General features: G+C 47.4%; 1 protein-coding gene across 4 annotated transcripts; it reads left to right on the forward strand.

Annotated features, from left to right (window-relative positions):
* Positions 1-30,639: 30,639 nt before the first annotated feature.
* Positions 30,640-46,272, forward strand: MYORG (myogenesis regulating glycosidase). Of its 4 annotated transcripts, XR_013220937.1 has the most exons (3): positions 30,640-30,743; positions 38,373-44,168; positions 44,222-46,272. XR_013220937.1 is itself a non-coding variant. In XM_077281305.1 (2 exons), the coding sequence occupies exon 2, from the start codon at positions 38,423-38,425 to the stop codon at positions 40,442-40,444; it is 2,022 nt and encodes a 673-aa protein (XP_077137420.1). In that variant the 5' UTR covers positions 30,640-30,743; positions 38,373-38,422; the 3' UTR covers positions 40,445-46,272. The 4 variants fall into 4 exon arrangements, 3 of the variants coding, with proteins under 3 accessions (XP_077137420.1, XP_077137422.1, XP_077137421.1); XM_077281305.1 differs by having other exon boundaries at positions 38,373-46,272; XM_077281307.1 differs by having other exon boundaries at positions 30,671-30,735; positions 38,373-46,272.
* Positions 46,273-60,948: the final 14,676 nt, after the last annotated feature.

The raw sequence follows: 60,948 nt of genomic DNA on the forward strand, positions 1-60,948 counted from the left end.
GGTCTTCCCATAATGCATCGCAATTTGAATGTTTGTTTTGTTTTTCGGAGATTTGTTCATTCGGAGAAATGTTATTCATGTTTGTATGCGATTACGTGGTACTTTACGGTAAATGTGATTACTTGTTTTTGTATTTCACAAGTGTCTTCTCACTCCTTTTTTTCCTTTTCTTTCCTTCCCTCCCGCCCATTTTTCCCTCCCCTTTTCCTCCTTCTCTTATCCTCATTTTCTCCATCTCCCAATTAAGTTTAAAATTTCAATAAAGTTTGTTGGAAAAAGATATGTCCATGTCTACAGCACCAACAATGTGAATGTTGACTTCAAGGCTCAAATATATCCGCATGGCTTTTCTGTAATAGGTCTCCAATGTTATCCATGTTTCATGTATGAATCGTGAATGTGTTATACTGACAACCTGTAATAACAATTCATTACCTATGTCTTGTAGATCATTCTGAGATAAACATCTGGACTCAGAGGATGAGGAGGATCCCAAGTCCTCTCCAGAGTGTGCACCAAAGTCCAGCACAAACGTCTCAGAAAAGTAAGTAGATTATGGGGTCATTACTGGGAGCTCAACACCAAACATAGTACATAAATACCATAGCATCAAATGCAGCATCCACCATCCCATGGTTAGAGGTCATTGTGCATTGGGCTTCAGAAGCCGCTGGTGATAACAGCCCATATCTGCGTATCTGTGGCCAGTTATGCATTTTTCATGCTGCCTACACTGTAGGGGAGATGTAGTATTACATGCCAGACATTCTAAATTCCGCCCCGATCTATAGAAAGTTGCACTGAACAGAAGACCTTCCCCACTATGGCAGTCATATGTCCTATTAGGCCCATTAGTCCATGTTCTTCTAGTGAAACAACCCCTTTTATACTGTGTTTTCTTGTAATTTACATGTTTTTCTTTTTCGAAACAGGCAGAAAGAATCTGTCCGTGTATCTGACTATGACGCTATTACCATCTTGTCATCCTCGTCCCCACTCTCAGGTATGTCCCTGTCTACAACACCAACAATGGGAATGTTGACTTCAAGGCTCAAATATTTCCACATGGTTTTTCTGTAATACTTCTCCTATGTAATCTATGTTGCCCAAGGGCCCATACTGTACCTCTATTTCCCTAATTTTGTACAGTTGTTTTTATTGATTCTGTGAGATACGTTGTAGCATCCAATGACCTTCATCATCATAAGGCGACATTGTCTCCTATAGTAGAATATCACTCATCAGTGATGCACCACATGGCGGCACACAGGGCCCTTACTGCTCTAGATCAGTGACACATCTAATGCCCCTCAGATGGGATTATGTACATTATATAGGACTTAGTCATGTATTATTAGTCTGACCAAGCATGCATGTGTTCCAAAATGGGGAAGGAAAATAAGGCACACCAGTCATCTCTTCTAAGAACAAAGGATCGGGCATGTTGATATTAAACATGTCTTCTCCTTTCCTCTGACATAATTGGTTGACTTAAGTGTAATGTGTATGACCACGATCATGTATAATACAATGACTGTACTATCACATAGGTAACGATTTAGTCGCACATACCCGTATAGCACAGGGTCTCTCAAAATTCAACATACTTGATAGTAAATGGATGTGTTGTACCTTTCTTTAAGCTGGTTGGTATACAAGCTAGTCTATCAGACACTGAATTGTCTGTTATTCCCAGAATCACTTTTAATGGATCGGATTCCCCATGGCATAACTGGGCAATGTAAAGGACTACAGAATATCTGGACTATGGCTCACTAGGACATCTATTATACTTCACTTTCCAATATTAATATTACAGCCATATTATTCTTGCTTATAATAATGTCAATATCTGACTACGTCTCAGTGTTCAGTTAGATTATTAATATTTTAGAGTTATTGTTTAACCCCTTCCTGACTCCGCCATACTAGTACTGCTCTGCGGGAGGTGCATTTCTGTCCAGGGCAGAACTAGTACGGCGCCGCCATTTTCGGCTCACAGCGCGGCATCGCACGGTGACCAGGTTCCGATGGCTGCTGTCCCTGACAGCAGACCTTCTCTGCACGTAGCCCCGGGGGCTGCACCGCTCCCCCCCCCCCACATCGGCGATCGCTGTGATTGGCTGGTCAATTCTGACCAGCCAATCACAGCAATGTGACAATAAAGTTATTGAAAAAAAAAAGCATTTGACCGGCTGTGATCACTTGAGAAAAGAATCCAATGGTTGCCAGTGTGATCAACCCGGCGATCTCCTGCCTCCATCTTCAGCATCCAGCTTCCTGCTGTGCTCTCTGTTGTGATCTGCCTGCTGTGTGACTCCTGTGATCACAGCAGAGCAGCAGCACCTCCCCACCCCTTTCCCATCCCCCATCCCTGATCCAGTACCCCCTCCCATTGATTTTTTAGCACACTTTTGTGTGCTTTTTTCCTGTGCGCGGCGCCCGGCGCAGACCATTTGTGCTCTTCCCGTGACCACAGCGCTCTGACCAGTATCGCAGCTGATCAGAGACTGCGCCACGGGATATTTTCTTTTTTTTGCATAGTTAGCGTAGCAGATATCGTGATCTAAGCAACATCCAATTTTTATTTTTTTTTAGAAAAAAATAGTAGCTAGTACAGTGTAGTTTTAGACGTAGCGTAGCCGGCGTCAGTGTTTGGTGACATCCCCTTTCCAAGTCCCCAATCCCTGTTCCAGTACCCCCTCCAATAGAGAATTTAGTGCACTTTTTTTGCGCTTTTTTTGTGCGCTGCGTCCTGCGCAGAGCATTTGTACGCTTCCTGTGTCCGCAGCGCTCTGATCAGTATCGCTGCTGATCAAACACTGCGCCACAGGAATTTTTCTCTTTTTAGCTAGATAGCGTAACGGACATCATAGTCTAAGTCACGTCCGATTTTTTTTTGGGGGAAAAAAAATAATAGTAGTTAGTACAGTTGTAGTTTTAGATGTAGCAAGGTAGCATAGCCGGCGTCACAGCGTTAGTGACGACCGATCTTTCATAGAAAAAAAATCATATAGAGTAGTTTTATATGTGGTGTATTAGGTATAGTCGGCGTCAGTGTTTGGTGACGTCCGATCTTGTTGTAGGGAAAAAAATCGTACAGAGTAGTTTTATAGGTAGTGTTAGGTTTCGCCGGCGTCAGTGTTTCTTGCTATCGCCGGGTAATTTCTAGTGCATTAGGGGACCGTACATCACATTGTTGGTGACGTCCGTTTTTCTTTTGTAAAAAAATAATTATTTGCGGCGGGTACATTTATAGGGAGGGCATTAGTGTAGTGAACATCTAATTTTTTTTAAACAAACTTTTTTTTTTTTTTTACATCCGATTTTTCTTTTCATTTTTTTTTCTACATTTTTTCTCTCTTTTTTTTCCTGTTTTTTATAATAAATTGTACCCTATTACACAATCCCCACACATTACACGTGTAAAAGCACCACTTACATACACATCCCCGAGGTTTGGGAAAAAAAATAAAAATGGCCCATTCGTTAACAAGGCGCTATTCACCAGAGGAGGCTTACGCCATCATTGCATCCGACACGGTTTCAGCCAGTGAGGAAGATCCCACATTCCTTTATTGCTCTTCCTCCTCCTCATCTGGTGAGGAAGGACCCCAACAAGGTGCCGTAGGACCCAGGCAACTCCTGCAGCAATTGATCCAGTATGGATTGCACCCCCCTGAAAATTTTCAGCCCGTCATTCCGGATTTCAGCAGCAGCTCAGGAATCCAGTTTGACACCACTGGCCTCACTGAAAGTGACTTCTTCAAATTCTTTTTCAGTGATGAAATAATAAATCTTATGGTGGCCCAGACGAACCTTTATGCCCAGCAATTTTTCACCCAAAATCCCACGTCATCATACACCAGATGGACCCAAAAAAAAGCAGCAGAGATGATGACATTTTGGGGAATTTTGCAGCATATGGGCATAATAAAAAAAAACAGATTCCGCATGGCCATGACAAGGAAACAGTTTGAAGGGATCCATAAATTTTTGCATTACAATAATAAGGCGCAGTGTCTTCCCCGAGACAATCCTAACTTTGATCATCTATATAACATTCGGCCAGTGGTTGAACACTTCAGCAGAAAATTTCCTGAGGCGTACACACCCCAGAGTGACATCGCTATTGATGAATCTCTCGTTCACTTCAAAGGGAGGCTAAAATTCTGACAGTACCATTTTCTCCTTTTACACTTGTAAAAATAAAAAACATTGTTGCTGAAAAATAATTTTTGTGGAAAAAATGTGATTTTTTATTATCACGGCTCTACGTTCTAAACTTCTGTGCACCTGGGGGTTCAAAGTGCTCACCACACAGCTAGATAAGTTCCTTGAAGGGTCTAGTCTCCAAAATGGGGTCACCTGGTGGGGTTTTCCAATGGTTAGGCACATCAGGGGCTCTTCAAATGCAACATGGCGTCCGCTATCAATTCCAAATGCAAAATAGTGCTGTATATAACTAGTCACTGACAGCAAAAACTGTGGAAAAGCGGCCTAAAATGCACAAACTTGGAGCACGCAGAAATATGAGGCCTGTCACGGAAATACCACACTGCCAAATATGTGGCCTGTATTTTTTTAAATTCAAAATTGTGCTGTATATAAGTAGAGTAACAGACAGGAAAAAACTAGAATACCAGCCTAAAATGCTCAAACTTGGAGCACGTAGATATATGAGGGCTGTCACGGAAAAACCACACTGCCAAATATGTGGCCTGTATTTTTTTAAATTCAAATTGTGCTGTATATAACTAGAGTAACAGACAGCAAAAACAGAGGAAAAGCGGCCTAAAATGCCCAAACTTGGAGCACGCAGAAATATGAGGCCTGTCACGGAAATACCACACTGCCAAATATGTGGCCTGTATTTTTTTAAATGCAAAATAGTGCGGTATATAAATAGTCACAGACAGCAAAAACAGTGTAAAAACGGCCTAAAATTCCCAAACTTGGAGCACGCAGATATATGAGGCCTGTCACGGAAAAAAACACACTGCCAAATATGTGGCCTATGTTTTTTAAATTCAAAAAAGTGCTGTATATAACTAGAGTAACAGACAGAAAAAACAGTAGAAAAGCAGCCTAAAATGCCCAAACTTGGAGCACGCAGATATGTGAGGCACGCAGATATATAATTTCCTTGATACTTTGGTGATGATGAAAGAGGGTGGGACACTAGACATTGATCTCTACACTAAACCCACAGACAGAAATAGTCTATTAGGGTGTGGCCTATGCCTTGTACCATGAGGACATAGGAACCGGGTGCTCCTGTGAAACCCATATAATCCGACTTAATCAGCTACGGATCTGAACCATCAAAGCACAGATTCCATTATATTAGCACCTTAAGAAGCTACCAGATCGTTTAAGATCATTTTTGATCAATTTTGGACCTTTTTGAGGCCTCTGCGGCCTACACCACCTTACAGGCCTGAAGCCAGGGGCTCAATTTGTAACAGCCCGGCCCCTCCCTCCTCATCAGACTCCCAAGGGAAGGCATCCACGGAGAGGAGAGCTCATCCTCCCCTTTATAAGAATCACAGGGCTCAAGGAGGAAGATCAGAACAACTGCTCCTTTATTAAAAGACGAGCCCAGCAGGCAACAGAGCGCCTAACAAGAAGCCGCACCGCTGACAACTGCTGACAGCCAGACCACGGCAGGACAGTGATCCCCCCTCGCCTCACCACCAGAAGCTGCGTGGGACCTAGCCGATAGGTGGAGTACCGCGCGCCGCCGGCATCCACCCCGCAGACCGAAGCTAAGAAGTCGTCCCTCTGCAGCCACTGCCGTCGTCGCCGGGGCATCCTCCTCCACGCCGGACCTGCACCCCGACCTGCAGCCGAGCCGCTCCTGACCGCTGCAGTGAAGCCGGACACCAGCTGAGGACACCCCTCCTGACCGCCGCGGCCACATCACAGCGATACAGCCGACGAGGGATACAACACAGCAGCATCAGTGCCCTCCCTGCACTTCGGGGTACAAGTAGCACCCGTCCGGACGTTGAGCAGCGGCGCCCTGCGGGAAGGACACTCTGCTGCGCAGCCGAAGACTGCAGGAGAAAGACAGAGGACCAGAGGAGGACCGCGCTTCACACAGCATCCAGCAGTGAGCTACACCCTCACCCCCACTGCCGATCGGAGGTCCCGCACAGTCCCAGGTCCACGGCCGGAAGCTTCCTTCCTGAGCGCCGCCACGCACTGCCGACAGATCAGCAGCCGCCGCGACAACCAGTACTGCACCGCCGAATCCCCGGCTTGCAGCAACCACTCCAGAGCCTTCCAGGACACGGCAGAGATACCGCTCCCGACTGCAGCGACGCCGGAGCAACATCCGAATGGGACCCGGAGAACAGCAGCGACACCGGACACCGCTCCTGACCACCGCGGCGACATCAAAGAGCTCCCTGTGCATAGGAGCTCAAGGTAAGCCCGGCACCAAGAGTCCCCCATAGACTTTGACGAGCAGCAGGTGCGGAGAGGGGGGCTTCCCCTAGACTAGGCGGCGGGAGCCAACGCTGTGAAATAATATAAACTATAAATCTTAAAAGCGGGGAGCCGCAGCTGTGGTACTATATGTGCAAAACGTATTGGCACTGTAAGAGGGGAGGAAACAAAAGGAGTCAATAGAAAAAATAGTCCCCGCCACAGCCCAGATCAATAGATCCACGGTACACAGAAGACTGCATCGTCAGACAGCCGAACTAACAGCCTGAGTGGTGGGACACAGCGGGCTCCCCCTTCTGGCATACAGGGAACACTCAACACCCCTAACACCTCAGTGCTAAGGAGCGCTGAAATCTGAGGAGGGGACAGACTCATTGTGTGGGACAGGAATCTCCGCTGTGGAACCCCATAAGTAGCGATTAATCATACACCCTTCATTACTTAAGGGACGGGGAGCCAAACTGTGGAACCAATAAGTTTAAGATACATAGTGCCTATAGGAGAGATTGGTCTGGTGAATACTCTCAGCGCCACAGCACCACCTGGTGATATATTTTAAAGGAGAAGTTCATTATCCTCTACTCCCTGAGAGTATATATCTGCCACTATAACCCAAGAGGGGGGGATAAAAATAAAAATAAACAAGGGAGGGGAGTCTGACATTGCCTTATAGATTTAAAAAAAAAAAAAATCTCATCTCCAAAATAAGTACCACCGGAAATAAAGGGTCTTCTCCTGCCTCAAAAATTCCTAACCAACCAAAAAGCAGTAAAGCTTATCCACAATGTCAAGCTAACAGAGATAGAGCTGACACTACAAATAGAGACAGATCTCGCTCGCCACGCAGACTTAATTCCCCTATAAAACAAACCTCCTATTACCAAAGTCTACCCGACAATACGGGTAAAAATAATCAGGCCCTCACAGAGATGGACACATCTCAAAGCCTCAAAAGAAGCGCCCCAGGAGTATGGGGAAATATTTGCACCTCCTCACATGAACAATCTGACTCGGACGTAGAGTCGGAGGACATTTCCCCGAACCCCTCCCCTGCCAAAACCAAGGCTAAGAAAAAACCCTCAAATTATAATTCCGAAAAAGACTTTCCATCTTTAGCGAGACCCAAAGCAGGTCTAGAATCGCTACAGGGGGACGTACTATCCTGCTTGGTCAACCTGTCTGAGAGTATCGATAAAATGATAAGAGAAATGGACAAAAATTTCAAAGATAAAAGACAACAGTTTGACCGCAAATTGGACAGCATGTTCGAAAAGTTCTCCGAAAAAATTAATAACCATGAAGAGAGACTACAGAAACTCGAACGGAAATCTGCAGATTCGTCCTTCGATATACAAGAACTCTCTGCAGAGGTTCATAAACTAAAACTCAAACTCTCAGACGTGGAAGACAGAAGTCGCCGCAACAATTTAAAAATACGCGGCATCCCGGAAAGTGTCCCACCAGAACAACTCTCCGATCATATCAAAGGCATTTTTAAATCAGCCATCCCAAATCTTTCTCCATCCGATCTCGAGATAGACAGGGCCCACAGACTCCCACGGCCCCCAAAAATAGCAGCTGACATACCCAGGGATACAATCCTAAGGGTACACTTTTTCCAGTCGAAGGAAAAAATCCTAAAGTACCTAAAAGAACAAAAAGTATTTCCTGACCCTTACAGCAGCCTGAAAGTCTTCCCAGATCTGTCAAAATTTACATTGGACGCTAGGCGTTCCTTTTCCAGCATCACCTCGGCTCTCAGGGACAGAGAGATTACGTACAATTGGGGTTTCCCCCTCAAACTCCTAATTCGCTACCAAGGCAAAACTATTCCCATCTTCACCCCAGAGGAAGGTTCCAATTTCCTAAACTTTTACTAAACACTCTTGCACCTTTTCCAAACTAGATCCAATATGAGTTTTAAACTTACCTCTTACATCATGAAAGGCTTGAATAGCCCACGGAAGAGATTCTCCCTTTGGAGGTAATTAGAAAGATCCCATACCGATATCGCTTGCATACAGGAGTCTAAATTCATGATTAATAATCATCCACAACTCAAACACACTAAGTTCCCTCATATCTTTATAGCATGCAGCCCTCAGAAAAAAGCAGGAGTAATCACCATGATTAGTTCCTCCACTCCCTTTGAAGCTATAAATGAATACAAAGACGCCAACGGAAGATACCTCATCTTAGTCTGTAAAATTAACGAACAACTCTGCACCCTAGTAAACATATATGCCCCTAACCATCACCAAATTCGATTTCTAAACAAACTCCTGAAAATGATCTCCAAAGTTAGAGAACTATTTCTCGTCGGAGACTTCAACATCACACCGGATAGTACGGTAGATTCTTCCTCACACATACGGAGTCCCTCGTAAAATTTAAACCAGTGGATTTTTAAAAATAAAATATTCGACGTATTCCGGTGCCTCAACACGTCGTCAAGAGACATGGGCTGGTTTCGTTACATCGATGATGTTTTGATGATTTGGAACGGTGACGAAACCAGCCTATCAAAATTTATGCAGGACCTTAATGAGAATTTTTTTCATCTTAAGTTTACTTATACTTGGAATCGGAAGAGAGTTGATTTTTTGGATATTTCATTAATAGTTTCGGAGGATGGGTCGATTGAAACGGATTTGTTTCGTAAAGAGACATCCGTCAATTCGTTGCTCCATGCCTCATCAGCACATAACTACTCTACTATTAAGGCCATCCCAGTTGGCCAGTTTTTGAGGAACAGGCGGGTCTGCTCAACTGAGGCTCGCTTCGAGGAACAATCTGTGATTTTGACTGACAGGTTTAAAGCCAGAGGATATAGTGGCCGGTGTATTAAGGCGGGGTATAGACAGGCCAAATCAAAGAGTAGGGAAGATTTGCTAGTGCACCCCAAAAAACTAGATAGGGAGGGGAATTTGGAGACTAGGTTTATCTCCACCTCCAATTGCCACTGGAATCGGATCAGTGGGATCTTGAACAAACACTGGTCGGTGTTGCTTACGGATGGAGCTCTGGCAGCCCACTTATCCCCATTTCCACTCATGACACAACGCAGGGGGAAAAACCTTAGAGACTGTTTGGTGAAAAGTCACTATGTGACCAAACAAAAGTATTTCTTTACGAACAGAGGTCCTAAGATGGGCTGTTTCCCCTGCGGGACGTGTGTCACGTGCCCTAATATCCTGAGAAGTGAGACCTTTAGATCATCTGATGGGAGCAGGAAATACAAGATGAGGGAATATATTTCGTGTAATACAACACATGTAGTATACTACGCCACCTGTCCCTGCTCCCTTATATATATTGGTCTCACTTCAAGGGAATTGAAGGTGAGGACGCGCGAACACGTGCGGGATATCTTGGCTGCCAGGGAGACATCTGACATGGCTGCACTAAAGACTCTACCGAGACATTTTTTGATGCACCACGGGTCCGATCCCAGTGGTTTGAAGGTAAGGGGTATTGATAAGATCCATGGAGGCATTAGGGGTGGAAATTTGAACCAACTGTTAGCACGATGTGAATGTAGGTGGATAGTTACACTGAACACCATGACACCCAAAGGGCTTAATGAAAAATTAAGCTTTGCCCCTTTTCTATAGTTTTCTTGCTACGTAAGAATTCCTCTTGCCCTGGTTTTCTTATCTCCATTTCCCCCTCTCATCCTCTTTGGATGGACAGAGCCTATATATCCACCACTTTTTCGTTCTCTATTGGGACCAAATATATATACATCCTATTATCGGGATGTGCTTACATCTTTATGTGACTGTCTATCTCCCTCCTCTCCTATATATGAATTAAAGAAGTCCACCATTTAGTATTTTATCTTGCTTTAATCATTGTTTGTTTTTTTCAGTGACTCATGTCTACAGCATACTGTCTGCACAGCTCTGTCCATGAGTGTTGATCTGCGGCCATTCTGGAGCTTAGTATCATGGCTTTGCTGCCCTATTACAGCAAAGGATGTCCTCTTTATGTCACACTTTTCTATATTGTCTGTATGTTTTTATACTGCCTGTATATTTATTTATTTATATATTTTTTGTTATGCACATATATGCACTAGTATCACTTTATCATCATATATATATATATAATAGTTGTAAATACAGATTTATAATTATAATGAATTGCACTTTATATAACACTATGTATACATTGTCACTTGGTTGTTGGACATACCGCTATGAATGTTTATTTGAAATAGCTAGCGATTCGGTTTTCTGGTCGGGTTCTTTCTTTGTTTATTCATCTTCTCTCCTACATAATGGCCGCATTCATGGTCTCCAAGAAAATGGCCACTGATGGTGCGCGCATGCGCTCTGGGTCCCGGGTTGTTTCTTCCTCCTCTGCAGCTATCACTAGATGCTGAGCACGCATGTCATCTGACGTCATACGGCGGAATTCCGCCCACATGCGAGCACGGTAATGACGGCTGTGGGGAGAATGAAATGGGGTCCCAGGCACACGTGCGCCGATTATCAGGTGCAGTTCCGCTATGGGAGGTATTTATATCAGTGGGATTTATCAGTGATTAAACCCCTTTCGAAAAAGCTAGGCGGCGAAACGCGCGTCAAGGGGCAGCTGAGCGCTTCAGGGAGCCATCCGATCTTATCATGGGTAAGCACATGGGAATGACTGTTGTATTTGTCTGATCTGTAGGCAACAATGGAGTGCTTTACTCCCATATGCTAGCATTGAAATAATTTATTTACTACTCCCGTGTAACCCCTATTGGATGCACTAGCTTCCCTGGAGATTGCTCAGTTTTTCTGCATGTCTTCTCCTTATAATCTCCTTTTTGCATTTGTACTTGCTATGACACTGTTTATTGGTGATAATATGTGTTTATATTTATTTTTGTTGTCTTAATTTTCTATAATAATAAAGCATTTTGTAAATTTTACTATGTTTTGTGAGACTGGTTTACTCCGTTTTTTGGTTTTATACGTCGTCAAGAGAGTATACTTTCTTTTCCGACGTCCACCAGTCCGCATCCCGGATTGACTTAATCCTTACAGATGTGTTCACTCTCCCTAGACATAGGTAAAAAGTCCTTTTCGGACCACGCACCAGTCCTTAGCTTAAATCAATTAGGTCCCCCTCTCAGGAAAGCCAACATGTGGAAGTGTAACTAACATTATTCACAATCCCACCCATAAACAAAACATAGAGAAGGCCATCTCTCAATTCTTTCTAGACAACAAATCTTCCTCTACCAACCTTTCAACAACTGGTGTTCCCACAAAGCCGTACTTAGAGGTACCCTCATTGGCATCTCGTCAAAAATTAAAAAAGAGACTAGAAGGAAGATCATAGAAACCCAAACCCTAATCCATAATAAAGAATCAGAAATATTAGCCCATCAAGCCCAATCATCCTCTCTCCAATCTGAACTTTTGAATTTGAGACAAAAACTTACATCACTAATTTGCATTCCTTACGATGCCGCAATAAATCCTCAAAATATAAATACTATTCCGCACTAAACAAACCAACATCTTATATGTCAAAAAGAATAAATAGTAAACGAATCCACAACAGAATCAACAGAATTGTAGCCACCTCCAAAAATGTTATCTTGACTCATCCCCAAGATATAGCAAAACGAATTCGCTCAATCTTATCAAAAATTGTATAACCTCAAACCAACCTCCTACCCCTCACAATCCAATCTCCCAGCTATCAACAATTACCTCTAATCAATAAACCTCCCATCTGGGGGCGTGGCCTAGCAGGAGATGTGAGAGGACGTGTGTCGGACCTCTCCCTGCTGCCCGAACGGTGATCCGGACATATCAGAGGCGCCGCCGAACGCCAATTACCGGAGAAGGAGCTCCTGAGCATCAGGGGAGCGGTGAGCATCGGCCGCACTGTGCGAAAGTTACAGAATGACGCGAAGGAGGCAGAAAGTGGGGATGGCGGGCAGCACGCGTTCCCAAGATGGCGCCGACAGCGCCGTGGAAGAGGCGGCAAGGGCAGATGCTGCATATCAGAGGAGGCTTGAAGTGATTGCCAGGCTGGAGCAGTTTGCCAGAACAGAGGACTCAGGACGGCTGATGCAGGGAGCCGGTGGAGAGGTAACAGGAGAAACGGCTGATGCAGGGAGGCGGTGGAGAGGTAACAGGAGAAGCGGCAGACTCAGGGAGACAGGTGGATGTGAGGTCTGGGGCACAGGCAGAGGGGATGGTGAGCGGAGCCCCCATAACACCTACTACTACTACAGTACCAGCTATGAGGACTGCTCCACTGAATGTGGTTGCTGAACTGACCCAGGAATATACTGCACAAATGGGGTCTGTGAGCGATGATGGGGCTGGGGAGCCAACCCTGAAAGATATATTTTTTGCAGTACTATTCTGTAAGACTGCATTGACAACCCTAACTGTCCAGGTGGACGACCTGAAGGGGGAGGTTGCCTCTTTTCGCTCGGCTATGCACAAGATGGAGGGGAGAGTTGAAATGCTGGAGGAACGTGTGGGAGGTGCGGAGGATCAGATTGCTGAACTGACAAAAAGAGAGAAAAAATATGTCCAGCGCATTGCGGAGTTAGAACTTAAAACTGATAATTTGGAGAATCGTTCGCGCAGGAACAATTTGAGAATTGTTGGTGTGCCCGAAAAGGCAGAAGGAAACAACCCCACTGACTTTATCGAGACATGGCTGAAAACTAAGGTTGGAGGGGACAGTCTCACTAAATTATTTGCGGTAGAGAGAGCTCACCGGGTGCCGACCAGACCTCTACCCCCTGGCTCCGCCCCACGGACCTTTCTAGCCAAAATCCTAATTTACAGAGACCGGGATATTTTGCTAAGAGCCAGGAATATGGAGGAATTAACTATTGATGTCAACCGAATATCTATATACCCTGACTATTCCACAGTTGTACAGAAGCTTAGGATGAAGTTCGGAGAGGCTAAAAGACGCCTACGTGAACTGGGTCTGGCTTATTCTATGCTATATCCGGCTAAACTACGTGTGGTGGCCATGGAAAAGGTCCACTTTTTTCAAAATCCTGAGGTGTCTCATTGGCTGGATTTGAATGCAAAACGTATTGGAGCAGAAAAGACCCGCTGAGGAGGATCAGACGTGAACTTCACGCTATTGTGATAGTTGTGGGAGGGGAAGAAAATTGAGCTGTTGGTTAATTTTGATATATTACTAGAGGAATCTGATATGTGGTTCCTGTGTTAAAGTTGTGTTCGGCGGCGCAACTGTTTCTACATTCTGTTTCTAAAGGGCCGAGGGAGGAACGACCGAAGGAGAGTGTTAAACCTATTGGGGGTTGGTGTCGGCTTTTGAGCCACTGCTGGGATTGCGACAGCGCGTTCCCCTTTCTCATACAGAGAGGGAGTAGGAGACTTTATCTTGATTGGTATAAAGTTCTGGGGGAGGAAGTTATTGAGGGAAGGGAAGGGTAGAGGGAAGGGAAGCGTAAATGGAAGGGTTTTGTTTGTAATAATGAGGGCTTGGGGGGGAGTTTTGGGTAGGTGGGCTCAGGTTAGGTGGGTTAGGGAGACCAACGGAAGGAAGTTGAGCAGTTTCACCATTATGCAAAATGATGGGAGATAAAGTTTAAATTTTGAGCTGGAACATTAGGGGTCTATCGAATGATACCAACTGGCTCCCTCCCTCATCAATGCGGTGAGCTGTATTGGCTAGATGCTGATACAGCTCACCTTGCGATGGCGGGGGGCACTTCTGACACTGGGCCCCCCGCCTGCTCAGGGGCCCCATAGCGGCAGAGCAGGGAGAGCGATTCTCCCTACTCTGCCGCAGAAGGTAGTGTAGCGCCGGGTGGGGTGGCCCCTCAGCCAACACCCTCTGCAACCCCCAACCCCCCTCCCCGTAGCTACACTACTGTTCATATTAGAAAAATAGTGAGAATACAAAGGTTATATTTAAAAATCAGGAAAAAAAATGAATCCAGAAGAGAGGACTAACTAGCATGGAGTCTGTAGGAGGAGGTCTCTAAAAGAACCCCGAGGTCGTCACTTCAGCACCGACCTGTGGAGATCGGAGGGCGGGGCTACTATCGCGAAGTATCAGCTCCGCTCTAGACGGGAGCCGGCCTGCCATCACTGAGCTAGTTCTGCCAGCACAGGCCAGCCACCAATGAGGAGACGGAGACTGGTGACGTCATCCGTGCATGCTCCAAGTCTCTTGCTGGCGGCAGTTAGATACTCACAGGCAGATTCCCGCCAGTTTGGAGTAGCAGCAGAGCGGCTAGAGGAGCGGATAGCGCGCAGCTGAAGCGAGAGCATCATGAAGAGAAGTCGGACAATGAAGAGAAGTGCGAGCGCACTGAGCGGGGGATCATCTGCAGGGCAACAGGTAACAATGGCCACCGGCTCCCCCGCCACTAATCCTACCACTAACGGCCCTTCTTCCAGCGTTTGTGGAAGGTGGGATGCTGGCCTCCAGCAGCGACCATTGCCGGCCCCTGTGCCAGTGTGGTACCTGAGCCAGCCTTACCAGTAGAGGGACGCTGCCTGAGCTCCTCTAGGCTGACGGTGATGAAGGGGGCTCCTTAGTTGGCTCTGGCATGTGTTCAGCTTCACCCCAAAGCTCACATTAATAAAACACTGCAGGGAGGAGCCCTGTGGGACTACAAGTACCAGCAGCTACACGATGGGCATTAAGGTGGTGTTAGTGAGAGGGTGAACTGGCTGTTGTCACAGTGCGGGCACATAATGCTGCAGCTCATCTTAGGCTACGTTCACACTTGCGTTGTGCGGTGCAGCGTCGGCGACGCAATGCACAGCGCAAATGTAAACGCATGCACAACGCAGCGTTTTGTGACGCATGTGTCCGCTTTTGCATGGTTTTGGGCGCAGAAAAAGCTGCAACTTGCTGCGTCCTCTGCGCCCCGACGCATGCACCACAGTGACGCATGCGTCACAAAACGCAAGTGCAACGCATGTCCATGCGCCCCCATGTTAAATATAGGGGCGCATGACGCATGCGTCGACGCTGCAGCGCCCGACGCTGCGGCGCAGAACGCAAATGTGAACGTAGCCTAATTCAGGTCAGTGCGGCCCGGTCCATCCGGGTTCTGGGCATCGAGTGGGCAAGTAGCCAGTTCTCCCAGGTGTGTAGAAAAGTCTTCAAGCCCAAAACAACCCCTTTTATTATTTTCACCTATGGGGCGGCCCGGTCCAATGTTCGTCGCTGGTCCTGGCGCATTTTACGTCATCCACACAGTGTCCCAGTCCCCCAGCTACCGTAGTGCGCATGTGCTCCCGTGCATATGCAGAACAGTACTGTGCTCGGCCCTCGGTAGGGCCGAGAGACGGGTGCCTGCGATGGGAACTCTGGATGACGTAGGGTGCGTCATCCCCACGAAGCAGAGAGGAGGCGACAGAACAGCGACATCCAACCAACTGGACCGCCCCACAGGTGAGCAGAATAGAAGGTGGACCTATATACAGCACTATATAATGATGTCACTTGGGCTGAAAGGTGGTGACCGTACTGCAGCAAGTACTAAATGGAGATAGATAGATAGATATATATATATATATATATATATATATATATATATATAAAAGTATAAAAAATGGAAACAGCACAAGCTCACCAATGGGTGCCAAGCCTCCTAGGCAGGACGGTCCACCCATCCACCCAAATACCATAACAAGTAGAAAAAGGGAAGGCAGCACTCCAATTCTTGAAAAAGTGAAAAAGCTGTGACTTTATTTCAGACCCACATCTCTATACGACGTTTCGGCTCACACTGAGCCTTTCTCAAGCAGTGGGAGGTTACAAATCATGTGCTTATATACATGTGATCCACAATCATTTACATATCATATAGCCATATTGGTGTTTACAGTGGTAATTATAGAATAATTTATATATAAAATTCCATATGTGTCTCTTTAATATACAAAGTGCATTGTGCTAAGGTGCTCTGATGGACTACCTTGACTCTATAATTCCTCTAATATTATCACTTTTAGTCTGTTTCATTTATGTTAATTATTCATCTATTTCCATAATGATTCATATTCACAAATATCAATAAGTTTTGGCGCTTACCCCACCAGATGAATGAAACCACATGGAGGACTGTATGGACGCCGAACTCAGCGTTCCCTATATCTTACTGCGCATGTCAGAATATCTACTTCCTGGTACGCAAGCGAGATTCCAGAGACTGCCTATTATTTGCGCCTGCGCATAGATACTTTATCAGCGCCGCACCACCATTTTGGTTGTGGCATTCTGGCATATCTTACTTATTATTTAGCGCATAAACGCATAGGCACTATATCTATACCGCCCCACCATCTTGGATGTGGCTGCGGTGTACGGCAATGATAATTATAACTCTTCTATTAATCTTTTGATTTTCTCACAATGTCACTTAGGCTATTTATCAAGTTCACTTTCGGCTAGCTGGACAACACCTTATTCAGGATGTCTCCCGCTGCCGATGGGCCTCTACACTGACCCATGTCCTTTTCAGGTCACATGATCACCGCAGCAGGACCCATATAAGTGTCTCGATATTAGAGCTGATAAAAAATCCAGCTCGAAAAAAGCATATATAATAAGAGGAACAGGATGGGGTTTTTTCAAAAACTGTGGCAGCCATGGCTGGATGGGAATAACTGAAGGGCGGTGGTAAAATGATGTTAATAGTACATATGTATGTAATGTTTATTCTCTTCCTTCCAAGAGTATTGTATGGTTGGAGTTGGTCTTTAAGGGGAGAGGGGGTGGGTGGGTCTGTTTCTTTAAAATCAAAAACACTAATGTACCTTGTTATTTAAATGGATTTTATTGTATCTCTTTTGCACAATAAAAATATTTGGTTAAAAAAATATAATAAACCTCCCATCTCTATCAACCGACGACCTAGCCTGTATGAACGCCCCTTTCTCCCCTAATGAAATTGAAGATGCCATCAACAAATTAACCCTCCACAAGTCCCCAGGCCCCGACGGATTTAATAATTCGTACTACAAAACATTCAGCAAACTTCTATCTCCCCACCTTGCAGAAGTATTCAATTTCGCTGCAGACCAGGGATTTTTTCCAAAAGAAATGCTTGAGGCTTCGATTGTCCTAATACCGAAACCAAAGGGAAACCCAGAACTAATGACCAACTACCGCCCCATTTCTCTTATCAATACTGACATAAAATTATTTTCCAAAATAATAGCCAATAGACTGAGTACCTTTCTCCCGAATCTACTGGTCAATGATCAAATGGGATTCACCCAAGGGAGACAACCTTCATACGCCACAAGGAGATCAATAAATGCTATTAGGTACGCCAACTCAACCAAAACTCCAACAGCTTTAATTTCACTCGATGCCGAGAAGGCCTTTGATCGGCTAGATTGGGGCTTTCTTCGGCACATTCTCTTCAAATTTGGGTTCAACCAACTCGTGACCACTATTATGGCTTTATATTCCAACCCAAGCGTAAAAATACTCTCCAACAATCATACCTCTAGCTCCTTTACTATCACAAACGGCACTAGGCAGGGGAGCCCCCTATCACCCTTACTCTTTAATTTAGCCCTTGAACCCCTAGCCGAACGAATCCGCAGCAACGACCAAATTAATGGCATACATACCCAACGTAAGGAACATAAAATCAGCTTATTCGCTGATGACATCATATTGACGCTAACTGACCCTCACAACTCTACATCTGAGGTCTTCAAAGAATTAGACAAATTCTCAGATTTATCTAATTATAAAATCAACCAGTTAAAATCGAATATTCTCCCCCGCAACCTTGATACTAAACAAATAGATGCAATAAAGAAAAAGACATCTCTTAACTGGTGTGACAAGGAGATTCCCTACTTAGGCATTTCTCTTTGCAATAACCTCCAGTATATGATGAAGATAAATCTGAAAATTGAACAATCCTTGCTTACTGATTCAGTCAATTTTCTCAAAGAGAAAGAGCTTTCATGATGGGGGAAGAATTACACTCTTTTTAGACTCATTTATTTATTCATTTATTACACTCATTTATCCTCCCAAAAATGTTATATGTCCTCCGATGCCTGCCTCTGCCTGTCCCCGTCATTCTTTTGACAAACATTCAATCTATATTAAACACATTTTTATGGGGAGGAAAAAGAGCTAGGACTTCTACTCTTTCATTATACAGGAAAAAAGGAAACGGGGGTATGGGTCTTCCCAACATTATTGCACATTACCAAATCCTGCTGATCAAACAAAGCGCTCATTGGATTTCTCATCATGAGCCTCCAGCTTGGTTCGACTTAGAACTATTTTTAAACAATGGTAAACAACTAAGTAACATTGTTATTCAAGCAATCTCAAATCATCTTCCCAACCTTAATGCCCATCCTATATTCCTTGCCATTGCCCAAACATGGCGCAAATTCTCTACACCAAAGAGACGGATATACAAATTCTCCATTGTAAAAAACCTACCCCTCATTCTCATCTTTAGCCTCACAAACAAAACTCTCCCTGCTAGTTGGTTAGAATAGAATATTACAAAATTAGGGGATATACATAATGGCTCTAATTTCCTAGATTTCATTTAGTTGAGAAAAAACTTCAACGTTCCCTCTTCCCTATTCACAGAATTCATTCTCCTAAAGGACAATGTCTCTACATTTCTCAACTCAAAAATGAACTTCACACATGCTTCCATAAAAGTCCTAAATAATCCGCATCATAAAATTTTCTGCAGCCATGGCTTCCTATACGACTCCCTCAACAATGATGAAAATATGTCCAAAAGCCCCTACATGATTACCTGGAAAAAAACCTGAACTCTACCTTTTCCCCAGAGCAATGGGAAGATGCCCTCTCAATAACCTATAACTCCACAATCTCATTCCCGCTCCAAGAGACGCACTTCAAAATAATCAGCAGATGGTACCTTACACCGGCAAAATTGGCACACTTTGGTCCCTCAACCTCCCCCCTCTGTTGGAGGGATTGCGGCTTCAAAGGAGACCTAATACATATGTTTTGGGAATGCCCTAAAGTCAAAACAATTTGGTCTTGGATTTCTACTACTTTCAATAGACTCTCCAATAAAGTCTTTACTCTTACCCCTCAAATGGCCCTTCTATCCATTAACCTGGATGAATTGGACTTAACACTCTAACCTCTACTCATCCATTTATGTCTTGTAGCAAAAAATACCATTACTTTCCACTGGAAAAACAAATCACTACCAAATCCGGATTTCATTCTACAATCATTCCAGCAACATAGATCTCATGAACTGAAGTTTGCTCTGATCAATAACCAGTTTGGAAAATTTTGCAAGAAGTGGAACAAATGGGAAAAGGCCTTTCCGCCTCCCATCACTTGATCTACTCACCACTAACATATAGGTGTAATACCATTTAATTCCATATTTCTGCTCATTAATTAATGTTAATTGTTAAAAAGTGCTGTTCACATATGATTGGCCTTAAATGGCTTGCAATCAATTCCTCCGTTCTTCACTTACCCTCAGTCTTTGGACACTACGTATACTTTACAATAGCATGTGTTCTTTCAGTTATATTGCAATAACTGTAAATTTTGTTATACTTGCCATATTTGATCCCCTATGTCCCTTTTCCCCATCCCCTCTCCACCTCTCTCCCCTCCCTACCCCCACCACTCTCCCCCCCCCCCCCCCCCCCACTTTCCCTCCCGCACTCATTCCTAAATTGCCTGTTTATGTTTGGAAAAATAAATAGTCTATTATATTTCTCCAGTTGTCATAAGGTTCATGTTAAACGATCATTACCGAAATCACAAATTGAACGTGTCAAACGTATTGTGACTAATCCTGACGTGAGAAAGCGTATTTCCGAGATGCAGACAAAATTTAGAGATCGTGGTTATCCATCTACCATCCTTGAAAGAGCCACTGTACAATCGGGTATTCGGTCCCATAAGTCAAAGAGAGTAGCCTTTGTAACTACTTATCATCCTACTTATCATCCTTACACCAACTTTTTCAAGAGTTGCATTCTACAACACTGGCCATTATTGGGTAAAGCCTATCCGGCCATTCCAGAATTCTCAATACCCCCCTTACTTTGTTATAAGAGACCACAGAATATCAAAAATATATTAGTAAGAGCAGATATTGGCTCAACTAGAAGGGAATCGAGACAGGCTACATTGACCACACAGAGACAGGGTACATTCCCTTGTTTGCACTGCCCGCGATGCTCTAACGTCACCAAGGGGGAGACTTTTTCTCATCCACGATCAGGCAAACATTTTCGGATTAAAGGTTTTTTCACGTGTGACTCTACCTATGTGATCTCTTTAATCAAGTGTCCTTGCGGTCTCGGATATGTGGGAGAAACTACCCAACATATCCGAGACCGCATATCTCAACATAAGACCACGATTTGCTGTAGATGTACGCTATTACCGGTCCCCGCTCACTTTATATCAGCAGGACACTCAGTATCTCAACTGAGGTTTCAGGTTTTAGAGAGTATCCCTCCACTGAGACGTGGTGGTAACAGAGTCAAGAGGTTAAAAGAGAGGGAGGCCTTTTGGATTTTTACACTTCAAACACTCCACCCCCGTGGTATGAATAGGGAGTATGAAGCTTTTCAATATTGATGTGGAATTAATGTATTATGCTACGATGAATACTATTGTAATCATATTTTTCTGGTTCTCTTTTTAGATGCCAACTTGATTAGAACATTCTTCACCAAGTCCTTTTTCTTGCTGGGCGACACCCCTTTCTACTCTGTTCACTGGTGTTAGTATAAGTGGTTTATTATGATATTATTCCTTTCATCATTTATGGAAATTACCCATATGGATTGTGTTATCTCATTGGATCCACTGTTCCGGTATTGTTTGTCCATGCCCTTTTTTTCTTTCCCCTCCTTTTTTCTTCTTTGCCACACATCTTATAATATACTTCTTTGTACTTATTTATCCCTTATCTTATACAGTACCCGTTCTCCTCCTGAATTCGTATGGCACTGGTGACACAGGACGTTATTCTACTCCTTCTCCTTTCCTCTCACTATTCAGCTCGGAAGGTGGGTAATAGACTGCGCATGCGCGTATTTTTACGACGTGCTCTCCTGTATTAGATACGAGCCTCGTAGCAGACATGATGCAGGCGCTGTTATTTCTTTACACTCGGCTCGGAAGGCTTGACACTGCATTGCGCATGCGCGCACTTTCATTTTCGGCCCTCTCCATATGTGACATGAGTCTCGGAGCGGACATGACGTCGTGGTATTTTCAGCATTTATACCTGGATTTCGGCACTGTTTTTCACATCATTACCTGAGGTCATTGAACGCACACCGTCACCACGCGGATACAGGTAATTTCCCACCAAATGGAGACATATTATTACCATCTTTAATCACTTGGCTACTTACTTGAGATTGTCCTTCTTATTCCAGCGCTACCTTAGGATATACTATACACTGCATTTTGCAGCATTATCTTGATACAGGTATTTTTATATTATCTGGTTTTATTACTACCTACATCTCTTTCTTTCTGTTTAGGGTACTGAGCATATCTATATGTATTTCTTATATTTGGATTACACTATATGATATTCCTTATGGGTAATATTCTTGTGAAACATTTGGTTTCTTTTCTCTGAGCCTCTTTTTGATCTATATGGTATTATTAGTAGTATCTAGATCTATAAATGACCTGTTTGTCTGGATCTCTCATATACTATCACTTTATATAGGTTATTTTTGGTTTATATACACACTTCTTCTGGTGGTGTTCCATTTTAGGGATTTACATTATATCTCGAAAATAATGGAGAGATTATAAACTTGAGAAATCATATTATATGTTATGTTATACATTGATTTATTGTTATATGATTGTTTATTTACTATTCACTATAGACTTCCTTGAGAAAGGCAGGAAATGCCGAAACGTCAGATTATATCTGTTATTCTATGAATGTGACCGGTAGTGAATAAATCCGTTACTTCAAAGAAAAGAATGTTGTGAATATTTTTTTTGCGTGCCAGAGGTTATATATTTTTCCGATATGAGGCCTGTCGCGGAAATAACATACTGCCAAATATGTTTTTAGTATTAGTATTTAATTTTTGGGGGGTTCTGGAGAATTTAAAAAAAAAAAAAAAAGTGGAACAAGGCCAGCAGACAGAACTATGACACTTATGCCTGCAAAGCTACGATTTTTCCACCACAGATACAACAGGCCTCAGCCTGACATAACAGATTGTATTAAAATTTGGTAGGGGGTTTGTAGAATTAAAAAAAAAAAAGGCTTGCAGACAGAACTATGAAACTTATGCCTGCAAAGCTACGATTTTTAACACCACAGATACACCTGCCGTCAGCCTCAGATAACAGACTGATCTAAATGTGGCCTTGATTTTTTTGGGGGCGCACAACTAAATTGTGTCAACAAGTTGGCTATGACACACACAAAAAAAAGATTTTTTTGGTGCACTCACATCTGGTGTCTGGGACAAAAAAAAAAGGTAGATTTGCACGTTCTTAGATTTAAATAACCTGGCTGTAGTAGGCAGCGTGAACAAGCAAATAAATGTTAAAGTAAGGGGGCTATGGATTGCTTTTCAATAAAAGGAGCAGGTATCAGGTGAAGAAAAAAATGCCACAGAAACTGCAGCTAGGTATATATTAAGTAATGCAGCTTTTGGAGGTATGCAGTGAGAGCCATGTACTCACATACAGTGCCTGCAGGCCTTGCACTGATGTGGATATGAGCATATAGACTCCCCTTGCCTACCTAGCGCTGCAATCTCTGGACCCCTGAATTAGCCCTAAAAAGGACTGTTGGTTTCTCAGGAGTTGTGGACTGAACAGTTGCAGACCTACACTAACTCTTACAAGCACGATTCTGACCCTATCTCAGCAGCAGCTCTCACTACTCTGGCTAAGTGCGGAGCAGAATGCAGCGTCAGGTCTCTTATAGACCTGATGACACAGTGCATGGCTGACAATCCCTGCTCTTTAGAGCGCCAGAATTGAAGGGCGGAGACCCGAGCTCCCGCCGAATAATCCCGGAAATACTCGGTGCTCGCCGAGTACACCGAGCATAGTGATACTCGGGCGAGTATTGAGTAGTAAGCGAGAACGTTTGCTCATCACTAGTCGTTAGTCCATCCTGATTCTTCAGTGTGATTTTGATATACCCTTTTAATGCGTTATAAATAAATCTGAAGTGAGATTCATTTCTTAGTACAATGAACAAAGGTTCAACGACGAGCCCTCAAAAAATCGTGGCCCTTCCTCACCAAAGATTCTATGCTCAAACAATACGTTACAGATCAACCAGCAATTACGTATCGGAGACCAAAGAATCTGAAGGACAACCTGGTCAAAAGACATTACACAGGAACAACTATGAACAGTGCGCTTGGTTCCAAGGGGCCTAGGTGGCATGTCTGTACGTGGAAAGAGACCATGTGTTATATAAACACATGTGTTATATCATGGAATATAAAATCACCCAGCACATTACATCCAATACGGAAAGGGTTGTGTACTACGAAACCTTCCGGTATAATCTCATCTACGTGGGCCTAACATGCAGAAAAATACGAGTGTGGACTAGGGAACATATCCTCGACATTCAGAATGCCCCAAAAAAACTTCATTGAATTAACATCACTGAAACATATTCCCAGGCGCTTCAAGACATCACATGACTGAAACATAAGAAATCCACTTCAGAAAATGTTGGAACAATTCTATACTGACTCATCCTCCCCAATGGACCAAAAATATTCTGTTCCTAACGTCTATGATTTTGTTATTCAAAAATGAACATCCCATACGGAGAAATACCACATACAAACTAATTCAAATGGTCTACTGATCGTGGGACATAATCCATGGCTGTTGGTTTCACCCTATTGATGACTCCATTCATGGGAAAATTCTCTTTATTACAATAGAAATTATGCGTACTCTTTTATTTTTATGGAATACATCACATATTGCACTGTGCTGCAGGTTTGATATGCTCTTGTGAACATGCTGCACCAGCCGTCTGCCCATTTACAGCAACAGACTCTATGAGGATCTTTTTCCTTCCGCTCCACACACTTCGTCAACACTGATAGACACTGACCCCTTAACTTGTGTCGTCTTTTGCTTTCTTCTAACTGAAATTTCTAATCCCATTCGTGATGTAGGTCTCCAGGATATTTTTTCAGTTAAAGCGTTTTTATGAGTTTTGGTACACACCAAGATAATCTCCCCTTCTGAGCAAGCCGCAAGGATCATTATGGTAATGTATAGTACCGCTTTCATTCTTATGCCCTTTAGGTCCACATAAAGGTTTTGAGCACACTGCACCTTATTTATATTGATACTATTTGTTATTTACCTATTTTTCATACACGCTTTTTTATCTTCCTTGCAAGGTTGCACTTTTTAGTGCCGAACACACAACTATGATCCATTGTGGCATCATTCTGTGTATTACGCAGTATTACTTTCCTGTTGCCGAGGCTTTGCACCATGTCCAGCTTGTTCCTGTATTATTAGGCTCAGTTTTACAATAAAAAAATATTTCACAATAAAATCACTTGCTTTTCACTTGTTTATAATTGTAGTTCATTTCACCGTCATCCATCATATTTTTCAGCATTTTGAATATTCATTTATTCGCACACGGTAGCATTCACTTCATTCATCATTTCTGTATTTTACACTGTCCACTTTACCATGTATGTTTTGTGTTCCTTCACACATGTGCGCTTCACCTTCACTGTCCCCTTTTTAAGTCTTCTTTTTCCCCTTTTCTTTAATATATGTCCCCTTTATTATTCCTTTTCATTCACCACTTTTACACAAATTTTTCCTTTTTTTTTTATTTTGAGCCGATTCAAATTTTTTTTTGCTATTTTGGAATATTCACGTTTTCATATAATTTTTACACATAAACCTTTCTCCTCTTTTCTTATTTTGCACCTTCTTTCACAAATTTTTTGCCTCATCTGGTCAACAATATTGTGAGGTGTGTGGGCCCGCACGTCTCCTTATGACCAAATGAAACTAGGTGCTTCTACTTATCGGTTTCTCTGACTTCTGAGTTAGGGCATTTTACATTGTCCATCATTTTCATTACTTATTCTTATCCTACTCCTTTTACCTCGAATTAATCTTTAGTTTGACCCATATAAGTGTCCTTGTCCTAAACCGTCATGAAATGATGTGATGGAGCAGACTACAACACAGGATAACTACGCGATCCTGCAGTGATCTCTCTGATCATTAATATCCCCGGGACGCGCCAGTGTGGGAGGCATGCCCTCGTGACGCGTTCGCGGTCTCCTTCGTGACGCGTTTGCGGTCTCCTTCATGACGCGTTTGCGGTCTCCTTCATGACGCGTTTGCGGGAGGTGACGCCCTTATCATGCGAGCATGGGGGGAGCAAGAGGGTCACCACAGCACTTTCAGTACGCGGTACACATGTGGCTTTCAGCTACAGTCACTTTGCCTCAGGTGGGTGTATAATGAGTGCTCACCCTACATACAGACTCTGCTTTGCCCTACTCCCTACAAGCCCCTACTGAGAAAGATGTCAAAACGTAAGTCAAGGGTTGATGCTGTCCTGAACCGTGTCCTCTAAGTAATGTGTACCATTGACTGTCAAATTGTATGATGTGCAGCCATGTTTTAACATTCCACATCTTTGCTATTGTGGGCTCGGTCATTGCTATTTGTGAACTATATCTAAATGGGGTCTGCCGGTCACAATCATTAGATTCCTCACTCTTATACAAGACTTTCCCCATCTAGACATACTTAAAATCTCCCATTTGTGTGGCATGTACTTATAACATTCAATCCTCTCAGAAGTTGCTTTTTTCATAAATACTCTACTGCCACCTTGTACAGTCTAGTTTACATCTGACTCTCTACTCCAATATGATACTGGTAGTATAAGTTTTTTGGACACACTGGTTTGTAAGGATGGAGAGGGCAAACTTTCTATTGATCTTTTTTCTAAAACTACCGACAGAAACAGTCTGATATTTTATATCAGCTTTCACCCTCCGGCTGTTAAAAAATCAATTCCCAAATCACAATTCCGGAGAGTAGAGAGAATTGTCACTAAAGAGGATATCAAACAACAAAGACTGGAGGAGATGGAGACTAAATTTATCTCCAGGGGTTACCCCGCCAGACTCTTACCGTCGATTAAACGTGACATTGCCACCACAAGAACAAGAGGATCCAATAAACAGATACCTTCCGTCCATACCTATCACCCCTATACCAATATAGTACATGCTACTATTCGTAGGCACTGGAACATTTTGGGTAAAAGTTACTCTAACATCTCAGAGTTTCAAAATCCTTTCCTCCCCTGCTTTCGCTGCCCAACTAATCTGAAGGACAGGTTGGTGAGGGATGATAGGGGTCCTAAGACAATTGTACCTAAACAGACATTCCTAAAGACACATAAAGACTATTACCCCACGGTAGAGTATAAATTTATCACTTCCCATATTATACATTATATTTTTTCTAACCCTATTTTTCCATTCTTCATCAATACAGTATGAGTATCAGCTCACATAGTCACTAACAGTATTTAGCATATGTCCTGTTACAATGCCGTTTATCATGGGTTAATCCCGTGCCCGATATGGCTCAAATTGTACTTGATTCATCCGGCAACATAGGTTACACTGCGCAACTGCAGGATTCTGCTACGGAGTTACACACGTGACCACTACGACGACACGGCACCAGGTCAGGTGAACACTTCTGGTTTTTAGAGTCTTTATAAACGGAAGTGTTCCCTGGTCTAACAGCGCTCACCCACAGCGACGGTGGTCACACACCCCAGACGCGCTGCTCCACATAGGTCCATGAACGTCATTAAGCTGCGGAGGCTATCGGCACTCGTATCATTTTTGACATATAACGGCATCGTTGTGGCGGACCAACATATTCAATACGGTTGTGGCATAATTGAACATGCAGATGGTCACAGAACCATTATTAGGTATCCCTCTATACCAATTCTAATGAAAGTACCTTATGGCATAATCTGGGGGTTTACTCCATCTTGTCTAATTATAACTTGGATTTACAAGCCACACTGTATTTCATCATATATCCCAATTTTTCTTCATTTCCTACCATGAAATATTTGTCATCCTGTACGAAATTGCGATGTATCTCAAGTACCGCCATATGGACAGTTTTTACTATTCTTACATAATGTGCAGCTGAACAATATGTTGTGAAACTAATTTGGTATACAATTTTAACCACTTAGGCATCCAATCTCATTGAAGTGTCACTACATAGTGGAATATAGAATCCTCCTGTGAATATTTCCCCGAACCAGGTCTTACTGGACTCTCTGTACCTCTCTAAGCGTCTCACCCACGGTGCACGTATAGCCTTTACAAATGATATAGTTAGCGATATATTCAGCTTTATCTCCTGATTTCCTTATTGCCACAGCACTGATCGAATAAATGTAATTTTATTTCAGATAAAGTTTCTGCACTGCTCACCCAGCTGGGTGATATCTTCCTTGAATATGGTTTCCATGTCATCAGCCAATTTTTGTAATGTACTTCGACATGCGTGAAGTATACAAAAACGTGTTCTCATATTCTTTTTGCAGCATCTAATATCTTTTTTCTTTTGTTTTGTTTTTTTTCATATTTGTATGTGTTTACCACCATCTGGACCAAATACAGTTTTGATGAAGGTCCATTCAGGGACCGAAAACATTTAACAAATGTTTTCTGGGTGCAAATAAATGGACTTTTATTTCTTTCCAAAAAATTTTTGGAGTGCCAAGTTCTCTACCGACTCTCTACTCCGGTTACCTGAATCTCCCATTGGTGCTATGAGCATATTTATGCCTCACACTTAGATTTTCTCACCCCTTTATACGGGATATATTAATACAATTTAATACAGATTCTTTTCCTGAGCAGTGTTTTAATAATCTTTATTTTTGCACTGTGATATTGAATGTTATTTTCTAAACTGTATCTCGGTTCATTTCAGTGTCCTTTTTTGTTCTCCATCTGGGTATTCGGCATATATTGATTTTATGAAGTTTTATGTCTTTATCAAATAAAAATTGCTTATTTTTGAGTTTAGTTGTTGTAAAATCCTTTTTTCGCCACAGGTTGTTGTCGTTACGGATCTTCCCGTTGTCTTTAACGGCGTCATAGGTTGACGTTTTGCTGACACGGTTGTAGGAGTCCTTGTTTTATGTGGAGATAATTGTATTTTTTTATATGTTGTGTGGTTTATTTAAAGTTATTTGTAAACTTATTGTTGGTGAAGCAAATTTAGAAATAAGCAATTTTTGTAGACCCGAGTTATTTCCATGTAATCTGTGGAAGAATATTATTGCGCTGTAACTATGACCTGCAGCTCTGGATGACACCAGTCATGTTACCAAATAATGAACTAAATAACAAGCAAAAAATAATTTTAACCCCTTCCCGACCTCCGCCGTACTATTACAGCGGAGGTCGGGTCCCCTGCTTTGATGTGGGCTTTATCAATGAAAAAAAGCATTAACCTGATCGCTAAACAGCGTAGCGAGAAAAAAATTAGAAACAGCATTATTACTTTTTTGGTCGCATTAAAATATAATAACGGGCGATCAAAAGAACGTATCTGCACCAAAATGGTATCATTAAAAACGTCAGCTCGGCACGCAAAAAATATGCCCTCAACCGACCCCAGATCATGAAAAATGGAGACGCTACAGGTATCGGAAAATGGCATTTTTGTGGGGTTTTTTGCAAAGTTTGGATTTTTTACCACTTAGATCAAATGTAACCTAGACATGTTTGGTGTCTATGAACTTGTAATGACCTGGAGAATCATAGTATCAGGTCAGTTTTAGCATTTAGTGAACCTAGTAAAAAACCCAAACAAAAAACAAGTGAGGGAATGCAATTTTTTTGCAATTTCACCGCACTTGGAATTTTTTTCCCGTTTTCTAGTACACGACATGGTAAAACCAATGGTGTCGTTCAAAAGTACAACTTGTCCCGCAAAAAATAAGCCCCCACATGGCCATATTGACGGAAAAATAAAAAAGTTATGGCTCTGGGAAGGAGGGGAGCGAAAAACGAACACGGAAAAACGGAAAATCCAAAGGTCATGAAGGGGTTAAAGAAATTGTGGAAAAAATGCATTTCTGCGGTGTTTCTTAGGGTTTTGATCTCATGGCATTTGTTTTTTTTTGTAAAAATGACCTGAAAACGTGACTTTCCAGGTAAATGTAATTACAGGAGGGCAAACGTGAAAATTTGTTGTTAAAAAAACAAAAACAGATAATGCTTCGGTTTGTGTCGCTGTTTTCCAGGACTTTTTGTGGTGAGATCACGTCCTTATTGATTGCGGTTTTGGGACCTTGCGGCTTTTTTCACATTTTTATGCTTTTGGTTAGATGAGGCGATTTTCTATGTGGATAGCTCGGTATCTATGAAGGTGCGTTATATCGGTAGAGATGGGGCGATATTGTCTAGTTGTGGTACTCGGCGGACACCGTGCACATCGCCGCCTGCTATGGAGCTCGGGGTGACGGAGGACAGGACTTCCCTGAGCAGTCTGCTATCACCACATGGTGACAACATGGCGGATTCATCGTGTAGTATTCCCCGCCTGCAGAGCCTGCCGTTATCCCCTGTATTATTCCCCTCAGGACTTCTCTGAGAAGTCTGCTATCACCACATGGTGACAACATGGCGGATTCATCGTGTAGTATTCCCCCGCCTGCAGACTCTGCCGTTATCCCCTGTATTATTCCCCTCAGGACTTCTCTGAGCAGTCTGCTATCACCACATGGTGACATGGCGGATTCATCGTGTAGTATTCCCCCGCCTGCAGAGCCTGCCGTTATCCCCTGTATTATTCCCCTCAGGACTTCTCTGAGCAGTCTGCTATCACCACATGGTGACAACATGGCGGATTCATCGTGTAGTATTCCCCCGCCTGCAGACTCTGCCGTTATCCCCTGTATTATTCCCCTCAGGGCTTCTCTGGCCCTGAACACGACGCTCTGTGTTCTCTGGGCGGCAGGACGTTCTTCCCGCGCTTTCTAGTCAGCAGCTAACGACGACAATCACGACAGAGCGGCTGCTGTGTGGCACAGGCGGGACTGTGTGGCTGAGGGCTCCTTCCAGGTGACGTCATGTCCGGGGGCGTGTCATACTGGGGTGGGGCGTGTTCTGAGTCAGTAAACACAGCAGGAGGAGGAGCCGCGGTTCTACAGTGCTCTCAGCCCTGAGCCCTCCGGTGCCGGTGTGTAGGTAGGTGAGCAGTGACCACAGGTGGAGGCAGGGCCGGACTGGTCACCGGCCGACTCACCCCCCGCCAGCGCCGCCGCATTCAGTGCTGCATTACATTCTATGGGGCTGTGCTGCATTACATTCTATGGGGGCTGTGCTGCATTACATTCTATGGGGGCTGTGCTGCATTACATTCTATGGGGGCTGTGCTGTATTACATTCTATCGGGGCTGTGCTGTATTACATTCTATGGGGGCTGTGCTGTATTACATTCTATGGGGCTGCCTGCATTACATTCTATGGGGGCTGTGCTGCATTACATTCTATGGGGGCTGTGCTGCATTACATTCTATGGGGCTGTGCTGCATTACATTCTATGGGGGCTGTGCTGCATTACATTCTATGGGGGCTGTGCTGCATTACATTCTATGGGGGCTGTGCTGCATTACATTCTATGGGGGCTGTGCTGCATTAGTTACATTCTATGGGGGCTGTGCTCCATTACATTCTATGGGGCTGTGCTGCATTACATTCTATGGGGCTGTGCTGCATTACATTCTATGGGGGCTGTGCTGCATTACATTCTATGGGGGCTGTGCTGCATTACATTCTATGGGGGCTGTGCTGCATTACATTCTATGGGGGCTGTGCTGCATTACATTCTATGGGGCTGCCTGCATTACATTCTATGGGGGCTGTGCTGCATTACATTCTATGGGGCTGCCTGCCTGCATTACATTCTATGGGGGCTGTGCTGCATTACATTCTATGGGGGCTGTGCTGCATTACATTCTATGGGGGCTGTGCTGCATTACATTCTATGGGGCTGCCTGCATTACATTCTATGGGGCTGTGCTGCATTACATTCTATGGGGCTGTGCTGTATTACATTCTATGGGGGCTGTGCTGCATTACATTCTATGGGGCTGCCTGCCTGCATTACATTCTATGGGGGCTGTGCTGCATTACATTCTATGGGGGCTGTGCTGCATTACATTCTATGGGGGCTGTGCTGCATTACATTCTATGGGGCTGCCTGCATTACATTCTATGGGGGCTGTGCTGCATTACATTCTATGGGGGCTGTGCTCCATTACATTCTATGGGGGCTGTGCTCCATTACATTCTATGGGGGCTGTGCTGCATTAGTTACATTCTATGGGGGCTGTGCTCCATTACATTCTATGGGCCTGTGCTGTATTACATTCTATGGGGGCTGTGCTGCATTACATTCTATGGGGCTGTGCTGCATTACATTCTATGGGGCTGTGCTGTATTACATTCTATGGGGGCTGTGCTGTATTACATTCTATGGGGGCTGTGCTGTATTACATTCTATGGGACTGTGCTGCATTGCATTCTATGGGGGCTGTGCTGCATTACATTCTATGGGGCTGTGCTGTATTATATTCTATGGGGCTGTGCTGTATTATATTCTATGGGGGCTGTGCTGTATTACAGTCTATGGGGGCTGTGCTGTATTACAGTCTATGGGGGCTGTGCTGCATTACAGTCTATGGGGGCTGCGCTGCATTACAGTCTATGGGGGCTGCGCTGCATTACATTCTATGGGGCTGCCTGCCTGCATTACATTCTATGGGGGCTGTGCTGCATTACATTCTATGGGGCTGTGCTGCATTACATTCTATGGGGGCTGTGCTGCATTACATTCTATGGGGCTGCCTGCCTGCATTACATTCTATGGGGGCTGTGCTGCATTACATTCTATGGGGCTGTGCTGCATTACATTCTATGGGGCTGTGCTGCATTACATTCTATGGGGGCTGTGCTGCATTACATTCTATGGGGCTGCCTGCCTGCATTACATTCTATGGGGGCTGTGCTGCATTACATTCTATGGGCCTGTGCTGTATTACATTCTATGGGGGCTGTGCTGCATTACATTCTATGGGGCTGTGCTGCATTACATTCTATGGGGGCTGTGCTGCATTACATTCTATGGGGCTGTGCTGCATTGCATTCTATGGGGCTGTGCTGCATTGCATTCTATGGGGGCTGTGCTGCATTGCATTCTATGGGGGCTGTGCTGCATTACATTCTATGGGGGCTGTGCTGCATTACATTCTATGGGGGCTGTGCTGTATTATATTCTATGGGGGCTGTGCTGCATTACAGTCTATGGGGGCTGCGCTGCATTACATTCTATGGGGGCTGCGCTGCATTACATTCTATGGGGGCTGCGCTGCATTACATTCTATGGGGGCTGCGCTGCATTACATTCTATGGGGGCTGCGCTGCATTACATTCTATGGGGGCTGCGCTGCATTACATTCTATGGGGGCTGCGCTGCATTACATTCTATGGGGGCTGCGCTGCATTACATTCTATGGGGGCTGCGCTGCATTACATTCTATGGGGGCTGCGCTGCATTACATTCTATGGGGGCTGCGCTGCATTACATTCTATGGGGGCTGCGCTGCATTACATTCTATGGGGGCTGCGCTGCATTACATTCTATGGGGGCTGCGCTGCATTACATTCTATGGGGGCTGCGCTGCATTACATTCTATGGGGGCTGCGCTGCATTACATTCTATGGGGGCTGCGCTGCATTACATTCTATGGGGGCTGCGCTGCATTACATTCTATGGGGGCTGCGCTGCATTACATTCTATGGGGGCTGCGCTGCATTACATTCTATGGGGGCTGCGCTGCATTACATTCTATGGGGGCTGCGCTGCATTACATTCTATGGGGGCTGCGCTGCATTACATTCTATGGGGGCTGCGCTGCATTACATTCTATGGGGGCTGCGCTGCATTACATTCTATGGGGACTGCGCTGCATTACATTCTATGGGGGCTGGGCTGCATTACATTCTATGGAGAGGCATTATGCTCTATGAGAGGGCTACCATATGTTATATATGCAGGGGCTGCATTATATTCTCTAGGGGGTTACATTATACTCAGGGGGCTACAATATATTCTGTGAGGTGGCTGCATTATACTTTGGGGTGGCATCATTATACTATATGTGGGCTGCATTATAAGGTATTGAGGACTATGGGGAATACATCATACTATATGAACAACTATGGGGTGCATTATACTATGGGAAGTGAATTGTACTACATGGATGACAATGGCGGTGCATTATACTATATGGAGCACTGTGAGGAATGTATTATACTATTTGGAGGACTGAGGAGTGTATTATACTATATGGAGGAGTGTATTATACTATATGGAGGACTGAGGAGTCTATTATACTATATGAGGACTGAGGAGTGTATTATACTTTATGGAGGACTATGGGGAGTGTATTATACTATATGGAGGTCTATGAGGAGTGTATTATACTATATGGAGGAGTGTATTATACTATATGGAGGACTGAGGAGTCTATTATACTATATGAGGACTGAGGAGTGTATTATACTATATGGAGGACTGAGGTACACATTATAATATATGGAGGACTATGGGGTGTATTATACTAAACAAGCAAAATGCTGCCTATTCATCGAGTGATTGTTTATGTGGGAACAGAAATCCTTGTTCTCAGCAGCACATCGCCGGTGTAAACTGTAGATGTGCTGCTGATAACCTGATACTGTATGGGGACAGATTTATTTAATTCTGATTGTTCTGTCCGTTCTTTCTCAGTTGGTGTAAAGAGGCCGGGAAAGAAGCGAACGACTTCAGTATTGTCGATCACACTCGTTTAGCGGCCTGAGATCAGTGCATGTAAATACAGCAGAAATGCTTCGCAGGGAGACTAGGCAAGGATGATGACAGTTGTAGTTGGCACCCGACGCCTGGGAATAGCGCTAACTCTACTGCTTTTCCCAGCCGCCAGAGCGTTTAATTCTGGTATGTGTAATGATATTTAGGGTTGATGTCAGCTGCGTAATGTCAGCTGCTATCAATCCCTGGTGTAAGTAATGGAGAGGTGTCTATCAGACACCCCACTACTAGCCCAGACCTGGCGAGACCCAGCGACTCTGGAGAGCGGTGACGGTAGTAACAATAAAGCTCTTCACAGTCGCCGAGCTCAGCGCAAGACCCGGAATATCTGAGTGACGTTACTGATGTCACCGCTCTTCAGAGTCACCGGGTCTCATGCTGCGCAGCGGAACCAAAAGTGGCTGTAGGCAAAGTATATGGAGCATCAGAATGAGGTTCCACAATCCCTTCATTATCTATGAGATCCAGTTATGTAGGTAAAGTAGCGGCTAGTCTTGCTGCAACTAAAAGCAATAAATAGGACCGAGCTCTAATGCTGGATACAGCGGTGATTATATGTTATATAGTCGTGTTACACTCCCCTCACTTCTTGTAACCTACAAGTGTACAAAGATATTATACAGTCACTGTGAGTGCAGCCAGGAGCCGTGTGTACAGGTGGAGGGGCGCTGAGTGCAGCCAGGAGCCGCGTGTGCAGGTGGAGGGGCGCTGAGTGCAGCCAGGAGCCGCGTGTGCAGGTGGAGGGGCGCTGAGTGCAGCCAGGAGCCGCGTGTGCAGGTGGAGGGGCGCTGAGTGCAGCCAGGAGCCGCGTGTGCAGGTGGAGGAGCGCTGAGTGCAGCCAGGAGCCGCGTGTGCAGGTGGAGGGGCGCTGAGTGCAGCCAGGAGCCACGTGTGCAGGTGGAGGGGCGCTGAGTGCAGCCAGGAGCCGCGTGTGCAGGTGGAGGGGCGCTGAGTGCAGCCAGGAGCCGCGTGTGCAGGTGGAGGGGCGCTGAGTGCAGCCAGGAGCCGCGTGTGCAGGTGGAGGGGCGCTGAGTGCAGCCGGAGCCGCGTGTGCAGGTGGAGGGGCGTGTGCAGGTGGAGGGGCGCTGAGTGCAGCCAGGAGCCGTGTGTGCAGGTGGAGGGGCGCTGAGTGCAGCCAGGAGCCGCGTGTGCAGGTGGAGGGGCGCTGAGTGCAGCCAGGAGCCGCGTGTGCAGGTGGAGGGGCGCTGAGTGCAGCCAGGAGCCGCGTGTGCAGGTGGAGGGGCGCTGAGTGCAGCCAGGAGCCGCGTGTGCAGGTGGAGGGGCGCTGAGTGCAGCCAGGAGCCGCGTGTGCAGGTGGAGGGGCGCTGAGTGCAGCCAGGAGCCGCGTGTGCAGGTGGAGGGGCGCTGAGTGCAGCCAGGAGCCGCGTGTGCAGGTGGAGGGGCGCTGAGTGCAGCCAGGAGCCGCGTGTGCAGGTGGAGGGGCGCTGAGTGCAGCCAGGAGCCGCGTGTGCAGGTGGAGGGGCGCTGAGTGCAGCCAGGAGCCGCGTGTGCAGGTGGAGGGGCGCTGAGTGCAGCCAGGAGCCGCGTGTGCAGGTGGAGGGGCGCTGAGTGCAGCCAGGAGCCACTGTGAAGTTATTCATGACTTCAGTGATGGAGTGCTATAAGTTAGTGCACCCCTGCCTGTGGATTGTTGTCCTCCCTCCCCCGGGGTCAGGGTGCAGCAGGAGTCTTGTGACTTGGGTGTTGTTTTCTCCCTTCCCCCTCAGTGTCCAGACTCTGCTCCCTCCTCGGTTATTTCTGGCTGCTGTTTGGTTGCTGTAAGTTATGTCTGCTCTGTTGTCTCTGCGGCTTCTCCTCATGTCGGGCAGAGTCTTCTCTCCCTTTCCCTCATATTCCTTATGTTCCTTCTGTTGTAGTTTGTGTTCTGTCGCTTTAAGAAAGTTGCCACCTTGTGTAAATAGAACACTGAGCTGTAATGTTGTATCTGTGTCATTAACCCCTCGCTGTCTGATGGCAGCTGCTGATTCTGCCCCCTAGACTCAGCGTCTACCCTAATACCACAATCTGTGGTAGTTTGTCCTGATCTGAGGGGGCTGGCTGCTCGGGGCGACGTTCTGCGCCGGGGGGGCTGGCTGCTCGGGGCGACGTTCTGCGCCGAAGGGGCTGGCTGCTCGGGGCGACGTTCTGCACCGGGGGGGCTGGCTGCTCGGGGCGACGTTTTGCGCCGGGGGGGCTGGCTGCTCGGGGCGACGTTTTGCGCCGGGGGGGCTGGCTGCTCGGGGCGACGTTTTGCGCCGAGGGGGCTGGCTGCTCGGGGCGACGTTTTGCGCCGAGTGGGCTGGCTGCTCGGGGCGACGTTTTGCGCCGAGGGGGCTGGCTGCTCAGGGCGACGTTTTGCGCCGAGGGGGCTGGCTGCTCAGGGCGACGTTTTGCGCCGAGGGGGCTGGCTGCTCAGGGCGACGTTTTGCGCCGAGGGGGCTGGCTGCTCGGGGCGACGTTTTGCGCCGGGGTGGCTGGCTGCTCGGGGCGACGTTCTGCGCCGGGGGCTGGTAAGGCGCTGGCTCCGTTTCCGAGGGTGAGGGGCTAGATTGGGCCGGTCGGCATCTCATCTGCCTGATCTCTTCCTCTGGAGGATAAGCGGCATCACAGCTGTCAGCGGCAGCTTATCTCTCTCCATACACAGTCCCCATATCTCTGTATCCAGCACAGGTCTAGGAGGGGGTACTGTATATAGGGTGTTCTGTATATAGGGGACATGTTCTTCAATATCTCTGCTTGCTGTCAGTGAGAAAGCAATATCCTGAATATCCCTGTGTGTCTCCCAGGAAGCAGAGAATCTATTCATGAACCTGCACCTCCACATGATTAATGTGGCGCTGAAAACAAAAGGGGGAAAAAAAATGCAACTTAAAAAAAAAACAACAAAAAAAAAAACCTTTTAAAATGGTGTTTGAATCGGACGTCTCAGAAAGTTGCAGAACTTTAAAGTTTAGATTCGAGGATGAGGTTTCAGGCGCAGGAGAGGAGACCGTCCCTTTAAGCTGCCCTCCTATAATACAAGGGTGGGGGATGGTGTGACATGAGCGGTGCCGCCCGCGGTATACATAGCCCCGGTGACTGGCGCACTGTCACGCTTTTCACAGATGACTTTCCTGGCAGAGGCGCCCAGCTCGCGTCAGATGGAATTAACCCTCGGGTGACCCACCGGATGAGCTGCTGTCCTCTGTTATCAGCAGCACAGAAGAATAAAAGGCGGAAAAGATCACAGATTCTGGGGCAAAGATTTGTGACTTTTTACTAGTTTACACTACATCGATTTGTGCTGACATTTTCTGAGATCTGTGACTTTGTTATTCAGCTTTTATAGAACGTCATCTTTGCTTTTTTGTTTTTTTAATAGTTAATTGGGGAAAAGTTCCATTTGAATTTAATTTTTTGTTACTTTGTGTTCTCTTGTGCTAAATGTATATATGAATGATTGCAAAAGTTTACACATCCTCCAAGCTTCACTGAAAAATATTCTAATTACCATGAAAAACAAAGGTTCAGTGGAGGGGATGCAGAGATGTCACTGATGGGGTGACCGTTCCCCGAGATGGAGTCTAGTGTGGTCGTCAGCAGGATCTGAGTTCATCCAATTTTACAAGTTTCTTTAAAAGTTTTCAATAATTCTTGGTTTGGTTCTTAGACTTTATTGCATGAACTCGACCGGTGGTCCCTAATTTGTGAGTCTCCAGATATTGTGAAGCCATGACTGTTGTCTCTCTGTGCATGTTGGGAGTCATAGTTTTGTAATGACTGCATGGGTTGGAGACCACCAGACCTTCCATGGTAGTGGAGATCCCTTTGCAGTTGACCCCGGAGCTTCGTTCCCTGTAGGGTATTGACCACAAGAAAAGTCCTTTCGTAACAAGATGCAATGTTCTTCTTTTCCTTCAGAGATTTTCCTATTAATTCTGATGTTCTAATTTAATTTTTAGGCATGAAGGAGCATCCGTAGCAGAGAGAAGAGACCCAACGACCGTCCGCCATGTACACCTTCCTGCCCGAGAACATCACTCCAGTCAAGCAGAAGGTTCCTAAAGAGCAGAAGCCATTGATTGGCGCCGTCTTGCTTGGCATCTTCCTGGTGATCTCTGCTGTGGTTTCTTGGAGCTTCTACTCAGTCTCCTTGCGTAAGGCCGATCGTCTCAAGACAGAGCTGCTGTTCCTAAAGAAAGATGGATTCGTCATACTCAACCACCAGGAAAAGGTGGTCTTCCGAATGGCCTTCCAGTCCGGTGTCCTGGACTTAGATTCCTGTGCAAAATACGGGGCGATTTTATCCTGTACCAGATCGGACAAGGGGCCATTGAAATTTTTCGTTCAGACAGTCATTAAGGACAAAGCCACCGTCATGTGCTACCGCGTGCGCTGGGAAGAGTTTGTGGCCGACACGTCCATCATGCATACTATGTACTGGGATAACGCGTACTGGTACGGAGGAGCTGAGATGCGAACCCAGCACTGGCCCATCAAATTATCTGGATACCAAGAACCCAAACCTTTCGTCACCGGTGACGTTTACTCTTTCAAGGAAGGTTTTGGTGGAATCTTAGAAAGCTACTGGCTCTCTTCCAACGCTACAGCCATTAAGATTAATGCATCCGTCCCCTTCCATCTCGGGTGGAACAGCACAGAAAAGGCATTTTTTTTCGAGGCAAGGTATAAGGATTCTCCTTATAAGCCCCCTCCCGGCAAACCTCCCTTCCCCGAGCTCAGCTATCGGGTGTGCGTAGGGTCAGACGTCACCTCCATCCACAAGTACATGGTACGGAGATACTTCAACAAGCCGAGCAGGATCCCGTCAGAAAGTGCTTTCAAGTTCCCGATCTGGTCCACGTGGGCTCTCTACAAGGCCAACATCAACCAGGAGAAACTTCTGAACTTCACAGAGAGCATCAAGAAATACCAGTTTAACTACAGCCACATAGAGATTGACGACATGTACTCCGAGTATTATGGAGACTTTGACTTTGATCCCGTGAAGTTTCCCGATGCACCGGCCATGTTCAAAAAGTTGAAAGAAGACGGCTTCAAGGTGACCCTGTGGATTCATCCTTTCGTCAACTATAACTCTTCCAACTTCGGTGTTGGCATCGAGCGTGGGCTCTTTGTGAAGGAGCCTAGTGGACGGCTGCCGGCCATGGTCCAGTGGTGGAACGGGATTGGGGCTCTCCTGGATTTTACCAATCCCAGTACCAAGGAGTGGTTCCAGAACAATCTAAGGCAGCTCAGGACAAAGTATGGAATTTCCTCATTTAAATTTGACGCTGGAGAGACCAGTTACCTCCCCAACCAGTTCAGCACATACCAGTCCTTATCTGATCCTAACATGTACAGCAGGAGGTACACGGAAATGGCCGACCAGTTTTATGACCTTGCCGAGCTCAGAGTTGGATATCAATCTCAAAACATATCATGTTTCTTTCGAATCATCGACCGGGATTCCCATTGGGGATACGAGCTGGGGCTAAAGTCTCTGATCCCCACTGTCCTGACCGTCAGCATGCTGGGCTACCCCTTTATCTTGCCAGATATGATCGGTGGCAATGACTACACCTTCACGAGAGATATGAAGGAGCTTTATATCCGTTGGCTGGAGCTCTCGGCCTTCATGCCCTCCATGCAGTTCTCCATTCCTCCTTGGCTCTTTGATAAAGAGGTAATTGAAATCGCTCAGAAATTCACCAGAATCCACGAGTCTCTGGTTGCTCCTCTCTTATTGGAACTTGCTGGAGAAGTCACCGACACTGGAGATCCCATCATTCGGCCAATTTGGTGGATTTCTCCGAACGATGAAGCGGCTCATAAAATTGACTCTCAGTTTTTGATAGGAGACACCTTAATGGTGGCCCCGGTGCTGGAACCAGGAAAGCAGGAACGTGACGTCTACCTTCCTGTCGGCAAGTGGCGCAGCTACAAAGGCGAACTTTACCAGAGGACTCCCATACTCCTCACCGACTATCCCGTAGACTTGGATGAAGTGGCTTACTTCACTTGGGTGTCTTAATGGACTTCTTCTGTCGTACTAACATCGCAGCTTCTTAGCTTCGCACCAGCAAATCATCAAGTGCTAACCAGACTCACCCTCCGAGAAGACTAGCGGCACACCAACGTCTTCCAGCTTGTCTCTGCCTATAACGTCATCTCAGTCTCACTCAATACATCCTCCATTCATAATAACCCCGAGTAACGGCGTCTGCTTCAGTCACCTCCAGAGCTGCAGTCACAAATCTGCCGGCTGTTCTTGGCTCCCTCAATGCACTGTTTGCTGATAACCAGAAAGTAGCGGAATGCTGAATGCAGCTCCGGCTGTGAGTGGAGAATATGCCTGAATTTGACGTGGACGATGTGATGTTGTAGAATCGTTCTTCTGAGATGGAGTCTTCCTTTATGGACTTTTCTTGTCTGCACAATTCTGCTTGTTTTTTTGTTCAGCCAATTCCTCGGAGGATGGTCCGAGGTGATGCACTGGTCTGCGGTAAATAGGGACAGATACTCCAAGCACTTTATGTCAAGCTAAGAAGGGAATAACCCCGAATCCCCCCGCCTTTATAAGCTGAGTCCTCCCCGCACTCCCTTCCCTGCCCACGGGGGGTGCTGGTGCTGTGGTAGAAATAGATACAGGACAATAAGGGAAATGTGGACGGACAGCGAGATAAGGGTTGGAACACTGAAAATATAAGCCATAGTAACCGATCGCTCCACTCCTCCAATAACTGAAAGCTTTAACTGGTTTTTGTTTTTTTTTCTTTATTAGTGATATTGCGGTGCGACGCGCGTCGGGGTGTCGGTGTGTAGTGACTTCATCATCTCATTGTCTTTCAGAATATGGCATTCTCCTTCCGAGTCTCTTGTCAGCCTTATGTGTATGACGTTTTACGTGACGTGATGCCGCTAGCGCCATTCATGTTGAGTATAGCAACAAATCTAAACACTTAAAGGGAAACTCCAGCTATACAGGAATCCTCCGCCATAGCGTGGTATGAGGGCCTCTCCTTCACTCAGTAAAGTATGTCCGCCCCGTGTAGAATCTGTTACTATGTAACAGTTTATGGATCCTCTCCTTGTGGTACGATTGTTCCCGGGGCACAGATGTCATTAGCCGGGTGCCCACAGTCATGTGACAGCTAAGCTCCGGCCAGGGGCGGTGAAGGCAGATGTGATGAATTGTGGGGGATTGTAGACTTCTCATACTGTGGTGGGATGAGACGTTCTGTAGAGACTGAAGGGAAATCTGAACCATGTGTGGATCTGGGCTCTTATAATCCGAGAGAGAAAAAGACATATTGGATTTGATAGGTCACTGACGAGGTGATTGACATGTGTTTTTTTTTTTTTTTTATTGAAGGTGGGTAATTGGACCCTTCTGTTTTTTGACTCTTCATTATTGGTGAGCGCACCTCTGTATGAGCTCCACCTATTATGTATCGCCCAAAAAATGGAGCTTGACCCATTATGATGTACAGCGCTTTGAAAAAGGCTGCATAGCCTGTGAATTTGTTGAATTTTTATACGTTTCACCCACAAACTTACATCTATTTTGTTGGGGATTTTTTGTGACACCAACAGAAAGTAACAAATATGTGTGATTGTAAAGGAAATTATACAAGGATTTTGGTTTCATAAAACATGTATAAATATAAATCTGAGAATTGTCATGCATTAGTATTCAGCCCCCTGAGTCAGTACTTTGTAGGACCACCTTTCTCTGCAGTGTTTTGGGGTCTGTCTCTCCAGCTTTGCACATCTAGGGGTGACATTTTGCCGTTTCTTCTCTGCCCCCTCGCTCTCGCTCAGTGACATTGGATGGAGACGTCTGTGATCAGTAATTTTCTCGTCTTGTCACAGATTCTCTGGCATTTGGGTCTGGACTGTGACTGTCCACATGAATGTGCTCTGATCTACACCCTCCATTGTAGCTCTGGCAAGACGTTTATAGTCGTTGTCCTGCTGGATGGTGAACCTACGCTCCAGTCTCTAGTCTTCTGCAGCGTCTAACAGGTTTTCCTCCAGGATTGTCCTGTATTTAGCACCATCCATCTTCCTGTCACCTCTGACCAGTTTCCCTGCCCTTGCTGAAAAGTCTTCACACAGCATGATGCTGCCACCACCATGTGTGATGGTGAGGATGGTGTTTTCAGGGTGATGTGCAGTGTTGGTTTTCTGCCTCACATAGCAATTTCCATTTAGTCCAAAAAATTTTGCTTTGGTCTCATCTGAGCAGAGCATCTTCTTCCACATGTTCGCTGTGTCCCCTACATGGATCTTTGCAAACTGGACATCTTGTGGCTTTCACAAATGTCTTTCTTCTTGCCACTTTTCCATAAAGGGCAGATTTATGGAGTATACGACTAAGGCCAGGGTCACACTTGCGAGTGCCATGCGAGACTCTCGTGCGAGTGTCTTGCATCAATACCCGCCACCGGCTCTCGGGACTGGAGCATTCAGCTGCATAGAAATACATGCAGCCACACACTCCGGTCCCAAGTGCCGGCAGCAGTGCCGGGTATTGATGCGAGAGACTCGCGCAAGTTTCTTGCATGGCACTCGCAAGTGTTACCCCGGCCTAATAGATGTCCTCTGGGCAGACTCTCACCCCTGAGCTGTGGATCTCAGCAGCTCCTCCAGTGACCATGGGCCTCCTGTCTGCTTCTCTAATCAGTGTACTCCTTGCAGTTTAGTTGGACGGTGCTCTGAGATGTTCAGAGCTTGGGCTTTTTTTTTTTTTTATAACCTAACCCTGTTTTCCTCTTCTCCACAACTTTATCCCTGACCTGTCTGGTGGGCTCCTTGGTTTTCATGATGCTGTTTGATCCCTAATAATCTCACACAAATCTCTGAGGCCTTCACAGACCAGCGGTAGTTATACTGAGAAGAAATCGCACCCAGGTGGACTCGGTGTCCAGACTTATATTTTTTAAATAATTTAGTAAACCTCATATCATTTCCTTTACACTTCACAAATATTTGTTAATTTGTGTTGGTATCACATAAAATCCTAATAAAATACTTTCTAGTTTGTGGGTGTAATGTGAAAAATGTGGAAAAGTTCACGGATTATGAAGACTTTTTCAAGGCACTGTAAATCAATGTATATTAGAGCTCCGCAGTGAAACGCGTCAGGGTGGGACCATGTAGCTGCTCCCCTGGTGGTTGAGAACTGCAACAACTGATCTTTTGACATAAACGACGGCCGGGTGCAGACTGCGCTTGTGCTCATACCCTCTGAAGGTAAACTGTGGTCAGGAAACGGACGTGAAATCCATGTAACCTAAGGTGACATTAATGGCTCTTGCCGACCGTGATTGTCCTGATTTCAGCTTTCCCTTACTCGTCTCTTGCGGTCTCCCATGTCTGCTGCTTGCTGTCTAAGTGAAGTGCCTTCTTGCTTACATTTGCACCCTCCTCCTCTCTGCATGTTCTGCAAATCTGGTTGTGCAGCTGTGTGCCCCTCATGTATAGATACGGATACAGCTTTAAAGATGAAGCCTTACTCTGGGCACCAGACTGCAGCTGTCGTGCAGCACAAGGTTCTTCAGCTTTTCGGTTCAGTTGGGTTGGTGGAACTGTGGAGATTATCCTGAGGTTCCATGAGCAACGGGGACACTCGTTGTGAGGTCCTGGGGAAGGCACAGTAATAGGTTGTTGGAGTAGCGCGTTGAGGTCACAAGGCTCAATAAGAAGTCGTGAGGATGAAGAGCTGTGATAGCACAGGGTTGGCTGAATAAGAGGTCATGAGGATGGAGAGTTATGATGGCACAGGGTTGGCTTAATAAGAGGTCAGGAGGATGCAGAGTTGAGGGCACAGAGTGTCTCAATGAAAGGTCGTGGAGATGGAGAGTTATGAGGTCATGGGGTGGCTCAATGAGAGGTCGTGATTGCACAGGGTTGGCTCAATATGAGGTCGTGAGGATGGAGAACTGTGAGGTCACGGTGCCGCAGCAAAAGGTTGCTGAATGTTTTTATTTTTTGCATGGTTTTATTTTTCTATGGTGGGAAGTCTTCTATGTGTGACTCGTCGTTCAGAGGCTGAACCTCTTTGGAACTTTTGGAATTTACTTTTTGTGTAATTTGTGTTTAGCTTTGTGCCAAATAGATCCATGCAGGAGAGAATTGTGTCCTACTCTGCGCATGATGCTTGGATATACGGTCATAGCTTATAGAGGAACTCCGCCATAACATCCTTACAGATAAGCCTCCGGGGCTGCCCATGGGTTTTCGGTACTCTGCAATCCTTACACATGGTTTGTCGGCTGACTGCTTCTTGAGAATTTCCCAAAAGGAAGGCTCCACCACCTGCCGATTATGTTCCATGAAGTAGCAGTTTTGTGGTGCCCCGTACAGTGAGGCTCTCTCTTCTGCACTTTCCTGGGCAGTATAACGCTAGCGCCACGTCGTCTCTGCAACATCAGAGAGAACTTATCAGAGATCCAGAAAGGATATCCCCTCCTCACCGATCTTTGACATTCACACACTCATGTAGCGGCCCTGCCCGATTCTTCACCAGCCACAAGTTAGTGCCTGGTGTGTCTCCTGATGGACACCACGGCCACCTGACGGACCTCCTTGACTGACCGCGATTAGCCACAAGTTAATGCTTGGTGTGTCTCATGATGGACACCACTGCCAACTGATGGACCTCGTTGACTGACAGCGACTGGCCACAAGTTAGTGCTTGGTGTGTCTCATGATGGACACCACGGCCACCTGACGGACCTCATTGACTGACAGCGACACGTGTTCTTACTTTTCATGTCCAATATGACAATCTTTGACGGCCTGTAGGTGAAGACTTCGGCGCACAGGTGAGCATAGCCTTGTGCCAGGCTTGGGCATGGGTTATCTGCTTTTTAGATGTCCTCTTGGAGAATTTTGAGTTGATGGACCCAGGACCCCACATTCAGCTCTAGATTACAGGACCCATCATGTCCATTCTTGTACAAGAAGCACAGGCAAGTGGGCGCTGTGTGTCCTCCTTTGACCCTCGTATAGGGAGAGACACAGGATGGGGGACCCTGTAACGCTGTGGTCACCTGAATGTATAAAAAACATGCGGCTGGAGATGTTAGGCTACTTTCACACATCAGGCTTTGTGGTTAGGCACAATCCGGCAATTTTTTGAAAAAACGGATCCCTTTTTTTTTACGCCGGATTCGTTTTTTTCCCAAAGAATTGTATTAGCTCCGGATTGTGACTGATGGCCAGACGTTTCATCTGTTTTTTTCCGGATCTGTCCAAATAGTCGTTTCCGGCGGACGGAGAAAACGTCCACTGCAATGTTTTTTTGTCCGGCTAAAAAAACGCGCAGTGACGGAACTGGCCAAAAACACATAAAACGGAGGTGTGAAACAATGAATCCGCCGCCCGGAACCGATTTTCAAAGCATTTTCCATACAAATCATGCAGATTTTCCGTTCTCTAGCTCGCTCTCTCTCGTCCCAGAAACAGGAAATCAAAAATCCATGCGCAGTAAAGAAGGCCGGATCAGGCTAAATAACGGATCCAGCGCATCCGTTTTTCACAATTTGCGCCGGATGTTTTTTTTTTTTTTTACAAATTGGCGGGATTTAGCCTGAAAACAAAAAACTGATGTGTGAAACTAGCCTTAGATATTTATTAAAGGGTTTGGACCAGGATGTAAAGAAACTCTAGAACAGTCAATAACTTCCTGATTGTTGGGGGGTCTGTCTGCTCGGACCACTAGGGTTGAGCAACCTTTACTTTTATAGGATCGGGTCGGGTTTCACGAAACCCGACTTTTTCAAAAGTCGGGTCGAGTGAAATCTGCCGATCCTATAAAAAAGTCGGGGTCGGGGTCGGCCGAAACTCGAAACCCAATGCAGTGCATTGGGTTTCCAATGGTTCCCAGGGTCTGAAGGAGCGGAAACTCTCCTTCAGGCCCTGGGATCCATATTTAAGTGTAAAATAAAGAATTAAAATAAAAAATATCGCTATACTTACCCTCTGACGGGCCCTGGTACTAACCGGGAACCTTCCTTCCTTAGAATCAGCCTTCCAGGACCTTGTGGTGACGTCGCGGCTTGTGATTGGTCGTGCGGCTGCCCATGTGACCGCTCGCGCGACCAATCACAAGCCGCGACGTCACCGTGACGTCACCGAAGGTCCTGGAAGGGCTGATTATTAGGAAGGAAGGCTGCCGGAAAGAAGCAGGGCGTGTCCGAGGGTGAGTATATACCTAATAGGAATATACTCACCCTCGGCTTCGTTCCGGCAGCCTTCCTTCCTAAGAATCAGCCCTTCCAGGACCTTCGGTGACGTCGCGGCTTGTGATTGGTCGCGCGAGCGGTCACATGGGCAGCCGCACGACCAATCACAAGCCGCGATGTCACCGCAATGTCCTGGAAGGCTGATTCTAAGGAAGGAAGGTTCCCGGTTAGTACCAGGGCCCGTCAGAGGGTAAGTATAGCGATATTTTTTATTTTAATTCTTTATTTTACACTTAAATCTGAATTCCGATACCAATTCCCGATATCTTAAACATATCGGGAATCGGTATCGGAATTCCGATTCCAGATTCAGAAGATCGCCGACTTCATGGCCGACCCCACACAGGGGTCGGGTCGGGTTTCATGAAACCCGACTTTGCCAAAAGTCGGCGACTTCTGAAAATTGCCGACCTGTTTCGCTCAACCCTACGGACCACTACTAATCCCAAGAATGGGAGTCTGAAACCCACTAGTGTAAATAGACTGGAGATTGAGAATGAATGCATGTTCAATGTGAGCAGTGGAGATCTACTATCTCCGAAGGCATCCGTTAACCCTTAGCCTGCAATTTGACCTACTACTACATCATGCAGGTACCCTTCTTGGATGCAGGAGCTGAGCCTGCATCATACCCGGCAGATGATGGCTGTGTTATTCAGCCATCACCTGCTTCTAACCGCATAGAAAGGAGTAAAGTTCTGCCCTTCGTTATTCTACTAAATGTACAATCTATGCGGCGCCGCTCCGTGCCCTCATCAGCCCCTTAGAGATGTGATTACAGGCCGCCGATGGGTTGTTACGGCATTGGGGAGTCTCCTGAAAACCCTGATGGTGCCACTATGTGGCTGTGTCTGGCGCTTATTGGAAACCGTGATTTTTAACTGCATATTGGAAAGTGTAGCTTCACGGCGTAAGTGATCGAACGGGCGCAGGTTCAAGTCCCCTCTGGGGGACTAACAAAAGTAAAAGAAAAGTTTGCATCCATAATATCCGATCTATCAAAATATAAAATTAATCCAATTGCTAAATTCCATAAAGAGAAAAAAAAACTTGAAACACCAGAATAGTGATGAATTTTATCTTTCCGTCACTGTAAATACAAAACGGTGATCAAAACTGTCTATCCCCAACTGGTGTCATTGAAAACCACTGCTCCCCATACAAAAAAATTATCCCTCACCCCGCTCCAGCGCCCGAAAAATGAAAACATAACAGCTGGCCCTGGAAAGAAAGGGGAAAAAAAACGTATAAATGGCCTGTGTGGAAGGGGTTAAGAAGGGAGTGGCGGTGCACATACTGGACCTCAGCATTGTTCCCAAGGGGCTTTGCAGAGCTTTATTCTCGGGAGTGGTGGGGGTCCCAACAAATGGACCACCAGTGAGCAGCTTTTAAGCTAAATTTGCCAAAATTGTGACTTAATTTGCACAAAAAAAACTGTCATTTATTATTTAGAGCCTTTTTTATAACTTGATGGAAAGTTTTAAGAAGTTTCTTTATAGGAATCAAAAAATGGATTAAGATTTTGGTGCAAAAGAAGTTCCCGGAGTGAATGTGGAGGAGGCGCACGGAGACGTGTCTGGTGGTAAGAGGCGCTAAGTGAAGAAATCTCCTGCCGGACTAGTGACACACTGAGAATTTATAGGGCTGGTAGTAATGTTTGCCCCCATGGAGTAGGGGGAGCTTGTGGGGTTAATACCAGTGCGGAGAATGCATTGGGGGGTCTAATTTTTTTTTTTGCTTTGAATCCATAGTAAATGTGAATTACCAAAGGAAAACCTTCATCTGGTGGAATGTAATAAGCTAATTAGTTTTTCTACTGACTTTTTAATACCTGAGATTCCGGGAGCAGAGAATAATCTATAATCTCCGCCATCTCATTAGAAAACGTCTTCCGTCCACTCCTCTTAGCCGCGTACGATGTGTTTACAGACCTGCGGCAAGAAAACCTTGAAAGTATCATAGAAGATAACGCACAAAAAACCCTCGAAAGACCAGAAACAGAGTATTAAAGAATCGCTCATAAAAGGGAATTTATTGATAAATGTAATTGTGTGATGTGCCTTTAAATATTGTCTTGTCGTACACGTTGTTGCAGTATTAATAAAAGTGCCGGATTTGTAATCGTCGCCTTCATGTATCATTGGGTGAGTGGACGGCGTGACATCGCCGGGTGAGTGGACGGCGTGACATCGCCGGGTGAGTGGACGGCGTGACATCGCCGGGTGAGTGGACGGCGTGACACCGCCGGGTGAGTGGACGGCGTGACACCGCCGGGTGAGTGGACGGCGTGACACCGCCGGGTGAGTGGACGGCGTGACACCGCCGGGTGAGTGGACGGCGTGACACCGCCGGGTGAGTGGACGGCGTGACACCGCCGGGTGAGTGGACGGCGTGACACCGCCGGGTGAGTGGACGGCGTGACACCGCCGGGTGAGTGGACGGCGTGACACCGCCAGGTGTGTGGATGATGTCACGGACTGATTTCCGGCGTTGTGCTCTGATGACTCTGTAACTGGTGCCTTGTTCTGAGGACTCTGTTGATGACTGATATAACAGAAGCCGTGTCCTCATGCCTCTCACCACTGACGACTGCTATCTGCTTTTATTATTAACTGCTGCCATCTTGTGAGGACTCTACACTAAAAGATGAACAATGTTCCACAGACTCTGAATCCTCCGCCGGATTGAGATCATTGACACCTGATGTTATACTATAGGAATCCTGGCCACTGGCTCTGTGCTACGTTCTTAGTGTCTCCGACTTGGCTTAGTGGCCCAACTAGTATGGAAACTATACTAATCCAACTGGCGCCACATTTGAAGGAAGTTTATTGGTCATAAATTAGCAGGGGACTATGAAGACTGATGCCTTGTCCTGAGGGCCCTGATGCTACACCCAGAGGACATTGATGACTGATGCTACATCCAGAGGATCCTGATCACTGACGACTGATGCTACATCCAGGGGACCCTAATCACTGATGACTGACACCGCTGCCAGAGGACAGTGATGACTAAAGCAATGTCCAGGCCCCTGGACGGACATCACATACAGAGGGGCCTGATAAAGCTCCTTTGGACACAGCCTCAGTTATCAGGCCCCTCTGTATGTGATATCCGTCACCAGGCTCCTCTGGACATGGTCATCCACAAGTGATAAAGCTCCTTTGGACACGGCCTCAGTTATCACATGTGAATGACCGTGTCCAGAGGAGCCTGGTCACTGATGCCGCTTCCAGAGGAGCCTAATGCTACGTTCAGACAACACTAATGACTACTGTTGTGCCTAGAGGAGCCTGACCACTGTTGACCGACCATGTTCAGAGGACCCTGGTGAATGATGCTGCATCTTAAGGACACTGATGACTGAGGCCGCATTCAGATTACCCTGATGACTGATGCTACAGCCAGAGGACACTGATGACTGACATGGCATCCAGATGACCCTGATCATTGATGACTTACTCTGCATCCACAGGACCCTGATGACTGATGCTATGTCTGGAGGACCCTAATCACTTGTTACTGGTGACTGAGGCTGCGTCTAGATGATCCTGATGACTGACGCCATGTCCCAAGAACCCTGATCATTTTTGATTGATGGGGTATCCAGAAGACCCTGATAACTGAGGCCACATCCAGAAGATCCAGATCATTGATGACTGACGCCGCGTCCACAGGACTCTGATCACTTGGTGACTGGCATCGTTGCTAAGGCGTCTGCTGTAATCATTGGGCTTTTTGTGGTTTTTTTATTATTTCTTTTAGCTATTTTATACTGTTCATTTGATTCTCTGATATAAAATAGCTTCTAAACGCTTTTGTTGCTACTTTCTTTGCTAAGCGTTCCTTTGAATCAACGAAGGGATAATGTTATTGTGCGGGATTGTCGATAATATTTCTTGACGTTATTGTTCCGTTTTCTTGTCACTCAATATTTCTATTGTCTACAGAAATAGTATTTGATATGCCTGGAGGACTCTGCTACCTGATGACTTCCACATGAAACTGTTCCTTGATGATTGAGGTCGCGTCCAGAAGACTCTGATGACTGATATCTTTTCCAGAGAACTCGGGGGCGGTCATCAGAGTCCTCTGTTCAGTTTTAGTTATCAAAGTGCCTTAGACAAGGCATGGGTAATCAGTATCTAGAAGACTCTGAACACCGAGGACTAGCGCCGTTTCCAGATGATACTAGAGGTTATGGTCCGCCAGATACACACACAGCGTAAAAGAACTGACAGGATCATTAACATGTTTTCCCTACTCCTTGGGAACAGACCCTGCTTCAACCCTACAGATGCAGGTGGGTGATGGGGGAAGACGAGGCTGAATATGATATTACAGTGGTGGATGGCAAATAGTCAACGTTTCAGACCTGAGACAGGGGCCTTCATCAGACACCAGATGATTCTACATGGACGTCGTTCATTGAAAGCTGACCTATGAGATGAATATATCCACCATGATCTAGACTAACAAGGGAAAAATACTGCATTAGGTATGATCCTACATATGTGGCATCTATATAATCCAAGCCCTATAAATGTGCTGTAGACATGCGGGCTCCAGCCCTCGCATTACAGAAAGGTCCGCAGCAAACCCGTCAGAGTGAGCACATGTGCAGCAGGAGGCTGGCAAAAATGAGTTCTCTAGTGGAGATGACTTCACAGGACACTTCGCCTTTGGGAAGTTTTTGGAAGAGTTTTTTCTGCAGTCTTTTGATTGGACTGCGCCTTGTTTGTTCAAACACGTGACCGCCACTTTCTTTTTTCCAATCGGGATTTTTTCAACACTGGAAGAGAAAAATAAAAAGGACTGAAAATAGGAACAGCAGTGTGGTGATGCAATACAGAATGGATTTTTTGTAGCGGTACAGCACGGCACTTGAACTATCATGCGAGTTAGGTGCTCAAGTAGGGCATCCAGCCCAAAGCAATCCAAACAATAGAGAAACTTGGCACACAAAAAGAACTTTAGCATGGATAGTTATTTATTCAATGTGCATCCATAGAGACAAAAGTTGAAAGTTTTCGGTCCACATCCGGATGCGTGCTGAGTTGCGCAACTCACCACGTGACTTCTGTCGCCCTCCATGTGCACAGACACACTCAGGATTCCTCTTCGCATCCAGGCTTTTTTGAAAAAACAGCTGGAACCAGTTTTAACAGGATATACGTATTTCCCAATATACCAGTATAATTGTTCTGATGAAGGTCCGGTTGTGGACCGAAAACATTCAACTTTTGTCTCTATGGATGGACATTGAATAAATTACTATCCACGCTAAAGTTCTTTTTGAGTGCCAAGTTTCTCTATTGTTTGCAATACAGAATGGAGGTGCAATACTGAGTGGTGGTACAACTCAGAGTGGTGGTATAACACAGAGTGGTGGTGCAATACAGAGTGGTGGTGCAATACAGAGTGGTGGTGCAATACAGAGTGGTGGTGCAATACAGAGTGGTGGTACAACACAATGTTGGTACAATGCAGAATGGTGGCACAATACAGAGTGGTGGTACAACACAGAATGTTGGTACAATGCAGAGTGGTGGTACAATACAAAATGGTGGTATAATACAGAGTGGTTGTATAATACAGAATGATGGTACAATACAGAGTGGTGGTTCAATACAGAATGGTGGTACAATGCAGAGTGGTGGTACAATACAGAAAGGGTGCAATACAGAGTGGTGGTACAATATAGAATGGTGGTACAATACAGAGTGGTGGTTCAATACAGAATGGTAGTACGATACAGAGTGGTGGTACAATGCAGAGTGGTGGTACAATGCAGAGTGGTGGTACAATACAGAATGGTGGCACAATACAGAGTGGTGGCACAATACAGAATGGTGGTACAATACAGAATGGTGGCACAATACAGAGTGGTGGCACAATACAGAATGGTGCAATACAGAGTGGTGGTACAATACAGAAGGGTCGTGCAATACAGAGTGGTGGTACAATACAGAATGGTGGTACAATACAGAGTGGTGGTGCAATACAGAGTGGTGGTGCAATACAGAGTGGTGGTACAATGCAGAGTGGTGGTGCAATACAGAGTGGTGGTACAATGCAGAGTGGTGGTGCAATACAGAGTGGTGGTGCAATGCAGAGTGGTGGTGCAATGCAGAGTGGTGGTACAATGCAGAGTGGTGGTGCAATACAGAGTGGTGGTACAATGCAAAGTGGTACAACACAGAATGGTGGTACAATACAGAGTGGTGGTACAATACAGAGTGGTGGTACAATACAGAAAGCGGGTGCAATACAGAGTGGTGGTATAATACAGAATGGTGGTACAATACAGAGTGGTGGTACAATAGAAGTGAATAGGAAGAGTCACATGTTTTGTTTTTATTTTTCAAGGTTTTTCTAGTGATTTTTCAGGTGCAGAATAACTTTGTTTTCCACATAGGCACATGGTGATCGAGCCCCGCTGCATCCGATGAGTCGCCCCTACATATATAATATCCCTGCTATAAAGCCTGGCAGTAATATGTGGAGCTGGACGTTAGTCGTGGCTGCTCCAGACCCCCATCCAGTGCCATCCCTTACAAGAAGACGTGTGTGACACGTTTCATTTTGACATTATGTAAATGTACGGAAATAAAAATTCATGCACCATCAGGAGCAGCAGGGGGCAGCACCACATAACACACTGCTCACATCTGCACTAACTCTACACAATCCGCTGTGAATAGAATGTTGTGTATTATTATAGCGCCATTTATTCCATGGCACTTTACCTGTGAAAAGGGGTATAAATAATTAAAAACAAGTACAATAATCTTGAGCAATACAAGTCACTGACAGGTACAGGAGGAGCGAGGACCCTGCCCGAGGGCTCACAGTTTACAAGTTGTACATTTTACCTTCGCTGACATTTTGTGGCAGAAAATGCTCGATCTTGCCTTTGCTAAAGAAAAAACAAGGTTTCCGGACATTTCATTATACAATGACTATTATCAGGTTCACATTACGTTCTGGGAGTCCGTTAGATGGACTGTGTTACACCGTGGCATAATGCGGTGTAACGCAGTCCGTTAACGCTGCCATTAAACTCTTTTTCGGGCGCATCGCTAGCGCACGCCCAAAATGGGCCAGCGCTAGCGATGTGCCGTCATTGAGTGACGGACCCTGTGACGCGGGCTGCAGCATTTCCGGGTCCGTCACTGCTAGCGCACATAGAGCATCTGCTAGCTCTATCTGCCCTAGTGCAATCGAATTTCGGCACTTGCGTTAACGCAGCCCATTTAACGCATGTGTTGAACGGGCTGCATTAACGCTATGTGAACCTAGCCTTAGAAGGCTGAGCACCCGCCAGGAAAATTGACTTCGGTTTCACCCTGGTCGTTCCGTCTCCCCCGACTGCAGCGGCGCCCCTGACAAGACCTTCACCTGCAACAAGACCACCATCGCTGACGAGCCCTTCACCTGCAACAAGACCACCACCTCTGACAAGACCATCACCCCTGACGAGATCCTTACCTGCAACAACACCACCAACCCCGATGAGATCCTCACCTGTAGCAAGACCATCGCCATTGAAAAGAACTTAATCTGTAACAAGTCCACCACCCTAAGCGATCCTCCCCTGCAACAAGACCAACCCCCAATGAGATCCTAACCTGCAATACGACCACCACCGCTGACGAGATCCTAACCTGAAACTAGACCACCTCCGCTGACTGGATCCTAACCTGCAACAAGACCATCACCGCTGTCAAGATCCTCACCTGTAACAAGACCAGCACCCCTGACGAGATCCTAACCTATAACAAGACCACCACTCCTCATGAGATCCTCACCTGCAACAAGACCACCAGCCATGAGTAGATTCTCACCTGTAACAAGACCCCCAGCCCTGACAAGCCCTTCACCTGCACAACAAGACCAGCACCCCTGACGAGATCCTAGCCTGCAACAAGACCACCACTCCTGACAAGAGCCTCACCTGCACCAAGAACACTACCACTGACAAGCCCTACATCTGTAACAAGACCACCACCGCTGATGAGCCCTTCACCTGCAACAAGACCACCACCGCAGATGAGCTCTTCACCTGCAACAAGACCACCACCGGTAATGAGCCCTTCACATGCAACAAGAGCACCACCGCTGATGAGCCCTTCACCGGTAACAAGACCATCACGCCTGATGAGATCCTCACCTGCAACAAGACCATTAACCCTGACGAGAGCCTAACTTGCAACAAAACCACCACACCTGACAAGATCCTCACCTGCAACAAGACCATCAGCCTTGAGGAGATCCTGAACTGTAACAAGACTATCACTTCTGATCAGATCCTCATCTGTAAACAAGACCCCCCACCCCAGACAAGCCATTCACCTACAAGACCAGCACCCTTGATGAGATCCTAATATGCAACAAGACCACCACTGCTGACAAGAGCCTCACCTGTACCAAAGACACCACCCCTGACGAGACCTTCACCTGTAACAAGATCACCGTCCATCTCTAATGAGATCTCTAATCACCCCTGATTAGATCCTCACCTGTAATAAGACTGTCGCCCCTGATTGTACAGGAGGAGGAAGTGAGCTGTGATATCACCTATTATGAATCCTGTGTTATCTACTGTATATACAGCTCTGAAAAAAATTAGGAGACCACCACATCAAAACCCTGTCATGGCCGCCCCATCTCCACTGAAAACCTGTGGAATGTAATCCGGAGGATGATGGATAGTCACAAGCCATCCAACAAAGAAGAACTGCTGACATTACTGTACCAGGCGCAGTGTGAGAGACTGGTGGAAAGCTGCCAAGACGCATGAAAGCTGTGACTAAAAATCATGGTTATTCCACAAAATATTGATTTCTGAACTCTTCCTGAGTTAAAACATTAGTATTGTTGTTTCTAAATGATCATGAACTTGTTTTCTTTGCATTATTGGAGTATGTTCCCACGGTCAGGAATGGCGCAGTATATGCTCAGGATTTGACGCAGGTAAAATCTGCACCAAATCTGCATCTGAGGTCACTGGCAGGTCACCTGCGTTTTTTATGTGTTTTTGTGGCGGTTTCTCATTGCATGCTTTTTTTGTCACTTGAAATAAAGCTAATTGAAAGTTGGCTTGTGGGAAGGAAAAAAAGTGATTGCCTGTTTGCAGATATATTGGGATATGTTTCCCCGACCCCCCGTCTGGCGCTGGAGCCCCCCATCTTTCCTTGGATGCAGCCCTGCATACAGTGTCCCTGTCCTGTGCGTCTGCGGCCCCGACCCCCCGTCTGGCACTGGAGCCCCCCATCTTTCTTTGGATGCAGCCCTGCATACAGTGTCCCTGTCCTGTGCGTCTGCAGCCCCGAACCCCCGTCTGGCACTGGAGCCCCCCATCTTTCTTTGGATGCAGCCCTGCATACAGTGTCCCTGTCCTGTGCGTCTGCGGCCCCGACCCCCCGTCTGGCGCTGGAGCCCCCCATCTTTCCTTGGATGCAGCCCTGCATACAGTGTCCCTGTCCTGTGCGTCTGCGGCCCCGACCCCCCGTCTGGCGCTGGAGCCCCCCATCTTTCTTTGGATGCAGCCCTGCATACAGTGTCCCTGTCCTGTGCGTCTGCGGCCCCGACCCCCGTCTGGCGCTGGAGCCCCCCATCTTTCTTAGGGGGCAGCCCTGCATACAGTGTCCCTGTCCTGTGCGTCTGCGGCCCCGACCCCCCGTCTGGCACTGGAGCCCCCCATCTTTCTTTGGATGCAGGCCTGCATATAGTGTCCCTGTCCTGTGCGTCTGCGGCCCCGACCCCCCGTCTGGCGCTGGAGCCCCCCATCTTTCCTTGGATGCAGCCCTGCATACAGTGTCCCTGTCCTGTGCGTCTGCGGCCCCGACCCCCCGTCTGGCACTGGAGCCCCCCATCTTTCTTTGGATGCAGCCCTGCATACAGTGTCCCTGTCCTGTGCGTCTGCGGCCCCGACCCCCGTCTGGCGCTGGAGCCCCCCATCTTTCTTAGGGTGCAGCCCTGCATACAGTGTCCCTGTCCTGTACGTCTGCGGCCCCGACCCCCGTCTGGCGCTGGAGCCCCCCATCTTTCTTTGGATGCAGCCCTGCATACAGTGTCCCTGTCCTGTGCATCAGCGGCCCCGACCCCTCGCCTGGCGCTGGAGCCCCCCATCTTTCTTAGGGGGCAGCCCTGCATGCAGTGTCCTTGTCCTGTGCGTCAGCGGCCCCGACCCCTCGCCTGGCGCTGGAGCCCCCCATCTTTCTTAGGGTGCAGCCCTGCATACAGTGTCCCTGTCCTGTGCGTCTGCGGCCCCGACCCCCGTCTGGCGCTGGAGCCCCCCATCTTTCTTTGGGTGCAGCCCTGCATACAGTGTCCCTGTCCTGTGCGTCTGCGGCCCCGACCCCCATCTGGCGCTGGAGCCCCCCATCTTTCTTTGGATGCAGCCCTGCATACAGTGTCCCTGTCCTGTACGTCTGCGGCCCCGACCCCCCGTCTGGCGCTGGAGCCCCCCATCTTTCTTAGGGTGCAGCGCTGCATACAGTGTCCCTGTCCTGTGCGTCTACAGCCCCGACCCCCGTCTGGCGCTGGAGCCCCCCATCTTTCTTTGGATGCAGCCCTGCATGCAGTGTCCCTGTCCTGTATGTCTGCGGCCCCGACCCCCCGTCTGGCACTGGAGCCCCCCATCTTTCTTAGGGGGCAGCCCTGCATGCAGTGTCCCTGTCCTGTGCATCAGCGGCCCCGACCCCTCGCCTGGCGCTGGAGCCCCCCATCTTTCTTAGGGGGCAGCCCTGCATACAGTGTCCCTGTCCTGTGCGTCTGCGGCCCCGACCCCCGTCTGGCGCTGGAGCCCCCCATCTTTCTTTGGATGCAGCCCTGCATGCAGTGTCCCTGTCCTGTACGTCTGCGGCCCCGACCCCACGTCTGGCGCTGGAGCCCCCATCTTTCTTTGGATGCAGCCCTGCATGCAGTGTCCCTGTCTTGTACGTCTGCGGCCCCGACCCCCCGTCTGGCGCTGGAGCCCCCCATCTTTCTTTGGATGCAGCCCTGCATGCAGTGTCCCTGTCCTGTACGTCTGTGGCCCCGACCCCCCGTCTGGCGCTGGAGCCCCCCATCTTTCTTTGGATGCAGCCCTGCATGCAGTGTCCCTGTCCTGTACGTCTGCGGCCCCGACCCCCCGTCTGGCGCTGGAGCCCCCCATCTTTCTTTGGATGCAGCCCTGCATGCAGTGTCCCTGTCCTGTACGTCTGCGGCCCCGACCCCCCGTCTGGCGCTGGAGTCCCCCATCTTTCTTTGGATGCAGCCCTGCATGCAGTGTCCCTGTCCTGTACGTCTGCGGCCCCGACCCCCTGTCTGGCGCTGGAGCCCCCCATCTTTCTTTGGATGCAGCCCTGCATACAGTGTCCCTGTCCTGTGCGTCTGCGGCCCCGACCCCCGTCTGGCGCTGGAGCCCCCCATCTTTCTTTGGATGCAGCCCTGCATACAGTGTCCCTGTCCTGTACGTCTGCGGCCCCGACCCCCCGTCTGGCGCTGGAGCCCCCCATCTTTCTTTGGATGCAGCCCTGCATACAGTGTCCCTGTCCTGTACGTCTGCGGCCCCAACCCACCGTCTGGCGCTGGAGCCCCCCATCTTTCTTAGGGTGCAGCGCTGCATACAGTGTCCCTGTCCTGTGCGTCTACAGCCCCGACCCCCGTCTGGCGCTGGAGCCCCCCATCTTTCTTTGGATGCAGCCCTGCATGCAGTGTCCCTGTCCTGTATGTCTGCGGCCCCGACCCCCCGTCTGGCACTGGAGCCCCCCATCTTTCTTAGGGGGCAGCCCTGCATGCAGTGTCCCTGTCCTGTGCATCAGCGGCCCCGACCCCTCGCCTGGCGCTGGAGCCCCCCATCTTTCTTAGGGGGCAGCCCTGCATACAGTGTCCCTGTCCTGTGCGTCTGCGGCCCCGACCCCCGTCTGGCGCTGGAGCCCCCCATCTTTCTTTGGATGCAGCCCTGCATGCAGTGTCCCTGTCCTGTACGTCTGCGGCCCCGACCCCCCGTCTGGCGCTGGAGCCCCCATCTTTCTTTGGATGCAGCCCTGCATGCAGTGTCCCTGTCTTGTACGTCTGCGGCCCCGACCCCCCGTCTGGCGCTGGAGCCCCCCATCTTTCTTTGGATGCAGCCCTGCATGCAGTGTCCCTGTCCTGTACGTCTGTGGCCCCGACCCCCCGTCTGGCGCTGGAGCCCCCCATCTTTCTTTAGATGCAGCCCTGCATGCAGTGTCCCTGTCCAGTACGTCTGCGGCCCCGACCCCCCGTCTGGCACTGGAGCCCCCCATCTTTCTTTGGATGCAGCCCTGCATACAGTGTCCCTGTCCTGTGCGTCAGCGGCCCCGACCCCTCGCCTGGCGCTGGAGCCCCCCATCTTTCTTAGGGGGCAGCCCTGCATGCAGTGTCCCTGTCCTGTGCGTCTGCGGCCTCGACCCCCCGTCTGGCGCTGGAGCCCCCCATCTTTCCTTGGATGCAGTCCTGCATACAGTGTCCCTGTCCTGTGCGTCAGCGGCCCCGACCCCTCGCCTGGCGCTGGAGCCCCCCATCTTTCTTAGGGGGCAGCCCTGCATACAGTGTCCCTGTCCTGTGCGTCTGCGGCCCTGACCCCCCGTCTGGCGCTGGAGCCCCCCATCTTTCTTAGGGGGCAGCCCTGCATACAGTGTCCCTGTCCTGTACATCTGCGGCCCCGACCCCCCGTCTGGCGCTGGAGCCCCCCATCTTTCTTAGGGGGCAGCCCTGCATACAGTGTCCCTGTCCTGTACGTCTGCGGCCCCGACCCCCGTCTGGCGCTGGAGCCCCCCATCTTTCTTTGGATGCAGCCCTGCATACAGTGTCCCTGTCCTGTGCGTCTGCGGCCCCGATCCCCGTCTGGCGCTGGAGCCCCCCATCTTTCTTTGGATGCAGCCCTGCATACAGTGTCCCTGTCCTGTGCGTCAGCGGCCCCGACCCCTCGCCTGGCGCTGGAGCCCCCCATCTTTCTTAGGGGGCAGCCCTGCATGCAGTGTCCCTGTCCTGTGCGTCTGCGGCCTCGACCCCCCGTCTGGCGCTGGAGCCCCCCATCTTTCCTTGGATGCAGTCCTGCATACAGTGTCCCTGTCCTGTGCGTCAGCGGCCCCGACCCCTCGCCTGGCGCTGGAGCCCCCCATCTTTCTTAGGGGGCAGCCCTGCATACAGTGTCCCTGTCCTGTGCGTCTGCGGCCCCGACCCCCCGTCTGGCGTTGGAGCCCCCCATCTTTCTTAGGGGGCAGCCCTGCATACAGTGTCCCTGTCCTGTACATCTGCGGCCCCGACCCCCCGTCTGGCGCTGGAACCCCCCATCTTTCTTAGGGGGCAGCCCTGCATACAGTGTCCCTGTCCTGTGCGTCTGCGGCCCCGACCCCCCGTCTGGCGCTGGAGCCCCTCATCTTTCTTAGGGGGCAGCCCTGCATACAGTGTCCCTGTCCTGTACATCTGCGGCCCTGACCCCCTGTCTGGCGCTGGAGCCCCCCATCTTTCTTTGGATGCAGCCCTGCATGCAGTGTCCCTGTCCTGTACGTCTGCGGCCCCGACCCCCCGTCTGGTGCTGGAGCCCCCCATCTTTCTTTGGATGCAGCCCTGCATGCAGTGTCCCTGTCCTGTACATCTGCGGCCCTGACCCCCCGTCTGGCGCTGGAGCCCCCCCATCTTTCTTTGGATGCAGCCCTGCATGCAGTGTCCCTGTCCTGTACGTCTGCGGCCCCGACCCCCTGTCTGGCGCTGGAGCCCCCAATCTTTCTTTGGATGCAGCCCTGCATGCAGTGTCCCTGTCCTGTGCGTCTGCAGCCCCGACCCCCCCGTCTGGCGCTGGAGCCCCCCATCTTTCTTTGGATGCAGCCCTGCATGCAGTGTCCCTGTCCTGTACGTCTGTGGCCCCGACCCCCCGTCTGGCGCTGGAGCCCCCCATCTTTCTTTGGATGCAGCCCTGCATACAGTGTCCCTGTCCAGTACATCTGCGGCCCTGACCCCCTGTCTGGCGCTGGAGCCCCCCATCTTTCTTAGGGGGCAGCCCTGCGTGCAGTGTCCCTGTCCTGTACGTCTGCGGCCCCGACCCCCCCGTCTGGCGCTGGAGCCCCTCATCTTTCTTAGGGGGCAGCCCTGCATGCAGTGTCCCTGTCCTGTACGTCTGCGGCCCCGACCCCCCGTCTGGCGCTGGAGCCCCCCATCTTGTCCTGCTCTGTATTAGGTGAGTCTGTGAATTCCTGTAAATTCTCCTCTTTGTATCTCAGGAAACGAAATAGAAACTAAAACTGACACATTGTAGCAATCCTCCTCCAGG

The sequence above is a fragment of the Ranitomeya variabilis genome, chromosome 1 (assembly GCF_051348905.1).
Source record: "Ranitomeya variabilis isolate aRanVar5 chromosome 1, aRanVar5.hap1, whole genome shotgun sequence".
In the NCBI taxonomy this organism is placed as follows: domain Eukaryota; kingdom Metazoa; phylum Chordata; class Amphibia; order Anura; family Dendrobatidae; genus Ranitomeya; species Ranitomeya variabilis.

What these genes read in the sequence shown, in the direction of transcription:
- MYORG (XM_077281305.1), top strand. Translation starts at nt 38,423, where the DNA reads ATGTACACCTTCCTGCCCGAGAACATCACTCCAGTCAAGCAGAAGGTT.